Source organism: Onychostoma macrolepis, chromosome 17, assembly GCF_012432095.1.
Source record: "Onychostoma macrolepis isolate SWU-2019 chromosome 17, ASM1243209v1, whole genome shotgun sequence".
Lineage (NCBI taxonomy): Eukaryota > Metazoa > Chordata > Actinopteri > Cypriniformes > Cyprinidae > Onychostoma > Onychostoma macrolepis.
The window spans coordinates 270,363-341,394 of record NC_081171.1 but is presented as its reverse complement, the minus strand read 5'-3'; the positions used below and the strand labels follow the sequence as shown (position 1 = coordinate 341,394).

At 39.6% G+C, this 71,032-nt stretch overlaps 3 protein-coding genes across 7 annotated transcripts in view; 2 read left to right on the top strand and 1 right to left on the bottom strand.

Annotated features, from left to right (window-relative positions):
* Positions 1–8,072, top strand: part of wdr25 (WD repeat domain 25) — a 12,206-nt gene extending 4,134 nt beyond the window's left edge. The window contains exons 3-7 of the mRNA XM_058750114.1: positions 1,353–1,500; positions 3,368–3,498; positions 3,572–3,742; positions 6,430–6,570; positions 7,537–8,072. Coding sequence (XP_058606097.1) covers positions 1,353–1,500; positions 3,368–3,498; positions 3,572–3,742; positions 6,430–6,570; positions 7,537–7,758 — 813 coding nt within the window. The 3' untranslated portion in view covers positions 7,759–8,072. The remainder of the gene's footprint in view (positions 1–1,352; positions 1,501–3,367; positions 3,499–3,571; positions 3,743–6,429; positions 6,571–7,536) is intronic.
* Positions 8,073–10,593: 2,521 nt separating this feature from the next.
* Positions 10,594–34,443, bottom strand: LOC131523707 (brain-enriched guanylate kinase-associated protein). 5 transcript variants are annotated; one of them, XM_058750306.1, is made up of 7 exons: positions 34,348–34,443; positions 27,195–27,281; positions 24,957–25,118; positions 23,646–23,712; positions 20,010–20,117; positions 19,484–19,567; positions 10,594–14,533 (listed from the first exon to the last, which is right to left on the bottom strand). In XM_058750306.1, the coding sequence occupies exons 2-7, from the start codon at positions 27,263–27,265 to the stop codon at positions 13,382–13,384; spliced, it is 1,644 nt and encodes a 547-aa protein (XP_058606289.1). In that variant the 5' UTR covers positions 27,266–27,281; positions 34,348–34,443; the 3' UTR covers positions 10,594–13,381. The 5 variants fall into 5 exon arrangements, with proteins under 5 accessions (XP_058606289.1, XP_058606287.1, XP_058606288.1 ...); XM_058750304.1 differs by lacking the exon at positions 34,348–34,443 and adding an exon at positions 27,731–28,258; XM_058750305.1 differs by lacking the exon at positions 34,348–34,443 and adding an exon at positions 27,757–28,258.
* A 23,669-nt stretch (positions 34,444–58,112) lies between these two features.
* Positions 58,113–62,385, top strand: LOC131523708 (protein delta homolog 1). Its single transcript, XM_058750309.1, has 5 exons — positions 58,113–58,459; positions 58,658–58,715; positions 59,736–59,866; positions 60,086–60,224; positions 61,274–62,385. The coding sequence occupies exons 1-5, from the start codon at positions 58,393–58,395 to the stop codon at positions 61,716–61,718; spliced, it is 840 nt and encodes a 279-aa protein (XP_058606292.1). The 5' UTR covers positions 58,113–58,392; the 3' UTR covers positions 61,719–62,385.
* The last annotated feature ends 8,647 nt before the right edge of the window (positions 62,386–71,032 follow it).

Below are 71,032 nucleotides of genomic sequence, written 5' to 3'. Positions count from 1 at the left end.
ATGAAAATACTTTAACGTAACTACAAATGAGCATGTACAGCAAATATCTTTAAAAGAAACTCTGTGTGGAGCATGTTCCCCTGATACACGCAATCTTCTCACCTTTGTTCCTCTTACCTGTTTGCATCTCTGGCCTTCATCATCAGCCGCTCGGATATTTAAGAGAAACAGCGTCTGTGTGATTCATATGAAGGACTAAACACAGGGCGTCTGCTGCTTTATGATCATGAGTCTTCTGTGTTTGAGCGCTGATGAAGACTCCTGCTCTGGGTTTGATCAGATGTTCTTGTAGGTGAGCTGACGAGGGTCTCGTTCATCTCATTCTGCCCCGAAGTGACTCGTATCTGTGTGTCTGTAGGATATGAGAGCTGGCGCTATCAGATGCTGTTTCGTGTGTGTGTGTGTGTGTGTGTTAATAATGGAGCACGGGAAGCGTCTCTGTGGAGGGTCAGAGGAGCGCAGCTTCATCAGCCGCGGGCCGATCGCTCTATTCCTGACTCCACGACTCCTCATCTAGTGTTCCCTCATCAGGAGACACGCCGCATCACTCAGTGTCATCAGTCCAGCATGACGTCCTTCAGCTGTGCTCCGGACACAGGGCTCAATCTTCAGACTGCGATCAGTTTTAATGTTGATAATGCAGGTTACACACAGGATTCCATGCAGTTCACTAAAATCACATTACAAAAAACACTTAAGAGTCATGTGAAAACCGAAAACCTCTAATGCAGCTTGTCAGAGACTAAAAAATTGATGTAAATAAGCTATGTGACCCTGCAGCACAGAAGCAGTCATAAGCAGCACAGCTATATTTGTAGCAATAGCCAACAATACATTGTATGGCTCAAAATTATACATTTTCCTTTTATGCCAAAAATCATTAGGATATTAAGTAAAGATCATGTTCCATTAAGATATTTTGTAAATTTCCTACCGTAAATATATCAAAACTTCATTTTTGATTAGTAATATGCATTGCTAAGAATTCATTTGAACAACTTTAAAGGTGATTTTCTCAATATTTAGATTTTTTTGCACCCTCAGATTCCTGATTTTCAAATAGTTGTATCTCCGCCAAATATTGTCCAACAAACCATACATCAATAAATCTCAATTTCATAAAATTGACACTTTGGTCCAGGGTCACAAATGAGAAAAATTCACCCAATTTCAACCAAAAATAAACATTTTAACCAGTGCTTTAATGTGCGTCAAATTGACCCACAACACATCAGGAGTGTTTTAATGTGAAATCTGTTGCATTCATGACAGAATGTGGCATCAGTTTCATCAGAGCAGCTTTAGTAGAGTAATACAGCAGTAATAACGTCATCTGAATCTCTGTGTTTCAGGTGTGGGATGGCGCTGGTGGTGGGCGGTGCTTACAGACATACTCCGCCCACCGCGGCTCCGTGCGCGATGCCTGTTGGCTGGCCTGCGGGCGACGCCTCCTCTCAGGGTCGTTTGACGGCCGCGCGGCGGTCACTGATGTGGAGACAGGTGAGTTCACCTTTTTGATCTTCTGATGATTCATTATAGAGTCTCATAGAAACGAGTTGATGTGTGTTCCCTGTGCACTGACTTTATCTGCTCACGAGAGACACGTTTCTTATCGGCCGTCAGTGCTGTGCTAATTACATTTCATAATTAAAAACACTGAGGGAGCGTATTAATTATGCAGGAGGATGATTCTCATCGCTCCTCAAACATCAGCCTGTAATTGACGAGAGACATTCTCACCGTTCAGACAGAAACCAATAATGAGATTGAAATCATGTGTTTCCTGCTTCTGTAAGATCACCTGATCATATGCAAATCCTCTCATTAATATGCATGCTTTGGTTCATCATCATATGAACAGTGTAGCTGTGGACACTTTAATTATTTAGCAGCTAATAAAGAAATTCACCCATCAAGCTGAGTTTTTACTGATTCGTTCTCAAACACATAAACGTACATCTGAATGAATCGTCACAGAAAAATACATTCAAATAAGGTTTCTGTGGGTCTTAAAATTTAAATATTTAATAAAAATTTTTTAATTAATCCTAATTATCCCTTCCACAAATTAAGGCCTTAAAAATTCATAAATCAAGCAGGAAATCTTAAATTTATAAAGTCATTATGGCATTAAATGTTGCATGAAATGCAAATAAAATATTTTTTTCAGTACAAATATCTAAACATCCTTTAATCAAGATGGAGATGCAAAATGAAGATATGAAGTCAGAGAAATTCACCAGAATTAATTGAGTATATGCTATAAAAAAAACAAATATCTGTCTGTGATGTATGAAAACTTGATTTCCCTTAATTGCGTTGATTCATTTCACTTGCCTCAATTTCACAGAAAGCATGACTTAATTTCTCATTTTCTTCTCAAGTAACTGTATCTTGATTTATGAATCTTCAGAGGTTTGCATGAGAAACAACAAAACAATACTGCTTAAAGTAATGGAAGTCTATTAGAAGTATTGTCAAACTGTTGCTAATTAAACTCACCGTCTGCTCTCTAGACGTTTACATTTAGAGAACATATTGATACATTGTGTTCCCTTTTGATTTATTCCTTAAATTTTCTTTACTTGCTCTTAAAAATCTTCAGAGTCCTTTTCCTCTTGTGGGTGGAACAACAGTTATAAAACTGAATAAACATCTAACCATATTAAACCGCTTCATTAACGCCAATGACCTATATTAATGAGCAGATGAATAGATTATTCTGGTTATTAATAATGCATGCAAGTCTTTATTGAACATCTGTGTCTTTCCTGTGATGAAAATGTGATTTTAATAACCGAAACCACATGACATGAATCTTTGAATCACGGGTTTAATGGAGCTTCAGGAGCATATAAATCACTTGATGAGAATCATTTGTGACCCAGGACCACAAAACCAGTCATGAGGGGCAATTTTTTGAAATTGAGATTTATACATCATCTGAATAAATAATCTTTCCATTGATGTATGGTTTGTTGGACAATATTTGTCTGAGATACAACTATTTGAAAATCTGGAATCTGAGGGAGCAAAAAAATCTAAATATTGAGAAAATCACCTTTAAAGTTGTTCAAATGAAGTTCTTAGCAATGCATATTACTAATCAAAAATGAAGTTTTGATGTATTTACGGTAGGAAATTTACTAAATATCTTAATGGAATATGATCTTTACTTAATATCCTAATGATTTTTGGCATAAAAGAGAAATGTATAATTTTGACCCATACAATGTATTGTTGGCTATTGCTACAAATATAGCTGTGCTGCTTATGACTGCTTCTGTGCTGCAGGGACACAATTCTGCATCAGACATCAGTGACGGCAGCAACTCATGACACTAATTGATTGATTGATGATCCTCAGGTAAGACGATCGCACAGATGGAGAATGGATTTAAGGTGTGCTGTGTCGCCCCGCGACCCTCTGATCCCGACGTCTTTCTGTGCGGAGGCTTCAGTCCAGAGGTCAGAGCCTGGGATGCTCGCTGCTGTAAGGTCAGTCTGATTCACAGCCTTCCCATGATCCTCTGCGCTCAGCGTCTCAGCGGTTCTGTGCGTGTGTCTCCAGACACTGCGGGTCTATAAGGCGGCGGTTCAGCAGACGCTGGACGTCTTGTTCCTGAGCGGCGGCAGAGAGTTCGTCAGCAGCACCGATGCGGTCAGTCGAGACTCCGCCGATCGGACGCTCATCGCCTGGGACTTTGAGACGACTGCCAGACTCTCCAACCAGATCTTCCACGTAAGACACGCGCCGCTCGAGCGGGCTTAACACGCACCTATAGAGTCACCCTTCCACAAAATAAGACCTTCAAATTAGGGCTGTCAAAATGGCAGAAAAACTAAATTAGAATTTTGTACTTAAATGTTATATTCGAATTAAAAGGTATTTCAGTTAGGGGGGAAAAAAGCTTTTGGCTTCTCTCCTGAGGCCACAAGAGGGCGCATCAAGCAAAATATTACTAATGCCCCTTTATTAAAGCAATAAAATAAAATGACTATCTGTGAAAAAATGCATAATGTTTATAAACCAAATATAATTAATTAAGTTGCTGTAACAATTATAAACAAAACAGCAACATGTATGCATATACATGTATGTAAACCAATCACAAAGAGTACCTTTTCATTTAAAAACATGAGATGCAGTGGGATGGGGAAAAAACGCCATAAAGTCTCGAGACGTGTTTTTTAAAAGTTGAACTTGCATTCATTTTACATGCTTTCTAAACGTGCGGCTCTCTTGTGTAAGATGCGAGTGCAGCGCTGATAGATGTTAGAAAATGTGATAAATATGTGTTCTGTGTGAACGGCTTGGGTTCAGTTTTGACGGAAACAACAACATCTCTGCATTGATGTTCTCTTTTTCCCCAATATTTTGAATGAGCAGCGCTGCAGTGCCGCATCTAGTGGCTTCAGCTGGATAGACTAACAAAATTCGAAAATGCTTTAGTTAGTTAGTTAGTTAGTTAGTTTAACTTTATTATCCCTGAAGGGCAATTTGTTTCACATTCGAATGTGGATTTTTATTTTGAATTCGATGAATATTCGAAATTCGAATTTTTATTTGACTGCCCTACTTCAAATTAGAGCCCTGCACGTGCCTAAAATCTAGGCCCTAGCCCGGCCCGTGTCCGACAGCTCATCAGAATTCTCGGCCCGAGCCCGTCTTTTTTCCCCCTTCTCCCAAAACTGCTTATACCACTGCTTCAGCTATTAAAATCACAGTTTTGTATGAAATGGCAAAGTGATTGTATTTTGTTTTGTTATTTTATTAAGTTAATTTAGAAAAACGTTTGGAGCATTTTTTATTAGTTAAATGTAAGTTTTTGTTCTTTAAAGTAATGACCAAGCGGCCAGCGGCAGACAGTGAGTTGATCATAGCCTATGTTTGATCAATTTAGCCTTCTCAAATCATCATGACTTTTATCACGTCTACAATCAAATCTGTAGTTATAAAACAGCTCCACAATGTTAGTTTAAGAGACACTGCAGGTGAATAGGGTAAAAAAAAAAAAATACTAATAGTTATCGCCTTGGTTACCCAGCAGATTGATTACATTTGATAATTGCAAACATTTTTTGTACTGCAAGTTTTCTAAAATGTTAGGTTTAGATAAGCAAAAGAGTCATTATTTAATGAAATATGCACAAATTTGCGTAAATTTATATTAAAAATTCTAAAACTGGATGATGTCAGTTTCAGAATTCTTGTTTAATTTTTTTGACATATTAGAGTCAAAAGTTTTTACAGAGGGAATTTTGGGTATCTCATTTCTGTCACTCCATAATTCAGAAAATGCTTAGAACGGACATAAAACATTATATTTTCACACTTTTCCCCCTGTAAAAACCTTCAGGATATAGACAGAAATAAAAATGTAAAGTTTGGTGTGTAGTGCTACTGAAGTGGAGATTTATGGCTTAGTGTTGGAGAAAAACTTTACAAATATGTATTGTAATTGAAATATATTGACACAAATAGATAAAGTGCTATGAAAGAAACACTTAACTTAAACACGTGTCTTTTGGATGTTTTCTTTCCACTAGACTGAAAAAACACTTTATGAAAAACCTGCATATCCAATCGTTTGTGCGGAGAGTGGAAGCTGAAGCGCGCTTTACAGGACATGGAGGCGTCAGCGCGAACACTCGCATCGGAAACATTTCAAAATACGCTGTCATTTTTGCTCATAAATGTAAGAGTAATACATTGTTCGGAACGGTAAAGGGTCTGCTTTTATATGTGTGCACTCAGAATATCAACAAAAAGTGCTTTTATAAAATAAAGAAGAAAAAAAAACAGGATGCACTTTGTGCAGTTTTGAGCAGGAGGGCTTCTGATAAACCGAAACACAGCGAATGCTTGCCTCACTGACTTGATAAATATATCTATAGAAAGCTTTGAATTACTACTTTAAAACGAAATAATTCAAATTGAAAACAAAAACTCTTTCATTATAAAATCCCTAAAGATGCATTTCTCTCTAAAGGTGCATCCAATGAGGAGATGGCGAGTCAGGATCATCATCAAATGCATGGATGATCCAAAATGCAGCTTTTCCTGAAGCATTGGGAACTTTTAGTAACTCCTCCCGCTCCAACTTCTCCCTGATGCTCTGCATGGTCAACTGTCACCTGTGTGCTAATGCGTGCGTATATGCGTTGCGTATTGCATAGGCGATAATATTTATAATACAATCAATAACAATATTTCATACAGTAGCCTATGTGTGCTCTGCACGTATATAGGCACAATAAAAGGAGAGAAGCTAAATGAGCTCAAGTCCGGCCTGAGCCGATCTGTAATAAAAAAAAAAATGGCCCCAGCCGAATCGACTCAGCGTGTCTGGCCCTGTCAGGCTTGCAGACCTCTAGTGTGTTGTATTGAGTGTGTGTTGTGATGAGTGTGTTGTGTGTGTTTGTTAGGAGCGCTACACCTGTCCGTGTCTGGAGTCTCACCCGCTGGAGAGCAGCTTCGTGGCTCAGACCAACGGCGGCTACATCGCCCTGTTCTCCGCCCAGCGGCCCTACAGGATCAACAAGAGACGCCGCTACGAAGGACACAAGGTCACATGACGGAGTGCCTCACTGACATATAAAAGGGGTCATGACATGAGAAATCAGATTTGCATTGATTGTTTGGCATATAAGAGGTCTTTGTACCATTAAAATATTCTGCAAGTTTCATAGCTTAAAACCTACTCCTCATTATAAACAAATCAATAATTTAATCATGCTCCAGAAATGGCTCATTTGTGACCCTGGACCACAAAACCAGTCATAAGGGTCAATTTTTTGAAATTGAGATTTATACATCATCTGAATAAATAGTCTTTCCATTGATGTATGGTTAGTTGTATCTCAGCCAAATATTGTCCGATCCTAACAATTTGAAAATCAGGAATCTGAGGGTGCAAAAAAATCTAAATATTGAGAAAATCTCCTTTAAAGTTGTTCAAATGAAGTTCTTAGCAATGCATATTACTAATCAAAAATGAAGTTTTGATATATTTACGGTAGGAAATTTACAAAATATCTTCATGGAACATGATCTTAATATCCGAATGATTTTTGGCATAAAAGAAAAATGGATAATTTTGACCCATACAATGTATTGTTGTCTGCACTGGATACAGTAAACAGATGCGCGTTCGCTTTCTGACACAGTCCACCCGCTCGAGTCACATCTTTGTACAGATATCAGAAGGATCCCAGCGTAAGGAACAAGTGGATAGTGACGGGGTGTTGATACTGTTTCCTATGCAATGACATTAGCCAATCATAACAGAGGCTGATTGCTGACGAGCCTTAAAGGACCCGCCCCTTAAAAACAGGTTATTTTAGACAGAGGGTCAGAATGAGGCTTGAAACTTGAAAAGAATAATTTTCCCACATATTTATTTGTTTTCTTGTGTGAAAAACTTTAACATTATAAGTAAATCTTAAAAAATCCATGTCATGACGCCTTTAACACCAGCTGCAGTTCCAGAGAAGATGGTGTGACCGATTTAATAATTGTGATGTTGTTTGCAGGTGGAGGGTTTTGCAGTGCATTGTGGGTTCTCTGCAGACGGAAGCGTTCTGGTCTCTGGTAGTTCTACAGGTTCTGTGCACTTCTATGACTTCCAGAGCTCACGCATCCTGAGCACGCTTCACGCTCACGAACACGCCTGCGTCTGCGCCGCGCTGCATCCCATCATTCCCGCCCTCACCGCCACAGCTGATTGGACGGGAGAGATCAAGCTCTGGAGCTGATCAGCTGATCACTCAGTGTTTGATAACGACCAAACTCTTCCTTACAGTGCTTCAGTGTCAAGCTTCTCCTCAGTGAGGATTGTGGGTAATCTAATCAAATCGTTATATGATTTAAAACTGTAAAATCCACTGAATGTTACATGGTTTCTTGATTGTTTTTATACTTGTTTTTTTATTGTGTGTGTGTCCTGAATAAAACAGATAAAATGATATTTAATTTCCATGTGGAAGCATGTCATTATATTTTTCTGTACACTACCAGTCAAACGTTTTTGAACAGTAAGATTTGTAATGTTTTTTCTCTTCTGCTCACCAAGCCTGCATTTATTTGATCCAAAATACAACAAAAGCAGTAATATTGTGAAATATTTTTACTATTTAAAATAACTGCTTTCTATTTGAATATATTTTAAAATGTAATTTACTTCTGTAACGCAGCGCTGAATTTTCAGCATCATTACTGCAGTCACATGATCCTTCAGAAATCACTCTAATATTCTGATTTGCTGCTCAAAAAACATTTGTTATTATTATTATATAGTAGAATTTTTTCAGGTTTCTTTGATGAATAAAAAGTTCAGAAGATCAGCATTTATCTGAAAAAGAAATATTTTGTAACATTATAAATGTCTTTATCATCACTTTTGATCGATTTAAAGCATCCTTGCTAAATAAAAGTATTCATTTCTATCATTTCTTCCCCTCCCCCCAAAAAAATTATACTGACTCCAAGCTTTTGAATGATATAGTGTGTAATGTTACAAGAGCTTTTTATTTCAGATAAATGCTGATCTTTGGATCTTTCTATTCATCAAATAATCCTGAAATAATTTACTCAACTGTTTAAATATTGATAATAATAATAATCAGGAATGTTTCTCGAGCAGCAAATCAGTATATTAGAATGATTTCTGAAGATCATGTGACACTGAAGACTGCAGTAATGATGCTGGAAATACAGCTGTGCATCACAGAAATACATTACAGTTTAACACATATTCACACAGAAAACAGTCATTTTAAATAGTAAAAATGTTTCATAATATTACTACTTTTGCTGTAATCAAAATCAAATAAATGCAGGCTTGCTGAGCAGAAGAGACTTCTTTAAAAACCTTACTGTTCAAAAACTTTTGACTGGTAGTGTATATTTTATATATTTTTCATTATAACATACTGTATTTAAATATACTCATCAATTCACACTAAGAAATGAGAATGACATCAAAACAGTTCCATCATTCAGGTTTATTTAGTAAAAAAAAATACAGCAAAAATATAGAAACATGCATCTAGAATTAGTTTCTCCTTTAATGGCGTGAGGTAGAAACTAGAAAACACACACGATCTCCGTCACTGAATGTCATTCCTGTTTACGTACTTCTACATTAACATGAATGCAGGTTTACACTTTGAGTCCAGTTGTTACGCCACGTGTTCATGTCAAAACACTGGCCGCGTGAGATGAAATCATGTTGGCTTCATCACAGTTAATCACAGTTTATTGCTTCATCACGACGATGTGAACATGAGCCGAAGCTTAAATTGTTTCACTGGTGGATGTTCATTTTCTCTCCTGGTGCTTCTACAATGAAAAACTGACTATTTATTTAGAAATGTTTCAGCTGTTTCTTCATTTTCTCATTTCTCGGATCAAAGTTTTTGAAAGTAAACATGATTTCTAAAATTGTTTTAATTGATTATTTATAGATATTTCACAGTCCTTACTGGGCTTGTCTCAGTACCCACACAAATAAAAATAATTAAATAATCGTTCCATTGATGTATGGTTTGGACAATATTTGTAAATCTGGAATCTGAGGGTGCAAAAAAATCTAAATATTGAGAAAATCACCTTTAAAGTTGTTCAAATGAAGTTCTTAGCAATGCATATATTACTAATCAAAAAGTTAATTAAGGTAGGAAATTTACCAAATATCTTCATGGAACATGATCTTAATATCCTAATGATTTTTGGCATAAAAGAAAAATGTATAATTTTGACCCATTGTTGGCTATTGCTACAAATATAGCTGTGCTGCTTATGACTGCTTCTGTGCTGCAGGGACACAAATTACATATAATTTGGTAGCAACACAAAGTTTGCACATTTTATTGGTTTGTAAAACCTTTGCAACTGCTTTTTATCACTTAAAAACGCTCACTAAACTAAACCCTTAAAAACTAAACTGTCCGCTTAAGAACTACAGAACAGACATCTGGAAGTTTATTTTAAAATGCGGAGTATTGAAAATAAATATAAATCTTTGCAAAACCTGCATTTCTGCAACACTGTGTTGCAGTCTTCATGCACACTTGAACCAAACACAGGTAATGCATCATGTGAGTGGTCAAGCGGTCAAGTGCAAAGACTGCAGGTGTGTGTATTGGGTCAAACTCATTAGGACTCCCCATCCTGTCAGTCTTCAATTAACAAAAGCCACTTCCTTAAATGTCATCATCTCCAGGAAGTGACATCATTTTGATGAGACATCAGCTGCACAAGCATGAGTATGTGCTTACAGTGGATTTGATGTGTTTTTTGATGTTTTAAGTCAATCAGTGAACGGTGACCTCGGCTCTTCAGAAACATGCTGATCTGATCTGGACTAAACCAGTTCCCTGAAACTGCTACAGTATATGCTTTAACAGAAATATGCCTTGTCATTACAACACAATCATATTCATGTTTTAGAGATGACAAGGGTTCAGCTGCTGTGGAAGAGCATCTATTAGGCACCAGCAGTTTTCTAATGTGATTTTATTTCCATCAGCTGGAAGAAAGTCAAAGATATTTCTAATACAGCACTTCTAAACGCAATACTGCATTGTGTGTGTGTGTGTGTGTGTGTGTGTGAGAGAGAGTGCGAGTGTGAGTTCACATCTGCTATTATACAGTTAGGTCCATATATATATTTGGACACTGACACAATTTTCATAATTTCAGCTCTGTATGCCACCAGAACAGAATTAAAATGAAACAATCAAGATGAAATTGAAGTGCAGACTTTAAGCTTTAATTCAAGGGGTTGAACAAAAATATAACACAAAATGCTTAGGAATTATAACCATTTTTATACACAGTCGCCCCATTTTTAGGGGCTCAAATGTATTGGACAAATAAATATGATCATAAAATGTTCATTTTTAATATTATGTTGAGAATCCTTTGCAAGCGATGCCTTAAGTCTGTAGCTCCTGGACATCAGCAGAGCCTGGGTTTCTTCTTTGTGAAGTTCAGCTGTTGTTTGTTTGTGGCTCTTTCTGTCTGTAGTTTAGTCTTCAGCGAGTGAAATGCAGCTCGATCGGGTCGAGATCAGGAGATTGACTCAGTCATTGCAGAATAATCCACTTTTTTATCTTCAAAAACTCCTGGGTTGCTTTTGCTGTGTGTTTTGGGTCATTTTGTACTATGAAGCGCCGCCTGATCAGCTTTGCTGTATTTGACTGAATCTGAGCAGAGAGTATATCTCTACACACTTCAGAACTGATCCGCTGCTTCCGTCTCTTCATCACTGAACAGCAGTAACACAGAGCCACTGAAGCCGTGCAGCTCATGATCACTGCTCCGTGCTTCACAGATGATGCTGTGCTTTGATCATCAGCTGCTCTAAGCCTTCTCCACACTTTTCTCTTCCCATCATTCTGGTGCAGCTTGATCTTAATTTCGTCCAAAGAATGATTTTCCAGAAGTGCTCTGGCTTTTTTAGATGTTTTTGTCAAAGTCTAATTTGGCCTTGATTGCAGCTTGTGGTGAAGCTCTGTATTTGCTCTGGTGAAGTCTTCTCTTGATTATAGACACGTCTGTCTCCTGGAGAGTGTTCTTCTCTTGGCTGGATGTTGTGAAGGGTTTTTCTTCACCATGGAGAGGATTCTCTGATCATCAGCACTGTTGTCCTCCGTGGACGTCCAAGTCTCTTTATGTTTCTGAGCTCACCAGTGTGTTCTTTTTATCTCAGAATGTACCAAACTGTTGAATTGGCCGCTCCTAATGTTCCTGCTCTCTCTCTCTGATGGATCTGTTTAGTTTTTGAAGCCTAACAATAATCTGTTTCTCTTGTATGGAGAGATCCTTTGACCGCATGATGTGATTCACAGCAACAGCTTCCAAATACAAATGACACACTTAGAATCAACTCCAGACCTTTTACCTGCTTAATTGATGTAGAAATAATGAAGGAATAGCCCACGCCATGAAACAACATTTGAATCAATTGTCCAATTATTTATGGTCCCTTGAAAAAGGGGGAGGTACATATTAAAGAATGTGATGAGAATACCCTCAAATTAAAGCTCAGAGTCTGCACTTTAAGCTCATAATACATTATGTAACTTGAATGTGTTTTGCTCAGCAGCTAAAATAATAAAAATTGTGCTTGTGTCCAAATATATTGAACTAACTGTAATAACATCAGTTAAAATCCTGCACATCATGACTGATATCTGCACTGAAAGGCATTGCAGGAAAATGAACAGTGAATTTACATGAGTTCAGCTGGAATCACTGCAGCTCATCACTCACTTTTGGTCTATATATTAATATAAATTAACTTCATTTACATACTGTATGTACATTCCTAGTGTACCTTGTAGATAAAAACAATGTTAGGTTGAAAACATAAGTGTTTGAAAAGCTTCAATATCACTGACAAACTTTGTCTACTAGAAAAACTCTGCAGTAAAAGCACCTGAATAATGATCTGCTGTAGTCCTAAAGATTAAATATTAACACACATTTACAATCAAATAATTTTAAACACAGGAGCTGCTTTAGTAAAAGAACCAACTGTATGATGACTTTTATGGCTGTTAATTTCTGGGGGTTTTTTACAGAGAAAATTATTCAGATTTGACTTGATGAATTAAACTGAGAAGTCTGAAGAATCGTGAACCTAATAAATTACTGTCTTCAATAAAGCTAAAGTGTGTCATTTCTGTGCCATCGAATGGATAATACTTAATCACAAAATTAAAGACTTGGTTAATTGGTAAAAATGCACATTTTGTATAAGAATAAGAATTTGGAAGTTTGGCGATTCATTTTACTTATGTATGGAAAATGCAATATACACAAACAAAAATGGGCAAAAATTAAACCACCAAACAAACCAATATCATACCATTTAAAACTGAACTGATGCAATATATTAAGACTCTAAAAGACGCAAGAAGTATGATAAGGTGACCTGAGACCTTTTCTCTTGTTAATTCATTTTAAGATATTCCCTGGCTAATTTATTTGGTTATTTTCAGTTTATTTTCTTTGATGCTGCTATTATTGTAACAGTAATCCACTGTGCACATTCTCTGTATGTGTATAAACAATATAGATCTCAAAATGTCAACTTCTGACTGAACCAATCAGGTGAGTTTGGGGCGGGACAATCTGTCTGAGCGACCAATGACGATGAGGGGCTGAAAGGATAGTACGAATGTTTGGAAACACACAAATGACACACTTCAGGTGTAAAATCAGCCATTGGTCATGAAAAGACTCGTTCCACTATCCTACAAAACTCAACATGACTAAATCAAGTCCCGCCTGACCAACACAACAGCCAAATGGTTTGCAAACATGTTCACACATCGTTCTTTATTTTACTGCAGTACATTTTACTGACTGCTAGTTAAGCAGCGTTCCATAAAGCTGAGCTTTAGTCAGACTGTCTTTGCGACTGAGTCCAGCGTTTCCAAACTTTTGATGCCGAGCCGTCATTTTCTGAGCTCCAGGGTTTTGAAGATCTTTGTATTTCTGGACGTCCAGACCCTGGTTTAGTGACTCCACTGAACTGCCGGGACTTTCATCAGCGTAATCTCTCTGTAAAGCGTCTTTAGTTGTGTTCTCCTTGTCTTTGGCGTTTCCAGTTATGAAAAAGCTGCTTGTCGGATCCTTGGAGCGAAGCATCAGTCCTCTCTCGGCCTTCAGTTCATTGAGACTCCTCTTTGGGTTCAGCGCAGGACTCGATCCCGCCGACACCGGGAATCCCGGATCCGGCACGCGCCTGCGGAAGACATTGTCTCCATCCTGGAAGCTGCTGTAAAGAGGACCCGGTTTGATCTTGAAGTGGTGCTCTGAGAAACCAAAGGGTGAGAATCTGCTGATGTCCTCCATGCTCATCTGCCGCCAGCCGTCCATCGGGTCCGCAGGGACGAGGATGCGTCTGTCTCCGGATCGGCTGTTCGGTGAGCCCACATGCTGGAAGCTGCTTGACTTGGGAAAACCTGGATGTTCCTTTCCATACGAGGACAAGTTCTTGCGCTCGTAGTCTCCATCACGCCAGTCTGTGCACAAAGACGAACCGTGAAGCTTCTCGTCCGAGACCGTGCTGCAGCTGGAATAGCAGCTGGAGGCGGGAAGAGATCCAAGGACGAACCCACGGAAAGGGTCTTCATGCAGGGAAAAGCTCTCGTCATCCAGGATGCCGTTGGTGGATGTGTGTCCCTGGATCTGTCCGCTCTGGTCCACACTCTGCCGTCTCTCTGGCCAGCGGTCACGCCGCTGCTCATCAGTGGGACAGTACAGCGCCGTGTCGCTGCAGTACAGGTCAGATGACTTATACGGCGTGTGCCGCTGGACTTTGTCTGGGAATTCTGGAGCTTGTGGGCTTGGCGAGCGCGTGACTGGACAGCTTCTCCCAGGCTCCGGTTTCTCCAGGACCCGGCCGATGACGGCGGTGGGAAGGGCGTCTGAATAGGAGTGACACAACGCTGTGCTCCGGCCGCAACTCTGCCGCTCCATGTGGGAAGTCACTCGCTTCTGAAGATCCGCAGGAAGCTAAACAAACACACAAAGAAATACTAAATACAGACAAGACACTAGAAGAGAAGTGTGTCGGAAATAAGAAATCATACTTGCATCTTTCTTCAATGGAGCCCCTAAAGGGATGTGGTGAAGGGCAAAAATGAGATCTCTTTATTCCATTGTTCTCTCTCCAACTATTGTGTTCTACCAAGAAACTGCGTTCGCAAATTTTTGCATTCTCTCACAAAACTATTGCATTCTCCAAAGGAACTTTGCATTCATTCGCAAAATTTCTGCATTCTCTCACATGAGTATTTGTGCTCCCCCAAGAAACTTTGCAATCTCTTGAAAAACATTTTCATACTCTCAAAAAAGTATTTTGTTCCCCCAAGAAACCTTGCTTTCGCTCGCAAAACTATTGCGTTTCCCAAGAAGCTTGCATTCGCTCGCAAAAATGTTGCATTCCCTGAGAAACTTGCATTCGCTCGCAAAACTATTGTGTTCCCCGAGAAGCTTGCCAAGAATGGTGAATCCCATTTCTCTGTTTTACCCCTTCCCCTTAGTTTTGCGCGTTCACGTGAGAGTAAGGGCTATCCCAATTCTCGTTTTGATCGAGGGTAGGGCTAAGGGGAAGTGGTAGATACCCCTTAAAACCAAGCATTTTCGCGAGCTTACTTGAAACCAAGGGGTACCCAGAACGCACTGCGCAACCGGCAACAATGGCGGCCAGATCATCAAGTATTCAAGTATTTTCGGCTTAAATAATTTATTTAAAAATTACGACTTGTTTTGTGCTCTAGACAGTCCTGTACATATATATTTGCAACCATGTTCTTAATTGAAACGTTTTAAAAAATCGCTAGTTTGCTACGCTAACGTTACATTGCTGATTTGCACAACAGTCCCGCAGACTAGCCTTGAATGGACTCCATGCATGTCTACAGTTTTAACTAAACTCCAAAGTTTGTGATCAACACTTGTCGGCTCTGGTGACGTAGCAGCCAGCTAGCGACGGTGTATGATGATGTAACCGTAACCAAATGGTGTCTCATTTCATAGGGGTATGTTTTCACCCCCAGCGCTTACCACTCGGTTTCGAGGGACAAGGGCTAGGGGTAAGACGAAGGGGTAGCGGAAGGTGAAGGGGTAAGACAGAGAAATGGGATTCACCTTAAATGTTATGTCGCGATGACACGATTCACAGGATCAAATTTCCATGTTACTGTAACGCTGCAAATCAGGGCTCTACAGTGCGACCATTTCAGTCGCATTTGCCACTGAAAACTACTACGTACGAGTCGACTATGAAAAAATATTTAGGAGCACCTGTCCCGATCAGCATATTTGTGTTTGCGCTGAGGGAGCTTCAAAGGTTTCTAACTTAGTTGCTTTTGCAATTGAGTAATGTATCACAGACAGACGTATCCTCTCATTATAACAAACAAAGTGTAGACAGGCTGTAAATAAGAGATTCATTGTGCAGTGTAAGGATCGATCGCGATGAACTAAGATGAGTGACAGCTTTTAATGATTATTAAGGGAGTTTGCAAATGTGATACTGATTTAATACAACAGTTAATTAAACAAGAAGTTAATATTAGTGACTTATATTGTCTGACTACAACACTATGGCCTTATTTTGTTCTATTTCGTCAACGAAAATAGCCGTGTTTGTTTCGTTTATGAATGAACTGCGTTTTTAAACTATTCTAGTGAGTCAATGATTCAATTACCCATTCATAAAGACAGTCACGCACTTCGTTCCTGAATGAATCAGCTGTTCAAAAGAATCAATTGAATGAATGATTCAGTGATCAAATCAGTGACTTGCTGTCACCTACTGGCAGTTTTATTTAAATTTTTAAAGTATCTTTTTCTGTTATTTAAATCATTTAATATTTCAATATTATTCAATATATTCAAAAATGTAAAAAAAATTATAATAATAATCTAAATTCAAAACCTCTGAGCCTCATTAATTGTCTGAAAAGGCACTTGTGTGTCCTTCTGTGCCACTTCTGTAGTACAAATTTATTTCTTAAGTACTAATTTCATTTGATTGGTAACTTATTCTTAATCTATTTCTTATTCTTCTTGTTTTTATTCTGTTGTTTTAATTAGAAATGTTAAAAAGCTTATATATATATATACACAGTGGTGTGAAATATTAATTAAAGATAACACAAGTAAACACAACATGCAGTTTTTAAATGAAGTTTTTTATTATGAAGGGGGAAAAAAATCCAAACCCACATGGCCCTGTGTGAAAAAGTGCTTGCCCCCTAAACCTAATAACTGGTCGTGCCACCGTTAGCAGCAACAACTGCAATCAAGCGTTTGCGAATACTTGCAATGAGTCTTTCACATCGCTGTGGAGGAATTCTGGCCCACTCTTCTTTGCAGAATTGTTGTAATTCAGCCACATTGGAGGGTTTTCGAGCATGAACCGCCTTTTTAAGGTCATGCCACATTATCTCAATAGGATTCAGGTCGGGACTTTGACTAGGCCACTCCAAAGTCTTCATTTTGTTTTTCTTCAGCCATTCAGAGGTGGACTTGCTGGTGTGTTTTGGATCATTGTCCTGCTGCATGATGACTGGCCATTCTCCTTCAGGATTTTCTGATAGAGAGCAGAATTCATGGTTCCATCAATTATGGCAAGTCATCCAGGTTCTGAAGCTGCAAAGCAGCCTCAGACCATCACACTACCACCACCAAGTTTGACTGTTGGTATGATGTTCTTTTTATGAAATGCTGTGTTGGTTTTACGCCAGATGTAACGGGACATACACCTTCCAAAAAGTTCAACTTTTGTTGCATCAGTCCACAGAATATTTGCCTAAAAGTCTTGGGGATAATCAAGATATTTTTTGGCAAATATGAGACGAGTCTTTGTGTTCTTTTTGGTCAGCAATGGCTTTTGCCTTGGAACTCTCCCATGGATGCTGTTTTTGCCCAGTCTCTTTCTTATTGTTGAATCATGAACACTGACCTTTAGATGTTGTTCTGGGTTCTTTTATGACCTCCTGGATGAGTCGTCTTTGTGCTCTTGGAGTGATTTTTGTAGGCCGGTCACTCCTGGGAAGGTTCACCACTGTTTCAAGTTTTCTCTTTTTGTGGATAATGGCTCTGACCGTGGTTTGCTGGAGTCCCAAAGCCTTAGAAATGGCTTTATAACCCTTTCCAGACTGATACATGTCAACTATTTTGTTTCTCATCTGTTTATGAATTTCTTAAGATCGCGGAATGATGTGTTGCTCTTTAAACATGCTTCACTTTGTCAGACAGGTTCTATTTAAGTGATTTCTTGATTCAACAGGTCTGGCAGTAATCAGGCCTGGGTTTGGCTCGTGAAATTTAACTCAGCTTTCTAAAATAATGTGGTTAATCACAGTTCTTTCATGATTTAATAGGAGGGGGCAATTAATTTCACGTAGGGCCAGGAATGTTTGGACAGCTTCTTTCCCTTAATAAATAAAATCATAATTTAAAAACTGCATTTTGTATTTACTTGCATTATCTTTGTGTAATATTAAAATTTGTTTGATGATCTGAATCTTTTAAGTGTGACAAATATGCAAAAAATATAAAAATCAGGAAGGGGGCTAACACTTTTTCACACTGCTGTGTGTATATATATATATATATGTATATATATGTGTGTGTATATATGTGTGTGTGTGTATATATATATATATATATATATATACACACACACACATATATATATATACACACATATATATATATTTATGTATGTATATATAATTTTTTTTTTTTTTTTTGATTTGACATAAAAGATGACATACTTTTAATAAAGTTACATAAATGCCATCACAAAGGTAAAAACAAAATTCCCTGTAAATCACTTTAAGGAGTCAAATATTGCCTCTTAATGGGAAGGTTAATTTTTTATCAGAATTTTTGATTATTGATTAGAAGGTGCTCCTAAATTTTTTAAAGTAGAATTATCCGGAGTAGAATTGTCCTTTCCCAAGTCCAAGTGTTAAAAATTAAGATAAACGTTATTGTTCAAGTGTGATTGTGTAATTGAAATATTGTCCATAAAATATCTTTATTTCACAAAAAGTATATTTTTACTTCATCAGAAAATATAGATGTCTACAGTGGGCTCAAATAGGTTCCTGTAAGCTATCATGGCACGTTCCCAAAATTGCAACTATGATGCTCTAAAATGCCAATTGGTATTCTATTTAGAATTTATTATATGAACATGAATGTACTTACTTTATACATTATGTACATAATTTATTTTCCTTTGAGGGTCACATCACCTGACAGCTGTCCCCCCCACTTTTAAAATGGCTGCTACGCCCCTGCATTCGCTCGCAAAACTTTTGCGTTCCCCCAAGAAACATGAATTTGCTCATAAAACTTATTTTACACTGATGGATGTAGTCAAGTCAAGTCATCTTTATTTATATAGTGCTTTTAACAATACAGATTGTATCAAAGCACTTAACAGTATCAAATTGGAGGATAGAGTGTCAGTAATGTAACGGCATATATGATGAATCGTATGAAGAAAACCTTCATCTGGCCTCATCATCCTCTGTAGTCCATCAGAGGGACGTAGCAGAGCTGCATTATGGGAAGAGTGCTCTGTTCTCTCTGTGATTAACAGCACTTGGAGCGTGTCTGTAAACAGACTCTGTCAGCAATAAAACCAGCACATTTCTCTTTGCCATCATCAAACGTAGCAGAGAGAGTTTATATTCAAATGAAACCCGTCTGGCCTCCGGCAGAAAGAGACAGAAAGAAACCGATGGATTTTAAACCTGCGACTGCAGAATGAAAATGGAAAGGATTCGCTGCACCTCTGACTTTCTTTAAGGTTGTGCTATTTTTAGGATGAGTTTCCCTCTGAGAAAGAAACCAGTGACGCATGTGTGTATGTGTGTGTGTGTGTGTGTGTGTGTGCGTGCGTGTGTGTGCATGTGTGTGTGTGTGCATCAGTCATACCTCGGACAGTTTGTGTGCTCTGTAAGGAGATTTTCCACACTGGAGCAGTTGAGCTGCCAAATTACTGTCTTTCCTATACAGATCCTGCGGGAAAAGCAGAAACCGTACATGATTTAATTTGGCAAATGATCATTTAATCTATCGATATTACACATCTGCCGTTTACTGACAAACACAGCAGATGAATGTCTTTTCTTATTTCATTTGAGCTGAATGTGGCTGATGTGAACACTGTGTAGTTAGTCATCAGTGGGTTAAACTGACATCACATGATTCTCTAGCGTGTTAATCTTCCCAGTCCATCAGTCACTTGAACTGCATGCCTTTATATCTCTAAACCAGAAGCGAGAAAGCAAGTGGATGCTGAAGCACCGGTTGCTCCTCAAACATCAAACGCTCGCTCCATCACAGAGATCTCGCGCCAGAGGCTGATAAATATTAGGTGTCAGGAACCTTCAAAGAACACTTGCTTCTGGCATAGTCTGTGGATGATGGAAACGTTTAGCATGGCGTCTGTCGTACGTACGTTATCCTCTCGCAGCTTCTGGATGGTGATCTTGGCCTCCATCAGGTGGTTTTTCAGCGTGCCGATCTCTCGACTCAGTGATCTCTTCTCCTCTTCGTGGCGTTGAGTCTAAAACACAAAGTACATACGCTAAACACAACAAAGTACAATGATTTGTACATACGCTATATGGACAATAGTATTGGAACAACAGTTTTGGAAGTGTCTTAAATGACTGAACCCATATATACAAGTCACTGGTGTTTGGTGATGAGTTTTTGGCTCAAGGTCTGCATTTAAGTTTATATGAAGACATTAAAGCAACAGTTCACCCAAAAATTATGCTTTTGTCATTATTTACTTTCCCCAAACCTGTTTCTTCTGTTGAGTACAAAAGAAGTTATTTTGAAGAATGCTGGTAACTAAACCTTTGACGGTAGCCATTGACTTCTATAGTATGGAAAAAATACAAGACTACAAATCAATGACTACCGTCAAGTGTTTGGATTCATGCAGGTTCAGAACAACTTAAAAGTGAGAAACTCACGAAAGAATTAAACATTTTTGGGTTAACCATCCCTTTAAGATATAATAAACATTAACATGAAGATTTTCTGAAAAGCTGCTTTGGGGATGTTATTATGAAAAGTGCTGTACGTATACATTTTTTAGTCAGCTTCAGTTCAGTCTGTAATTTCTGTTCATCAATCAGAGTTTTGGAAGTCATCAGAGTTTGTGTGTTTGAATGTTTGTTGGAATGAAAATCCCTTTATTGTTTCGGCTCACATTCATTGAATAAACCATGTGGAGCATCAGCAGTATTTGCATATGATTAATGGATTTAATTCGACAGGATTTATATCTGCACAGACCTCGTTCTGGATATAATTAACAGAAATGATCAGACAATTACATGACGGATGTACTGCAGCACTTCTGAAGGAGCTTTAATATAAACCAGAATCCAACACACATCACGATGTCCATAGTTCAAGCTCAAAGAAGAACAGTTGGTTTCTCAGTGGACTGTGTCTCTTCTAGCAGTCGTTCATCAGAGACCAGCGCTGGACTGAACGAGTGATAGACTGTGATTGTTGCTTAATCACAGGTACATCGTTACTCGTCTCTCTACACTTGATGCTGTTTCTATAGCAACATCTGTCAATGATGGTCATGTGACCTGCACTGATGTTTCACCTGAGTATGATTGTTTACTGAGTTTTACATTGGAGTTTAATGTGTGCGTGTGTGCGTGTGTGTGTGTGTGTGTGTGTGTGTGTGTGTGTGTGTGTGTGTGTGTGTGTGTGTGTGTGTGTGTGTGTGTGTGTGTGTGTGTGTGTGTGTGTGTGTGTGTGTGTGTGTGTGTGTGTGTGTGTGTGTGTGTGAGTGTGTGTGTGTGTGTGTGTGTGTGTGTGTGTGTGTGTGAGAGAGTGTGTGTGTGTGTGTGTGTGTGTGAGTGTGTGTGTGTGTGTGTGTGTGTGTGTGTGTGTGTGTGTGTGTGTGTGTGTGTGTGTGTGTGTGTGTGTGTGTGAGAGAGAGAGAGAGTGTGTGTGTGTGTGTGTGTTTCTGGTTGGGTCTCAAATCCCCTATGAGCCAATTACTCAAAAACTGAAAGCGATGTCAGATGCTCAAGTGTCTTTAAAGAGCGTCCAGTGTGTTTCTGTGTGAGTGAATATAGATGTCGTCTCTTTTGTGTTTTCACTGAGAAACTTGGACTAATGAGGACACAGAAAATGCCACATTCAGGAAAAACACTGAAACGCCCGACAGCATCATTAGACAGATTGAGTTCTCAGCAAAATAAACATTCATAAATCCAGATACATTTACTGGAGATGCAAATTGATAGAAACTGATCAAAATAAAGTGAGTTTATGATTAAAACAAGAACAAATATCTGCCAATAGGCTGAAAAAAATCAACCTCATTCAAATGGAAAACTAGTTTTCTGAGCCCATTAGCAGATATTTGTTCTTGTTATAAACATAAACTCATAAAAACAAGTCATTTTGCTTCTCCAGTAAGTGTATCTTAATTTTTAAGAGTCTATACATTTGCACAAAAATATTGAGGAAGAACAAGAGTTTCTGATCATCACATTCTGTACAGGCAAATTTAAGCATCCATCTCCAGCAGTTTATTATTGCTCTAACTGTCTTTCTGTTGTTGTCATTTTCCCTAAACTTCCATCTTCCACATGCAGATGAAGCTCAATGATTTACGTGACTTGATAACGAATGAAAGTTTCCACCGTTCAGACCTTCGTTTCCACTCTTTGACTAACTTAAAATTACATATCAAAACAGGTTATTCTCATTCACAGTCTATTTCTATTCCGAGCTCATCTTCAGTGTGTCCTGCTGATTTTCCACATCAAGCAGCTCAGAGGAATCCCTTCTGAACTCATTCTGTAGCGTGAACATCCATCAGCTCTTTCTAAACCGGACCGCTTCAGACGCTAAAACTGCATGTGAGGTTAAATAATGAATATTTATTCACAAACTTGCTTCTTAATCAGCATTGCATACTTAGGACAAATTGCTTTTGTTCTTCTTTTGCAAGTCACTTTGGATAAAAGCATCTGCTAATTGCATCAATGTAACATCAAACGTTCATATGCAAGAAAATGCAAACTATTTAATTGGCTAACTGTGAATGAATGAATGTAAATATAACTGATAAGCATGAAATGCAGCAGATATCAGAGTGAAATATATGGGTAGCAAAATTCATTTTGAAATGTAACATGCAAAATGTCAATGCAATATGTAAAATGACGTGTTGCACATATGTATGGGAAAATGTAAATTTAAATACAGAAATACATCGCCATTTTGCATATTACATTTCTAAATGAATTTTGCAACCTATATGCTTCCATAGAAATAAAGATCTTATAGAAATTTACAAGTCCATTTCAAACCATCAATAAATGCAAGATGGTTGTTCAACATCACAAGCGAAAGAAATAGAGTTAAGCCATGACAAACAGTCAGTTATAATCAATCATTTCAGGACGGTGAGTGGAATATTGTGTGGAATGAACCTCCGTCTGCAGCGAGTGAATCAGATGAATAATCTTGTTCATCACTGAGGCCTGAAGCCGATCAGTTCCTCTAATAATCAGAGCTGAAACCACACAAAGCCATTTCACAGCTCGTCTCTGTGCGTTAAGCTGGTGTTTAGATTTTTAAATGGCTTCGAACTTTAATTGGATTTAAGATCACTGGACTTAGCTCTCGTTGCAGGACCATCCCTGCGCTGCGGCTCTGATCGTGAGAAGCTCGAGCGGTTATTGATCTGAGGCAGCGCTGCGTCTCTTCTGCTGTTCAATCGTTCAGAGAGCAGCACTTGTTGATCACTAAACTAGAGTCGACGCTTTCAACATTCCTCCTGAAAGTGCTTCAGCACGTCAGTCGATAGACACACGGAGGCTGATATAACATCTCGTATAAGAGTCGTTCTGTGTGATCTGCTGCTGTTCAGCGTTACTGTGATTATTTCTGATAAAGCATCATCGTTTGAGATCTAAACAAAGCGATAATGATGCAATGAAAAACATTTCCAGAGCTGTGAGTCACTCTGGGCTTTTACGATTGAGATTGGTTTTAGATTTTATTTGGTTTTTAAAATGTATTTGAGATCAGGGTTTCTTACCATTCGGTGGAGTTTCTCCTCCGTGTCCTGGTTTATTCTCTGTAGAGCCGCGTAGCTGCTCTGAATCCTGCAGGAGAGATGATGAAGATGATGATGAAGTCAAACACATACATCTGTCATGAGTTTACAGTGGGAATGAACGTTTCTGGACTCTTATTTTTGTTTCTCCAGGCCTTGAGCTTTCATATTTGGTGCATCTGGTTAAATCATGAAGCTTGTGTCTTGTGTTTCTGAGCATCATTAATTTAGACTCACATTTGTGACACTGGACCACAAACCCAGTCATAAGGGGCAATTTTTTGAAATTGAGATTTCTACATCATCTGAAAGCTGAATAAACAGTCTTTCCATTGATGTATGGTTTGTTGGACAATATCTGTCTGAGATACAACTATTTGTAAATCTGGAATCTGAGGGTGCAAAAAAATCTAAATATTGAGAAAATCACCTTTAAAGTTGTTCAAATGAAGTTCTTAGCAATGCATATTACTAATCAAAAATGAAGTTATGATATATTTACGGTAGGAAATTTACCAGATATCTTCATGGAACATGATCTTTACTTAATATCCTAATGATTTTTGGCATAAAAGAGAAATGTATATTTTTGACCCATACAATGTATTGTTGGCTATTGCTACAAATATAGCTGTGCTGCTTATGACTGCTTTTGTGCTGCAGGGACACATTTAGCAAAATCAACAATGGCATTGAACTGAATTGACTCACGCTAAATTACAACATTGCTGCCTTTTGTAGAAATGCAGCTTATAGCTGAATTGAACTTGTTTTAAATTGATGAACATAAAGATTAAACATAAAGGTCCTTCACTACACTGCAAAAAAATGATTTTCTTCTTTAGTGTTTTTGTCTTGTGTTCTAGTATAAATATCTACAAATTCTGAAATTAAGATGCAAGTACAAGTAAAATGACTCAAGATATTTTGTCTTGTTTTATGAAAATATTATCTAAATTTTGTTAGTTTTTGCTTCAAACAATCAAATATATCTGCCAATGGTGTAAAAAAATAATCTTAATTCAAAGTCATTTTACTTGTCAAGTAAACGCATCTTAATTCCAGAATATATACTAGAATACTACATCATTTTTGCAGTGTAGAATGAACAATTCCTTAAAGAAACTTTAAAATGAATAGAACCTTTCCATTGGACTTTATCATGTTAAAAAGTGTTTTGTTTTGTTTAGTTTTTTTCAGAACTGTTTATTGAAAGGTTCTCTGGGGAACCAAAAATGGAATACACAATGTTTAGTTTGATCAGCTGGTTCATTCAGTGTCTGTTTGTCGGACCTGCGCAGTTTCTCTGTGAATTTGTCCAGTTTATCTTGAGCTCGTCGCAGCTCCGTCTCCAGATACTGACGCGTCGACTGGAACTCGCTCTGCAGCTGCTGCAGTCTGTGTGTGCTGCAGCCGAGACGTCTGCGCAGATCCTCCTTCTGCTCCTGCAGCCAGCTACAGAAACACAGGCAGATCTGTTCATTTACTGCTCAACCACGGGCCCAAGGAAGTCTCAGAAAGATTTACATGCAGTTATATGAACATGACTCATTCATTCAAATGCTTCACTCGCTCCAAACACACTCTGTGATCAAAAGCACTAAACGTGATTTATTCATGCGCTTATGGAATATCCATGAGTCTGAGAGTTACACTTTAATGACCCTCAAAAGTATAAAATGAAAGAGAATAATTATGATTGAACTACGTTCACTCAATCTGAGTTCAGTCCATTTATATCACATTCAAATGTGAAAACTAAAAACTCTAAACTCTGATATTTGGTTTTACTAGAAATATTGATCCCACTTTATATCAGGTGGCCTTTACTATGTACTTACATCAAAAAATAAGTACAATGTACTTATTGTATTGCAAAACACTTCTGCTGCTATTGAGGGGGATACGGGTGGTTAGGGACAGGTTTGGTGGTCTGGGTGGGTTTAAGGGATGGGTCAACAGTGTAATTATCAATGTAATTACAGAAATTAATTACAGATGTAACTATGTAAAAACAATGTAAAAACGTATGTACACAATAAGTGCATTGTATCAAATAATTAATTTAAATGTAAGTACATCACTGATAAAAATGATTTTTTGGTGAAGTAAACACTACATAAAAACAAATGTAATTTCTACATTAAATAATTTAGTTCAGGCAAGAATTAAAAAATTAAAGTAAATTCTATATTAGTACTCAATTTAAGCTTGTAAAGTTTGAACTTATAAGTATATTTTACTTGGAATTGTTTGTCATGTTTACAAGGATTCTTTAAGTAAATATCAAAGTTATGATCCCGTTTTTCCCATCATGCACTGGATGAATAATTAAAAAGGTTAAATTTGTCACTGTTTTTTAGTTATATTTACACTGTTTTATGGTTGCTTTTGTTGTTAGGTTTAGTAACTTACTGTTTTGTGACATCTGGAGTTGATTTTCTACTCAAAATGACCCATTCTTACTCAAACACTATCCACTGATTGTCACCGTCATTGTGTATGGTGTACCAAGTATTGAGGTCTCTGTGTTCATTTGGGGACATATTATCTTAAAAGGATAACAAGCTGTCTACTTGCTTGCTTACATGTTTGTAAGTGAATCGCATGCTTTAATAGCATGGTTGTTTCCCAGTACTACATCGTTTGAGTAAATTTTAGAAGCCATGACTGAGTGAAAAATACTTAAGTATTGCAGATTTAACATAAAATAATCAAGTAAAAATTACTCATCAAACTCTAACTGGCCATGTTAATTTTACTTAATTCATTTGCTAATTTTACCTAACTTAGCCAAGTAGATTTTACTTAATTCAGTACTTACATTTTACTTAAAATTTATTTGTGCAAAAACTTGCCAAATAAAAATTAAGTAAATTTACTTATTGTTTTTTTCAGTGTTAGTTAAGGCCACCTAATATAAAGTGGGACCGAAATATTACTGATCTGTTTTAAGTATGAAGTATGTAACTTTAGTAATTAACTCTGACCCAAATAAGAACCTTGTGATTTCTTAATGCACATTTACCAACAGAGACCAAGGAACAGAAACAGTGATGATGAGGGTGAGAAGAGAGCAATTGACTGAAACTGTGTGTCTGTGTCTGTGTGTGTGTGTGTGTGTGTGTGTGTGTGTGTGTGTGTGTGTGTGTGTGTGTGTGTGTGTGTGTGTGTGTGTGTGTGTGTGTGTGTAAGAGAGATAGCGAGTGTGTCCTAAACTTGTGTTGCTCCATACGTGAACAAAACCCCATCGCAGGACCAAAATAAGATTCAGACTTGCAGTTTCTCGTTTAGGGAAAGCTGATTTTCTGTCATCTGTAATGTTCAGAATGGCGATACGCATCAGGAAAGGTCTGCTTGGCTGTAACTGGATTTGAGCAGCGTTCACCTGCCTGATGGGATCGATCAAGCGCGGGTCTGATGGGATCATGAGGGCGTCTAATGGCTTCAGCTGATGACATTTAGATGAAGGGCCTGATGGATGGATTGATGATTCAATAACTCGCTTTCTGTTCGATTTTAGACTCTTACCTCCTCTTCTGATGTTTACTACCATTTCTTGCTGCTTTTAGTGCCGTTTTCCCAATATAAATCTTTTTCATGTTCTCTCAGTGTGTCCTGCAGAGTCAGAGACAGACACACAGACGGCTGAACCGGTCAGGAGTATCCAGCTCATCCATCATTATTCAGTATCACCATAACATACAGAAACACACGCGCCGATTCAACCGGTTTACGTTACGGAATTATTGTAAATATTGTAATTCATGTTTAAAAACCATTTGATTCACAGCAGCGAAACACTGAGATCCGCTCAGATCCATTTCGTGAATACAACATTGAAAACAGCCATAATGCTCATCAGACATTTGTTTGACTGTTTGTGACAATTAACACATTTTTCTCATCTGTTAGTTTTAAAGCTTCTACAATACAAATATCTAAACATTTTTAAAGCTAGATGCATTTATTTGCAAATGCAAGACGCAAATAACATATACGACTAGAAGTTTTGTTTTATGATAAAGGTTTATGCTTAAAACAAGAAAAAAAATCTGAAAAATAACCTTCATTCAAAAGGAAAACAACACACGTGGTATATTGCTGAAGACGTGTTTGATGAAGAAGTGCTGCTGCTGTAGTTCCTCTGATACAGTCACTGGTTCTGTGACGATCACAATACAAGCAGAGTCAGACAATATAAACCCAGAGAATCTCACATGAATCGTGTCGACAGATTCGCTCGCAGCGTTACAGAGACATCATGCTGCACCCACGCCAGAGTCACCGCAGGAGACCAGAGAACCATCTGTCACATGACTAATGAGAAACTACACCCGCTGACACACACACACACACACACACACACACACACACACAAACAGACAGACAGACAAACACCCTCTGACACAAACACACACCTACAGACACACACACGCACGCACTCACTCACTCACTCACAAACACGCATGCACGCGCACACACACACACACACTCACTCACAAACACACACTCACCTACAGACACACACACGCACGCACTCACTCACTCACTCACTCACAAACACGCATGCACGCACACACACACACACACTCACTCACAAACACACACTCACCTACAGACACACACGCACGCACTCACTCACTCACTCACTCACAAACACGCATGCACGCGCACACACACACACACTCACTCACAAACACACACTCACCTACAGACACACACACACGCACGCACTCACTCACTCACTCACAAACACGCATGCACGCGCACACACACACACACACTCACTCACAAACACACACTCACCTACAGACACACACACACACATTCACAAACACCCATTGACACAAACACACACACACACACACACACACACACACATAAACAGACACACATAAACACCCACTGAGACACACACACACACACACACACAAACAAACACTCACACACTCACCTACAGACACACACATAAACACCCACTGAGACACACACACACAAACACTCACACACTCACCTACAGACACACAAAAAAACACACACTCACACTCATCTACACACACACACACACACACACATAAACACACACAAACACTCACACACTCACATACAGACACACACACACACACACATCTACAGACACACACACACACACACACACACACATAAACACACACACACACACATAAACACACACAAACACTCACACACACACACACACACACACACACACGTGTTCGTTTTTGTGAAAAGTGGGGACTCTCCATAGGCGTAATGGTTTTTATACTGTACTTACTGTATGTGCTATTGTCCTACACCAACCCTACACCTAAACCTACCCCTTACAGGAGACTGTGCATTTCAACTTTCCCCAAAAAAACCTCATTCTGAGTGATTTATAAGCGTTTTGAAAAGTGGGGACATGGGTCAATGTCCTGAGATGCCACCTTCACCTTGTAATACCTGCCATACCCTCGTCATTATACACATCTATGTCCTGACTTTTCACAAAAAAACGCGCACACACTTACCTACAGACACACACACACACACACACACACACACACACACACACACACACACACACTTGTTTCACTACCCTTGTGGGGACATTCATAGGCGTAATGGTTGTTATACTGTACTTACTGTATGTGCTATTGTCCTACACCAACCCTACACCTAAACCTAGACTTTCTGCATTTTTAGATTTTCAAAAAACTTCATTCTGTGTGATTTATTAGCTTGTTTGTCCGTGAGGACCTCAATTTAGGTCCCCACCGTGACACGAGTCCCCATGAGTCTGTGTGTATTCAGGTTTAAGTCCCCACCTGAATAGAAAAACAAGTACACCTACAGACACACACACACACTCAGCTACAGACACACTCACAAACACACACTGAGACACACACACAAACACTCATACACTCACCTACAGACACACACAAACACCCACTGTGACGCGCACACACACACACAACACACACTCCTTCCTTTACAAGTAGAAAAATGTAGTCTTTTACTCTTTTTACTCTGTTTGACCAGATCTTACAGAAAGATAAATATTCACTCGTTAAAGTGATGGTTCACTGTAAATGCATAATTTACTCCCTCATGTCATTCAAGCCTCTGTCTTTCCTCTGTAAAAGAAGGATGAAGCACAACACTGGACCCCACTGACCTCTGTATGGACAAAAACACTGATCATTTCTCAAAACCTCTTCATAAGAGGAAGAATGTACAGATGCAGGTTTGAACAGCATCAGCAGAGTACATGAAGTCAGAATGATCATTTTGGTTGAACATTCCATTTAACTAACACTTCCTGTGTCTGCAACGCTCACTTCCTGTCTGTCTGACACACTTGTGGTTTCTAAATATTTTAGTAACGCTGAAGGAAAATAATCCAGCAGCGGATGGAGCTCTGAATCATTTGCGTCAGGTGTTTGTTTCTCTGGATCTGTTTTCCTGTCGGACTGACTCAGGCCTGCAGATAGCGTTTGTTTACTAGCTGCTTTTTCTTCCTTTTCCTCTGTTTTCTACTCATTCTGCACACGTCAGTGATACGGTCATTCTAGATCTCGATCCCGACGGGTTTGTGTGCAGCTGGAATATCAAACAAACATGTAGTGCAGTAAAACCCCAGCGATACGAAACGACCGTCAGGTACAAAGACAGACGGCATGATGGGAAATCTCTCCTGACTGAAGGTCTTTCTCTAAAGTGAAGCTGTCAGTCCGGCAGTGAACCTCAGAGCAACGAGATCTGAGAGAAAATCAACAGGAGCAAGAGCTTCACATGAACACAAGATCTGTTTTGATTCGGGCTGTCGATGGATGCAGACATTGACTTGTGTTTGATTGGGTAAATTTGTCATATTACAGTAAATTTGTCTTATTATCAGCTGCACACAAAATCTTTTCTTGTCACACAGTTTCTGAAAGCTGTCGCTCAAACAGCAGAAGCACACACCAAATCTACAAAACCAGACACTAATTCTCAGCCTTTGACTCAGTTTTCAATCTCATAAAACACTTTTTTGCAAAATACAACACTCAATTCTCTATGCAACACACAAATAACAGGAATTAATATTATGGCAAAGGTGTTTGCAAATGTTTGCTTTTGAGATGTGTTTGTGATTTTTTGAATGCAGTGCTTCATTTTGCAAGAGATGCGAGGCATTTTGCATTTTGTGTGCAATTCTTGGATTTGTGTGTGAAGTTTTGAAAATGTGTGTAAGCAGCTGAAAAAAACTGTGAACACAATCAGGTCCAAGAAAATGAAACAACACGCTGTTGCATAATGATTAGTTTTGACCAGTTTGTGTGTAAATGTATAGCGGCGCTCATCCCTCGTCAGTGTATATTTATATATCCATTTAAATATATTTACAGTATATATATATATATATATACAGGTGCATTTCAATAAATTAGAATGTCGTGGAAAAGTTCATTTATTTCAGTAATTCAAATCAAATTGTGAAACTCGTGTATTAAATAAATTCAATGCACACAGACTGAAGTAGTTTAAGTCTTTGGTTCTTTTAATTGTGATGATTTAGGCTCACATTTAACAAAAACCCACCAATTCACTCTCAACAAATTAGAATACTTCATAAGACCAATAAAAAAAATCATTTTTAGTGAATTGTTGGCTTTCTGGAAAGTATGTTAATTTACTGTATATGTACTCAATACTTAGTTGGGGCTCCTTTTGCTTTAATTACTGCCTCAACGCGGCGTGGCATGGAGTCGATCAGTCTGTGGCACTGCTCAGGTGTTATGAGAGCCCAGGTTGCTCTGATAGTGGCCTTCAGCTCTTCTGCATTGTTGGGTCTGGTGTCTCTCATCTTCCTCTGGAGATTCTCTCTGGGGTTCAGGTCAGGCGAGTTTGCTGGCCAATCAAGCACAGTAACACTATGGTCATTGAACCAGCTTTTGGTACCTTTGGCAGTGTGGGCAGGTGCCAAGTCCTGCTGGAAAATGAAATCAGCATCTCCATAAAGCTTGTCAACAGAAGGAAGCATGAAGTGCTCTAAAATCTCCTGGTAGATGGCTGCGTTGACTGTGGACTTCAGAAAACACAGTGGACCAACACCAGCAGATGACATGGCAGCCCAAATCATCACTGACTGTGGAAACTTCACACTGGACTTCAAGCAACATGGATTCTGTGCCTCTCCACTCTTCCTTCAGACTCTGGGACCTTGATTTCCAAATGAAATGTAAAATTTACTTTCATCTGAAAAGAGGACTTTGGACCACTGAGCAACAGTCCAGTTCTTTTTCTCCACAGCCCAGTTAAGATGCTTCTGGCGTTGTCTCTGGTTCAGAAGTGGCTTGGTAGCCCTTTTCCTGAAGACGTCTGAGCGTGGTGACTCTTGATGCACTGACTCCAGCTTCAGTTCTCTCCTTGTGAAGCTCTCACAAGTGTTTGAATCGGCTTTGCTTGACTGTATTCTCAAGCTTGCGGTCATCCCTGTTGCTTGTGTACCTTTTCCTACCCAAATTCTTCCTTCCAGTCAACTTTGCATTTAATATGCTTTGATACAGCACTCTGTAAACAGCCACACCTTTCAGTAATGACCTTCTGTGACTTACCCTCTTTGTGGAGGGCGTCAATGATCGTCTTCTGGATCATTTCCAAGTCAGCAGTCTTCCCCATTATTGTGGTTTCAAAGAACAAGAGATACCCAGAATTTATACTGTAGGGATGGTCATTTATTCAAACTCAAATGTAAATATTCTAATATTTTGAGATACTGATTTTTGACTTTCATGAGCTGTAAGCTCTAATCATCAAAATTAAAACAAAAAAACTTTTGAAATGTTTTACTTTACATGCAATGAATCTAAAATATATGAAAGTTTCACTTTTTGAAATAACTTAGAAGAAAAAATGAACTTTTTCATGACATTCTAATTTATTGAGATGCACCTGTATATGCAGCAGATTGAACATCATTCACTCAACAAATAATAGTAACAAAAGCCTACAGTAAGCCTATAAAACAAACAATTGTTTTCTAAACTCTTCAGATTCTCTTTTTTTTTTTGAAGGACTTGAGTATTTGGGCTCCTGCTGAACCTCAGCTCTTAAAGAAGAGCTCAAACACTGAAGTCCTGTGGCGCGAGACGCTCGTCCAGCTCATTCATCAGCGCAGAATCTCTTTAAACTCACGATGAAACGGAAGCAGACAGTTCTTTTCTTTCATGCTGTGTGCAAAACAGACTATCAAGAGTAGGATATAGACTTGATTTTATCTGCCAGTTGTTGATTGGATGTTCAGATGTGGGCATGGCATTTAAAAATGGAGGCGGAGTTTGCAGTGGATTATAAGAAAGGGGCGGCGTTAAAGAACCGTAACACTGTAACCGCTTCCAGAATTAAATACTGAGGGTGCTTCAGAAATTAGTGAATGTGCTCTAGCCTCAGTGCACATACATTTCCACGTATATTTTTGTCCCGTTCATTGCTCTGTCAAGTGTGAATCTCAAAACTTTGCAGCGTGTATGTGGCTGAAAAACAAAAGTGTTATACAAATTCTGAATGGATTATATATTGCTTAGAAAGCACACAAAGAGCACCCCCTTTATAATCACTAAAAAGCTGTCTCTCGTTTTAGTTCATCGCAATCTCATGAAGTTTTGTTATAATGAGAGGATTCGCGAGTTTGCAAAACTCAGCACTGGACAAAAACTCTGATGGATTGTAAATTAAACACCTCTGATTGTCAATTGTGTTCAGTAAATTAACAGATATGTCTGTGATTGGCTACACTGCTCAACGCTGCAAAAAACACAATGTAAACATTTTGACGCTCTCCAGAGCGCAAACACAAATATGCACTGGATAGTTTGCCAGATCTGTTTCGCTAGTATGATAGTGAATAGAATATCTTGAGTTTTTCCTGTGGGTGCTTGAGCTGAGGCGTCTGTGATTGGAGGAGACGTATACATCACCAGAGAGAAAACTGACATTCACTGCAGATCCAGGTATGTAGTAGTCATTTTGATTGTAAATAACAAGGTTAAAAATTATTTTTTTTAAAGTGCACAGATGAATTACTCACAATAATATCTATAACATGCATTTAGAAAACAGATATATAGGGTGAATATTTATTTCATGCCAACTTTAACATTAGAGATCTGCAGCTTTGATTTACAGAATGCGCTTTAACATTTCAGTCTGAAAATCAAAATGCACTCAGTGAGCTGCGTGAAGCACCATGTGTTTCTCAATAAAAACATTACAAAACAACCTGAAATCATCCATTCCTCAAAGTCTAATGAAGCATTTCTGTCCTTCTGCATGATCAAAAACATGCTTAACCATAGTGTGTGTGTGTGTGTGTGTGGGGGAAAAACTTCAGAAAATGTCCTCACAAAAAAAACCCCAGTAAAACATGGAAAAGTGACTTGAGAAAAGTGAAGTGAGAAGTCTGACGCTTCATCCCTTTTCTCTCTGAGAGCTCATTAATCAGTGTTTACTAGCAGAGATCTCGTCATAATGAAGCACAGAAACACTACTATCAATAACAGCTGCGTTAACCACAGAATTACCCATCATCTGTCGTTCTCCAACAGTTAAGCAGTGAAATATCAGTGAACAGAGCTGAGAGCAGAGAAACACACACACATGCAATCGTGCAGCACTTCACACGCGTGTCACTCACCGTCTGTGAAGCTTGTGTCATGATCAGATGAGCGTGTGCTACCTCTAAACACACGGCAACATTTACAAAGCCAGAGCTGAGACTGAGACGCTACAGAGACAGACGGAGGAGGAGGAGGAGGAGGAGGAGGGAGAGAAGAGGACAAACCCATTCAACTCAGAAGAGGAGAGGAGAGAACAAGAGAAGAGAAGATGAGAGGAGAGAAGCATCTTTACCTGCTGCTGCTTGCGTCTCCATCAGAAACCTGAAGAAACAGATGAAGAACACTTACGGCTATTCACGTGATTGACAGCTGTCATCAACACGTCACAGAAACCTTGTGCATTCATGAGCCATTAATCACGGTTTGTTAATTAAACATGCTCGTTTGGGCGGTGACATGACGAATGTGAAGACCAGCTCTTGACATATTTGCATTAGTGCTGTCAAACGATTAATCGCGATTAATCGCATCCAAAATAAAGGTTTTTGTTTACATAATATATGTATGAGTACGGTGTTTATTTATTGATTTCTCTGTGTACTGGAAGCTGTGACACTAAAACAAATTCCTTGTATGTGCAAACATACTTGCCAATAAATCTCTTTCTGATTCTGATATAGTGCTTTTAACAACACAGATTGTGTCAAAGCAGCTTTACGGTATTAAACAGGAAAATAGTGTGTCAATAATGCAAAAGGACAATAGTAAACACTCAAGGCATTTTCAGATTCTCAAAACACTTCATTCTGTATGATTTATAAGCTTGCTTCCTCATGGGGAACAAAAAAATGTCCCGACAAGGTCAACATTTACTGGTATTACTATCCTTGTGGGGACATTTGGTTCCTATAATGCAGAGAAAACCAGGTACACACACACACCGTCGTTCTGCAGTTTCACTGCACACACTCCTCGAGCAGCATTAATCTGAGACTAGCGTTTCCTGCAGAATATCTTCATAACACACAAACCAAAACTGTCATATGGCAACAGTCAACTATATTCACAAACACTGCGTAACTCCGCTCACAGATGAAAGCCCATCATTCCCCGTCACACACTGTTTCCTTAATGCATTTATTTCTGAGCGATAAAATCCTGTCACGCACACACTATTATCTGGAAGGTCTGAGAAATCCGCCCACCGGAGCTGAATCAGCCCAGACTCACTATGCTTTGCTTCAGTTTGGTCTCACTGTCTGTAATGCAACAGGGAGATTATTCTTCTTCCATTCAGAAACACACAGTTGCTATGGCAGTTACTCGATCTGCAATTCGTGTTGTTTCTATAGTTTTAGCACCGCGCAGCCTTTATGATTGGCATTTGAGAAGGAGCACTTCCATAAAAAAAAGATCAAATGAATTATTAATACGGCTGCTGTTCCCCGGCAGATGAGAGAAGTGTGTCCAGACAGCGGCAGCTTCAGTGTGAATAATAGGAAACGCTGTTGTATTTTTAATAAGTGCTGTCACAGAACAGCGATGGGCTCGATTACTCCTCTGACCTCAAAATAATCTTTGATAAGATGCATCGTACATTGTTTTAAAGGACAATATATTTTATTAAGTCAAGTGACTTGCATTTGGTGGCTTGTCATATCAATACAGCAGAAGAATCCAAAACAGCTCCCTTAGAAAGTAAACAAAGAGCAACAGGAATAAATGACCGATCAATGAATCACTCCTTAAAATCATCTAGTGCCGGATTATTAATGACTCCTGAATTTAGTTTAGTCACTATAGGGTGCCAGGGCTTTTGGTGTTGTGACTCCCAGGTTGTGCTCTGTCTCAAGACATCCGTGTTTTCCAAAGTTATGGAAAAACAGTGTTTGGGTTGCCTTCCTTCTGATCCCAACGTTACGAAAGAGTGAATTAACTTTATTTTTAATGAAGATCCAGACCGCATCAGTAAGAACTCGGTCTTTTGTTCACTTAATTTTACTCAAAATTATCCATTTGTATTTTATGCCAAAAATTGTTAGAATATTAAGTAAAGATCATGTTCCATGAAGATATTTTGTAAATTTCCTACCATGAATATATGAAAACTTCATTTCTGATTAGTAATATGCATTGCTAAGAACTTCATTTGGACAACTTTAAAGGCGAATTTCTCAATATTTTGATTTTTTTTGCACCCTCAGATTCCAGATTTTCAAATAGTTGTATCTCGGCCAAATATTGTCCGATCCTATGACGTATAAATCTCAATTTTAAAAAATGGACACTTTTGACTGTGGTCTAGGGTCACATTTATGCATTTTTGACCTAAATCACAGCAGCTTCCTTCTATGAGGAATGTAGACTCTCAAACATACTCAACTATTAGCCAATCACAGCAGTGGACATTTACGTCCGAGTCTACAATCCTCCACACTTATTCAAACAGAGTGTTCTGATGAGGGGGGTTAAAAACAGGACAGAAAATAGCCTATTACTTCTAAATTAGATGTTTTTTGATGTAAAAGTCTTGATAACATTATAAGTGGAATTACCACTCACCATATCACCGCTCGCAGCAGGTCTCGGGAGCGAGGTGGTTCGGTACGGTGGCCGTGGTGCTCCGTCTGACCACTTTGAAACAGGACTCGGGCATCTGCGAGAAGATTCGCCACACAGCTGTAAGGTTCTCTTTTCCACGTCTCGTGAAAGCGTGGAGATCACTTCATCTTCCCTCCTCACTCGGTCTATGTCAGTCTCTAGGTAGGTCCTTCCTAACATTTCCATTTCCTCTTGAGTTCTTCTCAGGGTTTCGCTGGCGTCCAGAATCTTGCAGCTCGGCATGCACTTGGCCCACTTGTACAGGTTACTGTCCCTGGAATCACAGCCACTGGAACCAAACCAAGGACTGGAAACTGGGGTTGGGTTTAAGCATGGGAGAGATGATGTTTGTGGCTCCTTCTGACGGATAGGCGCTCCGAAGGCTTGCAGACACTCAGGCTTCAGGACCCTACATGATACCTCGTCAAGAAACTGAGAAAACTTGAGCTTCTCTTCAATCTTCTGCTCTAAGTCTGATGACGCCGTTGAAGCAGCGGAGGTTCCCTGACTCGACGATGAATCCCTGTGCTCTGCATCGACCTGCTCCGCTCCCTCCTGGCTCTCCGATCCCATCACACTGCCCTGGCAGCTGTCGGAGTTCTGGTAGCCCGTCTCGGAATCGCTCGTACCTTCGGGTCGACTTGCAGAGCCGGCACGCACCCGGAAAACCTCCTCGCTGTGCTGCTTAATAGAGCTGCGCAGCAGACAAGTGGCTCCAGAGCTCCAGCTGTTGGTGTCCCAGCTGTCGTCCTCGCTGGAGCTCCGGAGGCTTGGGCTGGAGCTCCGGAGGCTTGGGCTGGAACTCCGCAGAGTCGAGGAGGTCGGAAAGCTCTTGAGGCTGGTCACCGAACCCTTTAGGCTCGACAGGGAGCCTTGCAGGCTGGAGATGGAGCACTTCAGATTGGAGGTGGAACCAGGCTTGTGCAGGGTAGGTGAGGAAAGGCTGAATGGACAGCGTGTCTGTGGCTCTTCATCCAGGTCGCTCTGGCATCCCGAGAACACTGGACAAGAAGCCGTGGATGAACAGGAGCCATGCTCCTGCCTTCCAGACGCCGTCTTGAGCCTCGGCTGCCTCTTTAGAGTGGACACCGTCCCGTTGACCGTAACCCCTCTTCCAGTTTTCGATGAGCCGTTCTGCATTTTCGCCTCCGTTATTGCTGTGTGTAGAAAACTGGACCATGATGAGCTGGGCTGGCCAGATTTCGACAGCTTTAAAGCCCCGATCCTCGATCGCACAGTCGCCCTAGATGCATTTACCTCCCGTGACGAGCGGCTGAACTCTGTGAGCGTGACACACTTTCTCAAACGCTCTCTCTTGGCTCTGCAGGGACAAACGCATACAGCTGTTAAAACATGCAGCAGATGCACCGGTCACTTTTCTAAATATGGACACAAAGGTGAAAACACAATCTTTCCTGGTGGCGAACAAACCTTCCATATGTGTTCGGATAGAGTTCTGGTTAACTTTCCAGGTCAGTTGCTCTTTAGAACAGGCCATTGATCATGATGCCACGTGATGGACGGGATGTGGGGCAGAACTTGAGTTCCATAAATCGATTCCTCATTGGAGTTGTTGTTTACCATGTTAGAGCCAGCTCTGTGTGAGCAGTATGGCAGGTTGATGATGTCTTTATGTTTTAGATTAAATTACAGGCTACAAGCTGCTGGTTTGCGTGTAGTTTAATGGAGCATCAGAGCCGTGTGCAGCTGAACTAAAGTGAAGAAATTAAGAACATTCAAAGTGATGATGTAAACAACTAACTGCAGTATATATTCAGAGTAGACTTGGGATAGCAGGTGTGGAAAAGGGAATGTGAAGTGAAAATATACATTGAAACTGTAGGCACAATCATTTCAATCTCAAAGCTGCAGCAAACACACATAAAGGAAAACTGATCTATTTGTGTTAAAGAGATGGTATGGATTTGACACCACATCCTCTTTTTCCTGGACATTTACATTTAGTCATTTAGCAGACGCTTTTATCCAAATGAGGACAATGGAATCAATCAAAATAAACAAAAGAGCAATGATATGCAAGTGCTATGACAAGTCTCGGTTAGCTTAACGCATTACACGTAGCAATTAATTCTATAATAAATAAAAAGAAAAAAGATAGAATAGAAAAAGAATAGAGCAAGCTAGTGTTAGAGGCCTTTCTTTTTTGCTTTTTGTTAATTGTATAATAAATAAAAAGAAAATAAATAGATAGAACACAAAAAGAATAGAGAAGCTAGTGTTAGTTAGTTAGTTTTTTTTTTTTTTGGACATGCCAGGATTTGCATATTGTCTAAACTGTCCAGGTTTTGGCTTTGTGTTCCTATTGTTTTCATGCTTGGTGGAGGTAATGACTGAAAAGTAGTTTGACCAGTAGCATTCAGGTATTGTACATAATCAACCAATCGTGGCATGGGAGACTATATGGAATCTACAGAGAACAGCCAAAGCAAATTAAATACACGTACATATAATGGATAAAGACTACAGAGAGACTGTCAACAAGAGATCAAAGCCAAAACCCACATTTTAGGCAATTTAGAAATCCCAGCCAGGACATATGTGGGGGAAAAAGAGAACATGATCATTCAGTCATCATTTACTGTTCCTCATGTTGTTTCAAACTTGAATGGCTCTCTTTCTTCTGTGGAACATGAAGATATTTTGAAGAACACTGGGAACCAAACAACACTGGAGTCCATAGACTGCCATTATATGGACAAAAAGCATTTTGTGTTGCACAGAAGACAGAAAGTCATACAGGTTTGGAGCAACATGAAAGCTAGTGAATGATGACAGCATGATCTTTTTGGGTGAACAACCCACTTAAGATGGCCAATTCGGTATCTGATTAAAGAAAATGTAGTGCTGTATTGACTAGTGGCAGTCTGAAGGCTGAAACTAAGAAACATCTGGCCTACTGGGCACCTATAAAACATATATTTCATAGTCTCTTGGGTCAGTGAATGCCTATGGAGTCACATAAATTTAACAGACAATTAAATGGAGCATTGTTTAGAATGAGTGATGGCTGAGTGAGAGAGGCCGGCGGATTCATCGATAGACACGTCAATAGACCCTTAAGCAATATGCTGAGCAGACATGGAGAGTTCAGCACAAAAGAGTCTGTCTCACACACATAAACACTGAACATCTTGCCGAGGATGATCTCAGATGACGTCCGATCCGAGCTGCTGTTTGCATGCAGATGTAAGTCATTAGTATGCAGAGATGAGGCTAAACAAACACCAACAGAGTGCATAAAACCTCTGCAGACTGAGAACATTAATATCACACGCATTTTACCTTTTTTGAATAGTCGGGGTTATCTGAGCATGCATGTGATAGATAATATGGATTGGCCAGTTTCTTTCATTTTCATCTGCCACACAACTGTAGAAATCAATAGACATAAGAAAGATTAGATTAGTGTGTGAGGCGCGTGGTATCTTTTTGGCACAGTTTTCCTTGTTTCCTTCATTTTTCTATACTCTATGTAAAAATCAACCTTAAAAGATCTCAAGGGAAATTTCAGCTGCTGCGAGAGCCGCTCATTAAAGTCAATGGAGCAAAACCTCCTGTAGTGCGAGAAGCGTACACGGATGATCGCTGTTTGTTTTATGCTTTAGTGATGATCAATAACTGTCTTAAAGAAACCAATGAAGAGATTCAGAAGCAGAAATCAGATACTCAGAAACTTCTGTGCATGTGTCTTTACTGTGTTTATAATCTGTACGATCAGCTGATGAACTCAGACTTCAGATGATTTGTCTCGTCTCGATACCTCATTCACATTACATGCATGCATTTGTCCGATGCTTTTACCAAACCAACTTGGTTTGCAATGCATGACTGAACATTTTTTCAATTTAATGCATTAACTGAAAAAATATATGCAATGTATGCTTGTATGCAATGCAGTTCTCTGAATCCAATCCATGGGTGGCCCTCGTTAACCTGAGTCTTGAGTCAGCATGATCAAAATTCAGTGATCATCTCTGGTATTAATGAGTTTTTAGATGATTTGTGCTGTCTCAGTTCCTCAGTGTCAATGCTGACGTCAGTGTGGAGATTGCTGTAGGAAAATGTCAGTGCAGATATCAGGGATGTCCTCTCTGATTCATGTATAACCTCAGCACGGATTTAATTATACTGCAGTGACTCCAAACTTCAGAACAAACTTGAGAACTCATTAGTCACCTTGCCAAAAGTGAAGTTGATTAATGTGTGTCTACCTGATCACAATCACATTTCTTCATCCACAGCGACAACAACACAATCATACTAATATACTTTTAAAATATTTACTCGATTGAGCACAGCCGTATTTAACACTGAGCAGTCTATGAAACGTTTCGGATGTCAGCTTTTAATTGATCGATCACACCTGAAATACTGTAAATTAAGTGTAGTTTGTGCACTTTCCTAGTATTTATTGCATCAGAGCAGCTGTGAGCAAGCCAAAGTTTTCACAATTGTTTTATTTTCTGCACTTTACATCATTCGTGTTGCACTGCTGCATTTCATTTCCTTGTACTCGTAAAACTGTGAAAACAGCACCGTATGGCAACGATATCAAGATCTCATGCATTAATGTATGCAGTCCTCTTCTCTTTTGGGATAATGCTATGAAATGAATGCAGTTGTTTAATGAAGGATCTGTGGGGGGTCATGACCTTTCACACTCCTCTCATTTGCATATCTCAATATTTAGCATATCTCTTTTGTCAAGTGTGCTTCAGCGGCCTCTAGTGGACACAATGAAGCTGCTGCTAATATTCTGTGTGTCAGACACTCATAAAATGATCGTGTTATAATATGAGATGAGAACTAGGGCGAAGCATTGATTTTGACATTGGTGGGAACATAACAGCAGACAACTACTCCAACATTTTCACATTTATGATAGACTTTTGACCACAGTTTCGTGTCATCTAAAGTCTTCATTTATAGCTATGCTAGCTAACATACTCATAATTCATAAAGAGAGCTTTTTATTTTAGCATATTCTTTAGACAATAATACACAATTTATGTAAAGCAAACCACACAACAGCAGCAGTTTTAAAGATGATTTATTTGAATTGTTTTACTACTTAAAAGAGAATATAGCGAAATGTAACTTATTTTGTGTTTCCTGCTATGTTTCACATACATAAACAAAAATCTGGATCTAAATCTCTCTTTTATTTATTTAAAGTTGATCTAGACAAGCATATGAAACTATCCAAAGTTCTGTTCGTCTGAAAGCAGTGAAAACTGCATCTCTGTATGTGTGTCCTCTTAAGGTGTAAATTTATTACTTTTTGTTTGTTTGTTTGTTTGTTTTTTGTTAACCATGGTTTTACTACACAAGTACAAAATCATGGTTACTGCACTTTTACTATAATAAAATGATTTGTATGTGTGTATACTTTCTTTTATAACTGGTTTGATGTTTTGAACTGTTTGATAAAAAAGAAAGAAAGAAACCAGAAAAATGTTTGGAGATACGCACTCTGAAATCTCGCTCTGAATCAAAAGATTTGTGAATCCGGTCTGAAGTTCTGATTCTGGGTTTTATACGTGCTTTTGTTTGAGATATTTTTAAGAGTTCCAACAAAACAGAATAGCTCAGGCAAGAATAAATTACAAGGTTCTCTAGAGCATAACAGAGCATAAAGAGAAGAGAAAAATTATAAATAGATCATAAAAAATAAATAAGTCACAGTTGAGAATATTCAGAGATTTACAGTCATTCAGTTTTCTGCTTTTCGTCATCACAGCAAATTCTTTAGGAAACTGTAGGCATTATTCAAAGTTAAATTAGCATAGTTCAAACACATATAAGAATGCAGCATTTATGCCAAAAATTATTTCACAAGTTTATGCCATTTTTTGAGTGAAGGAAATGTCTAAACAGCACATCAAAATATTTTTCACTGGATAAAAAGTTAAAGTAGGCCTACTGAAAAATCTCTTATGATATCTGTTCACAACTCTTGTAGTAGTAGTAATAATCATATTAATTCCAGTAGTATAAAATTTTATTCCAGTACATCTTAATTTTGTGACATGAGCAGATACAGTGAATATAATGACAAACTAATGTCTGCATGTGCATTTAATAATCATCACTGCTGTCATTAATCATTTAATATCAGATGTGTGAGGCGGTCACTATTTTGCTTTATTATCAGCATCTGACAGTGCAGATCTTTACACAGAAGCACACAGACACGCATCCATGCAGTCAGTGATCTCGGAGAGCAGCGTGATGTTATTACAGTAAAACACTGTGAGCAGAATCAGTGTAATGAGTGTAATGAGAGTGAAGCTCACCGCAGGCTGTTTATGGACACACCTGCTGTTAGATCATGTTCTCCGTGAGATAGCGGGGTCTAATTCTCTCTGATATATCAGTGTGTGTCTGAAAATAGAGCAGGAGAATGTGGTGCTCCTTCTGTTGCCATGACAACCGCTGCCTGCATATGTATAAAACTGGCTCGTATCCACCAGGACCCAATTATTTTTCAGAGGTACGACACACAAAAGAGACGCACTGATGAACAGAATACAGCAACATCAGTCCCTGTGAACATCATATGCATCACACACATATCTCTGTGAGAATGAGAAATCTGAATGAGTTCTGAGGTGTATACACTGTAAACCAGGTAAATATTAAAAACATGAAGAGTTTCCAGCTGCTGCAGGTGCTTATAATGAGCCGTTTCTGATAGTTTAGCTGTGATGGTCCCATCTGAAGACTTTAGTGTGGATGACAACCACTGTCTGAGATCACACACACACACACACACACACACACAAGCGCTTTATGAAATGAGTAACTAAATGCTTTGATGCTTTGAATCAATAATCTTCACAGACTGGAAATCTGTGTTTCTTCATAAACCGTGTATACGATCAGACGCTCTTATGACTGAAGCTCAGAGATCTGGAGGTTATTGTACAGTAGATACAGTTAAACCTTTCATCTCTATGTGTGATTATAAGATAATCCTTCTCTAATCGAACTCTTGCTTTCATCTTTAAACAGACTTTCTGATGATGTTTCCTTTGACAAACACATGCTGTTTTGGACCCCATTGACTTTCATTGTGTGAACAAAAACAGTTCTGTAAAATATCTGCTTTTGTGTCAAACAGAAAATCTAATGATTTTGTGTGAACTATGCCTATATGTGATCTTATGAAATAACATTGTAGATATGATATAGAAACATGCTGCAATTACATATATTTCAGAAGCTTATAAAAACTATCCATCACACTTTAGTTTTATATCATTAGACTTAATGATCAATATTTCAAAATAGATAAAAATAACAATCTTCAATCTGTATTGTCCTCGTCCTCGTGGATGAAGTTTAATTGTCTTGTGAATCTTCTGTGTCAGATTAGAAATCTCATTTTCTAATCACTGATGTCAAACAAAGACAGATGAAGATTGAGATCGTATTAATTTGTGCAATTACAGTGCAACTTCCAGTTAATATTCAAGTATAGTCTGCCAATTTAGACTCAATTAAGACTCATAATTATCATCAAACAGGCGTCAGACGTCAATCTCAGTCTGATCAAATACTGTGTGTGTCATTCACAGCGCAGTGACTGTAAAAACATGAGCACGTGGTAATTATCTCACCGCACGAGGCTTTCATTCATCGCTGCTTTAACACTAATGATGTGAGTGTTAATGAAGCAAACACAGAAACTGCTGCTCAAAACTACTGACCCCACAGAATCACTGCTCCTTATCAAAGGAAATGCTTTAAAATCGCTCAGAAACCACTGATGCACAAATGAACTGCTTAGCCAGGTCTCATGAAAATGCGTATAAATAGTACGCCAAATAAAAACAGAAACTCGTGGTATTTATACGCAAAAATGTACTTTGGCGTGTATATAATACGCTGTTATCGCGTGCATATGATACAAGATTTGTTGTATAAACAGTACGCCAAATCGAAACATAAACTTGTGAAACTGAAAAAAAAAAAAAGTTAATGAAGTCAGCTTTGATTAAAACAAGAACAAATATCTGCTGATGCAGTCAGAAAACAAACTTAATTCAAAGTGAAAACAAGTTTATTTTTCAGAACCCATCAGCACATATTTATTCTTGTTTTAAGCTTAAACTCACTTCTTTTTTATCAATTGTATTATTTGTCAATATCTATTTCTTAATATTGATACGTTTCTCAGAATACAAGACTTAATATCTATTGTTATGTTGCATCTCCAGTATTTACATATGTGACCCTGAACCACAAAACCAGTTATAAGAGTCAATTTTATGAAATTGAGATTTACACATCATCTGAAAGCTGAATAAATAATCTCTCCATTGATGTATGGTTTGTTGGACAATATTTGTCTGAGATACAACTATTTGAAAATCTGGAATCTGAGGGAGCAAAAAAATCTAAATATTGAGAAAATCACCTTTAAAGTTGTTCAAATGAAGTTCTTAGCAATGCATATTACTAATCAAAAATGAAGTTTTGATATATTTACGGTAGGAAATTTACTAAATATCTTCATGGAACATGATCTTTTCTTAATATCCTAATGATTTTTGGCATAAAAGAAAAATGGATCATTTTGAGCCATACAATGTATTGACTAAATATACCTGTGCTGCTTATGACTGCTTTTGTGCTGCAGGGTCACATGTTTGTGTTGGAAAACAAGAAAATGATTTTTGCAGTACAGTGTTCACTTCTTAGTGTTGTTCATGTTGATCTGTTCATTCTCCTTTTGTTTGGCTCACAGTTCATGTCTGGATGTCCATTTAACTCTCCAGTAAGACTAATGTTATTCCAGTTTCTATTCATATGGAAAAATGCATGTTGGTGCTTTTTAATGCAGACGTAATGAATCAGAGATTGTGATGATCTCCTCACATAATTTATAATTACTGTCTGTTTCCAGATCAGATGCTGTGTTTCACACTGAGCTGTTAAGAGCGAGACAGACGGAAGGAGAGACGATTCAGTGAACTCTGTCTGCAGATCAATTCATCTTTCCATCCTGACGAATCCTCAGGTTTGTGGTTCTGCAGGTCGAGCTCAATTTCACACAGACAGATTTTAAACGATTGGGTTTTTATCATCATTTGGTGCTTACGGTAAAAATGAACTCACATCTAAGAGTTTCACAGGGAATTTGAGAAATGTAAATCAAACCTGTGCTCAGAGCTGAAATGAGATGTTGAGCAAATCTCAATCGCTTGATTGTTTATCAGAATGTAGCTCTATTATCGGCCAGCTCTAATCTGATAAATGCGACTATAAGGCATGAAGATATTAAGATATTATAAACATTAACCTCATGAATTTCTGTAAAGCAATGCACTATATAAATACGCTGAACTTGACTTGATGTTCAATCAAACACTGAGCGACATAATGCTTCATCCTCAATCCATCTATCATATTACACAGATAGAGACACCTGCAGGACTCTGATATCATCATCATCATCATCCTCCTTTGTGCATCGTTCCTATGGCAACACGACACGGATGGAAGAAGTGAATGGAGCCGCAGCAGCGTTTTGCCCTCATTCTGTTGTTTTTACTGCTGAATCCTGATGCTTCATTATTGGAAACACACACGTCTCGCATGATGAATGAGAGCCGGCTTATGAAATTAAGTATGCCGTCATGGCAGCTGCGTTTTACACACACACACACACACATACGCACGCATGAAACAATCTGAAGTCCCTCCACAGGAAGCTCCTCTAGGGAATGAAATCAATAGCTTTATATTCCTGCAATCAATGAATCGCCCTGCGGCTCTGAATAACAGATGCAAACAAACACTCAACGAGAATTAGTTAAAGGGCAGCAGACATGATTCACAGAAATATGAGATTGACACATGTCAGAGGTGAAATACACACACACACACACACACACACATGTTGGTATTTGTGGTTTATGGGGACTCTCCATAGGCGTAATGGTTTTTATACTGCACAAATTGTATTTTCTATCACCCTACACCAACCCTACACCTAACCCTACCCCTTACAGAAAACTTTATGCATTTTTAGATTTTCCAAAAACTTAATTCTCATAAAGCTTGTTTCCTCATGGAGACCAAAAAAATGTCCCCAAAAGGACAAAGATTTTGGATATTGCCATCTTTGTGGGGACATTTGGACACCATAACAGTGAATACCAGTACTCACACACACACACACACACACACACACACTCACACATACACACTCACACTCACACACACCATGGTACTGATGGCATTCTGCAGAACAGCTTGAACAGGTTTTACTTCTGTAAAGGTCACGCTGAACCTGAGAGGAAGAACACGTTACACTGCTGTTCATTAAACGTGAAGGTACTGACTATTTTATTCTCATCTTTCTGCATTTCTCCACAGATTCAGCAGAAACAGCTGGAGAACAGTTTCTCTGAATGATGTAAGACTACTGTAACTCCATCATATTTAGGGGACGATGTGAACGAGAGCCTCCTAAAAGACCTACGGACCAATGTTTTCCAGTTACGACAGGAACAGATCTCTCCTCCGGTTAGATTTTCATTCAGAGTGAGTTTGTGTCGATGTGACATACTATAGTTTCACAAGTTATTATTTCTGAGGGTTATGAAATGTTCTGCATTCGACACAAACTCTGCTCTGTCAGCAGCTCCGTTTGCATCATTTACATTTGGCAGACATTTTCATGCAAAGTGACTTACACTGAATTCAAGATATACAGGTGCTGGTCATATAATTAGAATATCATCAAAAAGTTGATTTATTTCACTAATTCCATTCAAAAAGTGAAACTTGTATATTATATTCATTCATTACACACAGACTGATATATTTCAAATGTTTATTTCTTTTAATTTTGATGATTAGAGCTTACAGCTCATGAAAGTCAAAAATCAGTATCTCAAAATATTAGAATATTACTTAAGACCAATACAAAGAAAGGATTTTTAGAAATCTTGGCCAACTGAAAAGTATGAAAATGAAAAGTATGAGCATGTACAGCACTCAATACTTAGTTGGGGCTCCTTTGCCTGAATTACTGCAGCAATGCGGTGTGGCATGGAGTCGATCAGTCTGTGGCACTGCTCAGGTGTTATGAGAGCCCAGGTTGCTCTGATAGTGGCCTTCAGCTCTTCTGCATTGTTGGGTCTGGTGTCTCTCATCTTCCTCTTGACAAGAGATTCTCTATGGGGTTCAGGTCAGGCGAGTTTGCTGGCCAATCAAGCACAGTAACACTATGGTCATTGAACCAGCGTTTGGTACCTTTGGCAGTGTGGGCAGGTGCCAAGTCCTGCTGGAAAATGAAATCAGCATCTCCATAAAGCTTGTCAACAGAAGGAAGCATGAAGTGCTCTAAAATCTCCTGGTAGATGGCTGCGTTGACTGTGGACTTCAGAAAACACAGTGGACCAACACCAGCAGATGACATGGCAGCCCAAATCATCACTGACTGTGGAAACTTCACACTGGACTTCAAGCAACATGGATTCTGTGCCTCTCCACTCTTCCTCCAGACTCTGGGACCTTGATTTCCAAATGAAATGTAAAATTTACTTTCATCTGAAAAGAGGACTTTGGACCACTGAGCAACAGTCCAGTTCTTTTTCTCCACAGCCCAGGTAAGATGCTTCTGACGTTGTCTCTGGTTCAGAAGTGGCTTGGTTGCCCTTTTCCTGAAGATGTCTGAGCGTGGTGACTCTTGATGCACTGACTCCAGCTTCAGTTCTGTCCTTGTGAAGCTCTCCCAAGTGTTTGAATCAGCTTTGCTTGACAGTATTCTCAAGCTTGCGGTCATCCCTGTTGCTTGTGCACCTTTTCCTACCCAAATTCTTCCTTCCAGTCAACTTTGCATTTAATATGCTTTGATACAGCACTCTGTAAACAGCCACACCTTTCAGTAATGACCTTCTGTGACTTACCCTCTTTGTGGAGGGTGTCAATGTTCGTTTTCTGGATCATTGCCAAGTCAGCAGTCTTCCCCATTATTGTGGTTTCAAAGAACAAGAGATACCCAGAATTTATACTGTATGGATGGTCATTTATTCAAACTCAAATGTAAATATTCTAATATTTTGAGATACTGATTTTTGACTTTCATGAGCTGTAAGCTCTAATCATCAAATTAAAAGAAATAAACATTTGAAATATATCAGTCTGTGTGTAATGAATGAATATAATATACAAGTTTCACTTTTTGAATGGAATTAGTGAAATAAATCAACTTTTTGATGATATTCTAATTATATGACCAGCACCTGTATGTTTGATCATTTCATGCAATCCCTGCGAATCAAACCCATGACCATAATGCTCTCTGTTTGAGCTACAGGAACATGAAACTCAACTCATCCTCTTCTTCTGCTCATGCATTCTGCTCTGGCTTGTTTCCTAGTCTCGCTTTCTAATAAACCTGGCATTGTACACTGTGAATATTACTGGATATGTGACAAATTGTTTATCCTTCTCTATTGTGTATCATTTTGGATAGAAGCCTCTCCTAAATGCATAAATGTAAATGTTATTTAAAAGCCAAAATGTGGTTGCTGTTTCTAAAACGATCACCACAAATCTTTAACATTACACATGCTAACTTTATTAGTTCTTACAGGCATCCTTCTGCGATTATATCCACAGATAACTCAAGTGCTCATCTGCTCTCAGTTTCATGTCCTGGCATGAAAATTGCACTTTGCCTTGGCGCTCACATGCCAATTGGATTAGATGAAGTTCACAGCCCTGCACCTATGAATAGAAACCAATCTGACTTTTGTCATGGTCATGTGTCAGGAATCACTGGAGGATTTTCCCACAAACTCATCATCTACATCAGTGTAGTCAGCGAGTACTGAAATTCTCAACAGTTTTGTCAGAAAGGTTTGATTTTAAGCTGGGCTTGGGAAAAAAACTCTTGGTTCTGCCAGAGCAAGATTAAACTCAAGAAAAATGAACATCCTTTGTGTTGCTTGAGGAAAGCACATTGATCTGCCCTGGACTCATTGAGCTGATTTAGTAAGTTGTTCCTGCAGCGTTTCAATGGAGGTCTTCAATGTTCTTCAGTCTTTGTGTTTAACATAAGCTCGACCTCAATTAAAAGAGCTGCGATTGATACCCAAGAGCTCATTTTTCCCTTTAAGTGTTTCTGGAAGAGTATGAGAGGCGTCTCTTGGCTGGAAAACAGCACGTTTATTGGAGGTCGTGTGTGATGTTTGGCTTGATGGCTGTGTGAATCGGCTGGCATTGATTTGTCATCACTCAAACTGACCTGCTGGTTCTCTTTTTTCAGCACACCTGTTGAAGTAAACCTGTAGATCCTTCCTCTGTATAATAAGGGTGGTTTCTTCTGATGAATAAATATTAATTATAGTAGTTTAATTAATTGTGAACCAATGAGTCTCATCAAAGTAGGATTGAGTAGCATTTGGGGACAAACCTAATTATCCCCAGTCATGCAATTGATCTTTCAATACAGGTGTTTTTCAGAATCCCTCCAGATACGAATCACAGATGTACAGCCTCTTCAGTAAAGGTGTGGAATATCTAATGATCCGTCCCTCAGCGGCTGGTTATTACGCTCACAGCTGTAAATCTACAGCACATTTACAGCAGACTCCATCAAAGTGTCAAGACTGAATCGACCTCTTTTTATTTTATGCCACAGTTACATGTCATTTATTGTCAGCCGTCTCTCTGCAGGTTGTATCAGTAAATGACACAGATCTCAGAGGTTTATAAATAAAATGAGCATGCACAATTCTCTAGCATCATTAAGGTGCCTGTCCTGCTGAGTTATAATTACTCCAAATGAAGGCCAGAGAGGCCGAGCGTCATCTTCAGCACCGCTGTTCATTTGTTCATTTTCCCTGTTCCTGCTGTAATCAATCATCACTAAGTGACAATCGCTTGTCCACGGCATCTCATCGAGCCGGAGAGACCCTCAGGATGGAGGAAAATAACGGATCTCAAATGAGATCAAAGTGCCGCAGATCAATGGCTGATCCCTGTCCTTTAATAGGCCGAATGAAAAGCTGATATTTCATAGTAGCCACTGTGCTGGTTATAAAACACGCTCAAATGAAGTTGGATATATTGCCTCTACGACGAGACTGAATTGTTTTTACAGTCCCCCCGAGGTTTCATGCTTATGTATTGGAGCTTTTTCACAGACAGCCTGTTTTTCCAGCGAGAGCGAGGTTATCAGTGTTTACATCCAGACGTGTGCCAGAGCTGTGCCAGCGATAAGAGACGCAGCACATGTAGGTCATTGCTGAGAATAGAGACGCGCTGCCCTGCGCTTGAATTCCTGTGCCAAGAAATCATTTTCCTGCTAGGACAGCGATTCCTTCAGTGAGAGCCAACGATTTAGATGCCCAACTAACGTTTAATTGGGCCTTTGAGCATAAAGGTACAGCTGAAATACCCTCGTGTCAAGCTAGGGATCAAATCATTCATCAAAGCATACCATGAGAAATCGTTTATAAACAAAAACTCTCTGCACTATCCAAAAACAGCATGAAAACTAAGGCTGTGCTCAGAATAGCTCACTAGTCTTTCCACATCTACAGTAGGAATACTGTCATGCTGTAGATGTTTAAAGGCACAGCAGTGGAAAACCAGCCTCTTTAATGGTCAGGATCAGAGAGCAGGTAAAACAATATATATATCATGACTGACAGGAAAAATTACAATAGAAAAGAGACAAGAATTATGATATGAGCCCATGTTTAGTGTTCAGACAGTTCAGAAGGTGTAACTCCAGTTTCTGGATGCTTGTTCAAAAGAGCTGCAATTTAGTGATGAGTGATGATTGTTAGTTGATGGTTTTGATAGGTAAAGTTTAGTTCAGTGGTGTTTATGTGTGTAGGTGTTGGTGTTGATGGGTGGAGTTTAGTTCAGTGGTTTTTGTGTGTGTAGTTAGGTGATGGGTAAAGTTTAGTTAAGTGCCCTGCAAACAAGCCTGCACTGGCCCTTTACGGGCCCACTTAGGGCTGCCAGCGTAGGGCCCCTGAGAATTTGCTCATTGGCAAAACATTGGCCCCTTAGCACTGGCCCTGCACCGGCAGCCCTCACTTAGCCTCCAGGAAGCCTTAGTGCTGTTTTATTGAAAATAATAAAGTTTGAAGTCACCATTATGGAGGTAAGCACTTGCTTTAGTTGGGCTCTTGACCCTTGATGTCTTAACTGTAATGTTTCTCTGGCTGCTATAACAGTGTGTTTTTTGAAGCACATTTGTTATAGCCAAAGTTGTGAGAAGACAAACTGATCAGAGGGTGAATGTTACTAAATGATGATTCACTGACCTCATCCAGAGGCTGGTCTCTGAGAGCATTATTTAGGTTTAATAATTTCACTTTATAGTATCCCTTGAATACCACTGAATAAAATTTTGTCCTGCTTTAACATTTTGAATGTTTTTAAGTCATTATGCAGAAATTATTTGGACGTGATCATGTAGACTCACACAGATATCAAGATTCAGCGTGTGAACCTCAACAATTGTGACAATCAATGAAAAGCTTGTTTTGTGATGTTCAGTGTTGATCTGAATATTTAGTTGACTGTCACCATTGTTGTAATGTTCAAAATATTAAAGCAGGACAAAATTTCATGCAGTTGTATTCTAGGGCTAATATAATGTGAAATAATTAAATCTAAATAACGACCTCAGAGATCAAACTCTGGGTGAGATCAGGGAATCAGGCCACTACGTGATGACTGAATCATCAAATCAGTTTTTCTTCTTGCAACTTTTGCTATAGCAAATGTGCTTCAGAAACACAGTTACAGCAGCCAGAAAAAAAAATAGTTAAAAAGTCAAGGGCCCAACTAAAGCAAGAACTTACCTCCATAACAGTGACTTCAAACTTCATTATTTTCAATAAAACAGTGCCAAGGCTTCCTGGAGGCTAAGTGAGGGCTGCTGGTGCAGGGCCAGTGCTAAGGGGCCAACGTTTTGCCAATGAGCAAATTCTCAGGGGCCCTGCGTTGGCAGCCCGTAAAGGGCCAGTGTAGGCTTGTTTGCAGGGTGGTGTTTATGTGTGTAGGTGATGGTGTTGATGGGTGGGTAAGTAAAGACTAACTGGAGCCCAGGTCAGGAAGCAGACAGACTGGCTAAACCGATCGTCTGCTAGCCGCCTCACGTCACAGAAGTCAGTTAACTCTCAGCACATAGAAACTTTTTCACCTAGATATCACTCTATAGAGACTGTGTCTGTTCCCCGAACTATAAAATACAGAAAACATCCAAACCAAAATAATAGTAACAATTTAATTGATGTTCAACAAATAAAAAAACGATATAATACAGATAAACACATGATAAAGCTTGGCTTATTGAATATTAGATCCCTTTCTTCAAAAGCACTTTTTGTAAGTGATATGTTCACTGACCATAAACTAGATGTGCTTTGTTTGACAGAAACCTGGCTAAAACAAGATGATTACATTACTTTAAACGAGTCTACACCCCAAGATTACTGTTACAAACATGAACCGTGTCTAAAAGGTAAAGGGGGAGGTGTTGCTCGTTCGAAGTAATGGTGCTTCATATAACGTTATCCAAAGAAACAAGCGTTAATGATAAATCCCCTGTGATGTTTGTACTGGCTACTGTATACAGGCCACCAGGGCACCATACAGACTTTATTAAAGAATTTTCTGATTTTCTATCGGAGTTAGTGCTGACTGCAGATAAAGTCCTAATTGTTGGTGATTTTAATATCCATGTTGATAACGAAAAAGATTCGTTGGGATCAGCATTTATAGACATTCTAAACTCTATTGGTGTTAAACAACATGTGTCAGGACCTACTCATTGTCGAAATCATACTCTAGATTTAATACTGTCACATGGAATTGTTGTCAGTGGCATTGAAATTTGGCAGCAGAGCGATGATATCTCAGATCATTATCTAGTCTCCTGTATATTCCATATAGCTAAAGCTGTAAAGTCAACTCCTTGTTACAAATATGGTAGAACCATTACCTCTACCACAAAAGACTGCTTTATAAATAATCTTCCTGACTTATCTCAGTTCCTCAGCATATCCAATAGCTCAGAACAACTTGATGATGTAACAGGAACTGTGGACTCTCTCTTTTCTAGCACTTTAGATACGGTTGCTCCTTTACGCTTAAGGAAGATTAAGGATAAGAGTCCAACACCGTGGTATAATGAGCACACTCACGCCCTAAAGAGAGCAGCCCGGAAAATGGAGCGCAGCTGGAGGAAAACTAAACTAGAGGTATTTCGTTTAGCTTGGCGGGAAAGTACCCTATCCTACAGAAAAGCATTAAAAACTGCTAGATCTGATTACTTTTCGTCTCTTCTAGAAGAAAACAAACATAACCCTCAGTATTTATTCAATACAGTGACTGTGTTGGTGTTGGCAGGTGTTGGCATTTCCCAAGAGCATAGCAGTAATGACTTTATGAACTACTTTACTTCCAAGATCGATACTATCAGAGATAAAATTGAATCCTTGCAGCCGTCAGCTACAGTATCGCATCAGATAGCGCACTAAGGAACAAGGAACAATTCCACTCATTCTCTACTGTGGGAGAGGAAGAATTCTATAAACTTGTTAAATCATCTAAACCAACAACATGTATGTTAGACCCTATCCCATCTAAACTACTAAAAGAGTTGCTTCCAGAAGTCATAGATCCTCTTTTGGCTATTATTAATTCTTCATTGTCATTAGGATATGTCCCCAAAACCTTCAAATTGGCTGTTATTAAGCCTCACATTAAAAAACCTGACCCCAAAGATCTAGTTAATTACAGACCGATCTCAAATCTCCCTTTTCTGTCAAAGATACTAGAAAAGGTAGTATCCTCACAATTATATTCCTTCTTAGAGAAAAATGATATCTGTGAGGAATTCCAGTCAGGATTTAGACCGTATCATAGTACTGAGACTGCTCTCATTAGAGTTACAAATGACCTGCTTCTATCATCTGATCGTGGTTGTATCTCTTTATTAGTTCTACTGGGTCTTAGCGCTGCGTTCGACACTATCGACCACAACATTCTTTTGAATAGACTACAAAACTTTGCTGGCATTAGTGGAAGCGCCTTAGCATGGTTCAAATCGTACTTATCTGACCGCCATCAGTTTGTAGCAGTGAATGAAGAGGTATCATATCGATCACAAGTGCAGTATGGAGTACCTCAAGGTTCAGTACCAGGGCCGTTACTTTTCACGCTCTACATGTTACCCTTGGGAGATATTATCAGGAGACATGGTGTTAGCTTTCACTGTTATGCTGATGATACTCAGCTCTATATTTCTTCGCGGCCCGGTGAAACACACCAAATTGAGAAACTAACGGAATGCATAGTCGATATAAAAAACTGGATGACGAGTAATTTTTTACTGCTAAATTCTGAAAAAACAGAGGTGTTAATTATCGGACCTAAAAACCCCACATGTAATAACCTAGAACATTATCTAACACTTGATGGCTGGTCTGTCAATTCTTCTTTATCAGTCAGGAACCTAGGTGTGCTGTTTGATAGCAATCTGTCATTTGAAAGCCATGTTTCTAGCATCTGTAAAACTGCGTTTTTTCATCTCAAAAACATATCTAAATTGCGACCAATGCTCTCAACGTCAAATGCAGAAATGTTAATTCATGCGTTTATGACCTCAAGGTTAGACTATTGTAATGCTTTATTGGGTGGTTGTTCTGCACGCTTGATCAACAAACTACAGTTAGTCCAAAATGCAGCAACTAGAGTTCTTACTAGAACCAGGAAATATGACCATATTAGCCCGGTTCTGTCAACACTGCACTGGCTCCCTATCAAACATCGGATATATTTTAAAATCTTGTTAACTACTTATAAAGCCCTGAATGGCTTAGCTCCTCAGTACTTGAGCGAGCTCTTATCGCATTATAGTCCTCCACGTCCGCTGCGTTCTCAAAACTCTGGCCGTTTGATAATCGTTTCAAAATCGACTGCGGGCGGCAGATCCTATTCCTATTTAGCACCCAAACTCTGGAACAATCTACCTAACACTGTTCGGGAGGCAGACACACTCTGTCAGTTTAAATCTAGATTAAAGACCCATCTCTTTATGACGTACACATAACACACTAATACGCTTCTATTATTCAAATCCGTTAAAGGATTGTTAGGCTGCATTAATTATACCGGGAACACTCCCCATAACACATGATGTACTCGTTACATCGTAAGTAGAATGGCATCTACGCTAATATTTGTCTGTTTCTGTCCGATTCTGTTTCTCAGTCCGTATCCGATCAGAAGGTGGATCAGCACCAAGAGATGATGTCTACAGCCCTGATCGTCAGCGGAGACCAGGACACCCAGATGACCCCCAGAGACATATCCCCAGTGAAGACCTCGATTAAAATACAATAAAACTAAAAATATAACTAAATAACTACAAATATAATAAAATACCTAACTACATAATACTATTATTTTTAGAAATTGCAACAAAATAAATAATAGAAATATAAACTTTTGAACTGCGGGTTTCGTCTGGTCAGAGGAGAACTGACCCCCGACTGAGCCTGGTTTCTCCCAAGGTTTTTTTTTTCTCCATTCTGTCTCGGAGGGAGTTTTGGTTCCTTGCCGCTGTCGCCTCTGGCTTGCTCAGTTGGGGACACTTAATTTCTAGCGATTATCGCCAATTTGATTGCACAGATACTATTTAAACTAAACTGAGCTAGACAATGACATCTCTGAATTCAATAATGAAATGCCTTTCACTGAAAATTGAGTGTTTAATCTTATCATTATACATTACTGACACTCTATCCTCCAATTTGATACTGTTAAGTGCTTTGACACAATCTGTATTGTTAGAAGCGCTATATAAATAAAGGTGACTTGACTTGACTTGGAGTTTAGTTAAGTTGTGTTTATGTGTGTAGGTGGTGGTGTTGATGGGTGGAGTTTAGTTCAGTGGTGTTTGTGTCTGTAGTTAGGTGATGGGTAAAGTTTAGTTCAGTGGTGTTTATGTGTGTAGTTGATGGTGTTTGATGTTCAGTGGTGTTTGTGCGTGTAGTTAGGTAATGGGTGGAGTTTAGCTCAGTGGTGTTTATGTGTGTAGTTAGGTGATGGGTGGAGTTTAGTTCAGTGGTGTTTATGTGTGTAGTTGGTGTAGTTTAGTTCAGTTATGTTTATGTGTGTAGGTGATGGTGTTTGATGTTCAGTGGTGTTTGTGTGTGTAGTTAGATGATGGGTAGAGTTTAGTTCAGTGGTGTTTATGTGTGTAGTTAGGTGATGGATGGAGTTTAGTTCAGTGGTGTTTATATGTGTAGTTAGATGATGGGTAGAGTTTAGTTCAGTGGTGTTTATGTGTGTAGTTAGGTGATGGGTGGAGTTTAGTTCAGTGGTGTTTATGTGTGTAGTTAGGTGATGGGTGGAGTTTAGCTCAATGGTGTTTATATGTGTAGTTAGGTGATGGGTGGAGTTTAGTTCAGTGGTGTTTATGTGTGTAGTTGGTGGAGTTTAGTTCAGTTATGTTTATGTGTGTAGGTGATGGTGATGATGGGTGGAGTGTAGTTCAGTGGTGTTTGTGTGTGTAGTTAGGTGATGGGTGGAGTTTAGCTCAGTGGTGTTTATGTGTGTAGTTAGGTGATGGGTAAAGTTTAGTTCAGTGGTGTTTATGTGTGTAGTTAAGTGATGGGTGGAGTTTAGCTCAGTGGTGTTTATGTGTGTAGTTAGGTGATGGGTAAAGTTTAGTTCAGTGGTGTTTATGTGTGTAGGTGATGGTGATGATGGGTGGAGTTTAGCTCAGTGGTGTTTATGTGTGTAGGTGATGGTGATGATGGGTGGAGTGTAGTTCAGTGGTGTTTGTGTGTGTAGTAAGGTGATGGGTGGAGTTTAGCTCAGTGGTGTTTATGTGTGTAGTTAAGTGATGGGTGGAGTTTAGCTCAGTGGTGTTTATGTGTGTAGTTAAGTGATGGGTGTAGTTTAGCTCAGTGGTGTTTATGTGTGTAGTTAAGTGATGGGTGGAGTTTAGCTCAGTGGTGTTTATGTGTGTAGTAAGGTGATGGGTGGAGTTTAGTTCAGTGGTGTTTATGTGTGTAGTTAGATGATGGGTGGAGTTTAGTTCAGTGGTGTTTATGTGTGTAGGTGATGGTGATGATGGGTGGAGTTTAGTTCAGTGGTGTTTATGTGTGTAGTTAAGTGATGGGTGGAGTTTAGCTCAGTGGTGTTTATGTGTGTAGTTAAGTGATGGGTGGAGTTTAGCTCAGTGAGTCAGGCTGAGGCAGCAGCTCGCGGAGCTTCAGTCGGATTCACAGCTCTAACTCGCTCTGACCGTCTCGCACTTTCTCAGATGAGTTTCTGTGTTTCCAGCGCGCTGAGTTAGGCAGCTGGAGGACTAGTTTAGCTGAGTTAGGCAGCTGGAGGACTAGTTTAGTTTAGCGATGTCCTGCTCGCGCGCTCAGCGGTAAGTTTGTGTGATGATGTGAAGGCAATTATCAGCGGAGGATCGAGGATCGAGCTGCGGGAGGATGAATGTATTTCTCCGGCTCGGATTCTCATTTCTGCTGCTACTCTGCGCTCTTGTTTCTGCTCAAGGTGAAATATCGATATTAATATCAACACTATATCGCTCTTATTCCACTGCTTTACTGACGCGCATCATCATATCTGTTGCGTTTCTACTGCTGTCAGTCAACTTCATGTGTTGAAGGAGTTGTGAGACATGATAAATGACAGGCGAGTGTTTATTCATCAGTAATGTGTGTGTGTGTGTGTGTGTGTGTGTGTGTTTAGGTCCAGAATGTGGAGCTGGATGTCATCACGGCTTCTGTGAGCAGTCTGGAGAATGCAGGTGTCTGTCTGTCTGTCTGTCTGTCTGTCTGTGTGTGTGTGTGTGTGTGTGTGTGTGTGTGTGTGTGTGTGTCAGACGTCATTAACCTTTTTAGAAACTATTGAACAATTGAATGATGTCAGTGTCACTGTGAAGAGATTTTAATCTTTCACTAGAAGAGCCTCACATATGTGACCCTGGACCACAAAACCAGTCATAAAGGTCAATTTGTTTAAATTATATACATCAGATTTATACATTATCTGAAAGCTGAATAGATAAGGATAGGGCAATAAACAAAAGTTTGTTAGGATAGCACAATATTTGTCTGAGATGCAACTATTTGAAAATCTGGAATCTGAGGAGCAAAAAAATCAAAATATTGAGAAAATCTCCTTTAAAGTTGTTCAGATGAAGTTCTTAGCAATGCATATTACTAATCAAAAATGAAGTTTTGATATATTTATGGTAGGACATTTACTAAATATCTTAATGGAACATGATCTTTACTTAATATCCTAATGATTTTTGGCATAAAAGAAAAATGTATAATTTTGACCCATACAATGTATTGTTGGCTATTGCTACAAATATAGCTGTGCTGCTTATGACTGCTTCTGTGCTGCAGGGTCACAAATGTTCTTAAGGAGCAATTAAATGTCAGTGACACATTGTGATGGATGTGTGTGTCTGTGTGTGTGTGTGTGTGTGTGTGTGTCTGTGTGTCTGTGCGTGTGTGTGTGTCTGTGTCTGTGTGTGTGCGTCTGTGTGTGTCTGTGTGTGTGCGTCTGTGTGTGTGTCTGTGTGTGTCTGTGTGTGCGTGTGTGTGTGTGTGTCTGTGTCTGTGTCTGTGTCTGTGTCTGTGTCTGTGTCTGTGTGTGTGTGTGTGTGTGTGTGTGTCTGTGTCTGTGTCTGTGTCTGTGTGTCTGTGTCTGTGTCTGTGTCTGTGTCTGTGTCTGTGTCTGTGTCTGTGTCTGTGTCTGTGTCTGTGTCTGTGTCTGTGTGTGTGTCTGTGTCTGTGTCTGTGTGTGTGTGTTACAGGTGCAGAGCAGGTTGGCGCGGCGCGGCGTGTGATCAGTGCGTTCCTTCACCTGACTGTGTTCACGGAGCGTGTGAAGAACCCGGGCAGTGTGTCTGTGAGCGCGGATGGACAGGAGCGTGCTGTGATCGAGGTCCTACAGTACTTTATTAAGGAGCATCAGCAGAGATGAACATGCATGGCCAGAATTCTTTGAAATAGATTGATTTAACTCTGCGCACTGTGATCTTTCCTCAGGATTCTGCTTTGATTACTCAGTATTGTCAGAGAGAAGTGCTTCAGCATGCAGAAGCTGTTGTGTCGTGTGTCGTGTGCCGTGACGGTAACAGTGTGACTCTGTTGTTTCTCTCAGAGGTTCGTCTGTGTTCATCAAAGCCCTGCTCGGGAAACTCTACCTGTGTGGAGACCGGAGGAGGACACGTCTGCCTCTGTTCTCCTGGATACACGGGCGAAGACTGCCAGCTGAAGAAAGCACCGTGTTCAGCAAACAGGTGACTCTGATTCTCATTAAAGCAGAGATGGAACGACAGACTGTTTGCTCTGTTAGACATCTGTGGAGTGAAAAACTAGTCAGAAATATCGCTCACATAAAGATGCTATTGAGCTGAGATCATCCAGCGCTGCCATTAATTATTGACTGCACTGATCATCCTTATTTGACATTTACAAAGACATCAAATGCTCATCAATGAAGCTACATCAATGATCAAGCATGCAAACCTCTGATTAGATGATAACATAACATCTTTACACTTAAACATGTCTGATTAGATGCACAATATCAAACCAAGTCACACTAGAACACAAATGATGCTTGAGCTGTTTTCATAACTAACTTTACTTTTGATTTGGCTGATCTGGAGGTGATTTTTCAAGTCAAGTCACATTTATAATGTTTTATACAATACAGATTGTTTCAAAGCAGCTTCACAGGAATAAACAGGAAAATACCATAATCAGTGATGCAAACTTCATCAAATTTAAAAAAAACTCAAATTTCTGCTTCGTTTTTCAGCTACGTTCAGTTCAATGTTGATTTAATTCAGTTCAATAACAGTGTCAGTATTGCAAAATTCATCAATCATGAAGGAAATTTGATTCAGATAAAACAACAGAGTCTTTATTCAGATCAATTCAGGCCAAAAAATGAGGTGTTGAAGTGTCTAAGATTTTCATATTTTCAAAGTTAACAAACTACATTTTGCATAACATTTTAATTAAAAAGTGTCACTTGTTTTGATATTTTGCTATATGTGACCCAGGACCACAAAACCAGTCATAAGGGTCCATTTTTCAATTTTTTTTTTAAGCTTTACTTAATATCCTAATGATTTTTGGCATAAAAGAAAAATGTATAATTTTGACCCATACAATGTATTGTTGGCTATTGCTACAAATATAGCTGTGCTGCTTATGACTGCTTCTGTGCTGCAGGGACACATATATAATGCAAAGACATGACTTTTTAACTGTGGTGTCAAAATGAAGCTAAAATAAGGGAATGGATCTGTCTGATGTGTTTGCATGTGTTTGCTCTCAGCCGCAGCTCTCGCTGTCAGAACGGAGGAACCTGTGTGAACACGAGTGGCTCTGACAGCCGTTCCTCGTGTCTCTGTCCAGCTGGATTCACCGGCCCATCCTGTGAGCTCCACATCAGCAAGCGCAAGCACAAACCCCGAGTGAAAGCGTCAGCTCCGGCCCACGCTTTCCACAAGCTGCTGCTGCGTCCGGCCGAGTCTGATCCGCTGGTCACCCGCAGCCAGATCATCTGCTTCGCCGTTCTGGGGCTCCTCACCTGTCTGGTGATCCTGGGCACGACGGGCATCGTCTTCTTTAACCGCTGCGAGACGTGGATGGCGAACGCCAAGTACAGTCAGCTGGTGCGACAGCAGAGAGCGTCCGACCGCGAGCAGCATTCGCTCAACATCATCCTGCCCGAGAAAATCAAGCTGAGCAACTACGGCAAGCATTACACATCCATATGAAGCTGATGCGTGACGGAGAGGTTTGGTGCTTTAGTCAAAGAGAAGATGAAAACCAGCTGCCGTATTTCATGGTTTTTATTGTTGGAATACATGCATATATTAAGGTGTACAGCGAACAGCACACACGGAGAAATACATGGTTTTCAATTATCTCTAGCTGCCATCAGTGCTGAGTTCAGTGATTGTGATATTGACTAGTACATGGTTTAAAGCTGGATAAACGGATGAACCGCGGCGTTCAGAAGAGCTGGTCCTTATCTTCATGTTTTCATCACCTGAGCATTTTCATTTTCATGCACATATTTAAACGTGAACAAATGATTAATGTAGCACTAAATAAACCATTGTTTTCAGCTCCATGAACAATGCAGACTATTAATACTCATTCTGACGTGATGGATTGTTCATGCTGTCTTGGCAATATGGTTTTCCATTTTGGTTCATCTCGTTTTAACTACAGGGTTTCTGTGGGTCTTAAAAACTCTTCAATCGTTCTTCCACAAATGAACGCCTTAAAAACTCTTAAACCAGAGCAGATGTGGCATTAAATGTTGCATACACTGCAAAAAATCATATTCGCCTGTGCATTTTTGTTTTCCGACGTAAATATCTAAACATTCCTAAAACAAGATGCATTTACTGCAAATGTAAAATGTTTTATAAATTGACCAAAAAGAAACGAGTTTATGCTTAAAACAAGAACAAATATCTGTAGTGAGGAATGAAAACTTGCTTTCCTTTTGAATGAAGTTGATTTTTCTGAGCTCATTGGCAGATATTTACTCGTTTTAAGCATAAACTCGCTTCTTTTTTATCAGTTTCACAGAAAACAAGACTATTCTTTATCTTCTGTACAATCAGAGACTATATTAACATACTGTGTTCAAGTCCGTTTATTCCTTTTTTCAGTTGGTCTTAAAAGGTCATTATCCTGTATTTAGTCTTATAAATTAACAAAACAATGGCCTTTAGGATAGCTGATATTTAACCTGGATTCCTGTAAATCTCGATGTTTATTGATCGTGGGTCGTGTTTGTTTATTCCTGGACTGTAGATGGTCAGGGGACGGTCTTTGCTGCCATCTACCGGTTACACTCGGAATAACGTAGGAACGTATTTCACATTCACTTTCCGTGGGTGTTTCCGTCACACCTCTGAACGCTAAACTGTTCGGAATCAAATAAAGATGTGTGTCGTGGCTCCATCATGAGATTTCTTTGAACAGTGTTTCTATGGTAGTGGCGGCGGCTCTCCAGCAGGCGGCAGCAGCGCAAAGCGGAGCAGGTGAGAGATGCTGAGCTAATGAATGCGAGTATATATGTTTATAAATATAAATATGGTGTAATCCACCGAGAATGTGTTTTGTGTCATTAGAGAGCTGAAATGTCAGTAATGAGCTCATATGACTGCTTTCAGTCGCGTGTATCGGGTTGCACGTGATGAATTAACTTAGATTTACAGCAGTGTTAACATTGGCCAGAGATGCATAGTTGTTTTTTCCTTGTTTTATATGACTTGGATTGGAAGATCTATTGACTAAATTTCACATTTAGCCAGTAATTTTAATTCTGAACGCGTGTCTCGTTTATTTCGCGTTTTTTGTTTTGTTTAGTTTTTTCAGCTTGATGCCTGGTTTTGTATCTCGTCGGTGTTTCCGTGTTTAGAATCACTTTTCGGTTCCCATTCGGTTTGAATAGGGCTTGGTGAATATATAGTATGATATTTTTTGGGAGAAAAAAGGTTTTCAAATATATTTTTCAATGCATTTCAAATTGCTGAAATTTGCTTCAAAATATATTTATGCAAATATGTTTTCTGGGTCATTCTGGAAATATTTTTTTTTTGTCCCTAGCCTTTACAGAAATATTACACTTAAAAACACTTATGACACAATATGTAATTTGAACAATTACACCTTCTTGAGCCATCAATGTGGAATTCTTTTGTTTGTTTGTTTGTTTTTGTTTTTTTATTAATTATATAGAATTCCAGGCCCCACAAAACTGCTCGTCCCCACAGCCATGTACAGTGCTTTATTTTCAGGTCAAAAACAGGTTTTTCCTACCATTTAAAATACGATAATGTATTCATAACTATCAAATATATGATGTAAGTGGCATTAAAAACAAAAAACAAAATGCTGAATAAAATTATAAAATGTATAATGAAAGTATTGGTCCCCTGGGGTTGTGTCACTGTTGTTGCCGTTTCACAAAAATCCTTTATTTTGAAATAAAAATCACACTGATTACATCACTTGGCTTCCTTCTTCCTATTTCCTGAAGATCTATGAAGAAAGCCCCATGATAAGTCCACTGTCTCTTTTCAGTTATCAGAAATGTTCTCATTTATCTCATGATTTCATATGAAGCTTTTAGTTCAACTCACTGGTGACCTGCTTTATTGTTAGGGAATTGTAAAAAAAATAATAATAAAATACATATTTATTATGGGTATGTAAATGCACAAAAAAGATTTCTTTTTTAAATCATTAAGCTGTCATTTATGTGTATTCATAAAGTGCAAAGGTAATCTAATAATGTTGTCTTAAATGTTAGAAAAAGAAATGCATTTTTAAGACATCTTGCCATACCAAAAATGGACATTTCTTTAGAATGACCCTTCTACCAATATATTTTGTCAATTTTTTGAAAATACATTTTATAAATATAAATATATTTTTAGTAAATATATTTTACTCTCCATATATTTCAATCTCAGAAAATAGATTCACATGTCAATTTGAAGGAACACTTTATTATCTGTAACACATGTGATCCTATAACAAAATGAATGAAGCCTAAATGTAGGCTACTGTATTTCTTGCCCCTGTAATCTATTTTCTTGCCCCTGAAATACATGTTTAGATATACAGTGGGGCAAAAAAGTATTTAGTCAGCCACCAATTGTGCAAGTTCTCCCACTTAAAAAGATGAGAGAGGCCTGTAATTTTCATCATAGGTATACCTCAACTATGAGAGACAAAATGAGAAAAAAAATCCAGAAAATCACATTGTAGGATTTTTAAAGAATTTATTTGCAAATTATGGTGGAAAATAAGTATTTGGTCACCTACAAACAAGCAAGATTTCTGGCTCTCACAGACCTGTAACTTCTTCTTTAAGAGGCTCCTCTGTCCTCCACTCGTTACCTGTATTACTGGCATCTGTTTGAACTCGTTATCAGTATAAAAGACACCGGTCCACAACTTCAAACTCCAGCATGGCCAAGACCAAAGAACTGTCAAAGGACACCAGAAACAAAATTGTAGACCTGCACCAGGCTGGGAAGACTGAATCTGCAATAGGTAAGCAGCTTGGTGTGAAGAAATCAACTGTGGGAGCAATTATTAGAAAATGGAAGACATACAAGACCACTGATAATCTCCCTCGATCTGGGGCTCCACGAAGATCTCACCCGTGGGGTCAAAATGATCACAAGAACTGTGAGCAAAATCCCAGAACCACACGGGGACCTAGTGAATGACCTGCAGAGAGCTGGGACCAAAGTAACAAAGGCTACCATCAGTAACACACTGCGCCGCCAGGGACTCAAATCCTGCAGCGCCAGACGTGTCCCCTGCTTAAGCAGTACATGTCCGCCCGTCTGAAGTTTGCTAGAGAGCATTTGGATGATCCAGAAGAGGATTGGGAGAATGTCATATGGTCAGATGAAACCAAAATAGAACTTTTTGGTAAAAACTCAACTTGTCGTGTTTGGAGGAGAAAGAATGCTGAGTTGCATCCAAAGAACAGCATACCTACTGTGAAGCATGGGGTGGAAACATCATGCTTTGGGGCTGTGTTTCTGCAAAGGGACCAGGACGACTGATCCGTAAACGAAAGAATGAATGGGGCCATGTATCGTGAGATTTTGAGTGAAAACCTCCTTCCATCAGCAAGGGCATTGAAGATGAAACATGGCTGGGTCTTTCAGCATGACAATGATCCCAAACACACCGCCCGGGCAACGAAGCAGTGGCTTCGTAAGAAGCATTTCAAGGTCCTGGAGTGGCCTAGCCAGTCTCCAGATCTCAACCCCATTGAAAATCTTTGGAGGGAGTTGAAAGTCCGTGTTGCCCAGTGACAGCCCCAAAACATTACTGCTCTCGAGGAGATCTGCATGGAGGAATGGGCCAAAATACCAGCAACAGTGTGTGAAAACCTTGTGAAGACTTACAGAAAACGTTTGACCTCTGTCATTGCCAACAAAGGGTATATAACAAAGTATTGAGATGAAATTTTGTTATTGACCAAATACTTATTTTCCACCATAATTTGCAAATAAATTCTTTAAAAATCCTACAATGTGATTTTCTGGATTTTTTTTCTCATTTTGTCTCTCATAGTTGAGGTATACCTATGATGAAAATTACAGGCCTCTCTCATCTTTTTAAGTGGGAGAACTTGCACAATTGGTGGCTGACTAAATACTTTTTTGCCCCACTGTATTTTGGTATACGAAGGCTGAAACTAAATATATTTTCAATTTCAAAAATATATTTCATTGAGCTTCACTGTACCCTGACGATACTTCACTCGTACTGCGTCTTGTAAAGACGACGCTATGGGAAAAAGCTCACGTCAGCCCAGGTCCCATGTGCCTCGCCCTCGCCACACAGAGAGTTTTCCCCTGTCCTCTTCACCCAGCCTGACCAGCATCCCTCTGCCAGTGCAAACGATCTGGTCTCATTTGGGGGGAGTAACGACGAGCTGGGCGATGACAGCATGTCATTGGAAGCTCCGGACACAGAGGATCCCGCCCCCTTGCCTTCGTCCGCAGGATGGATGCCGAACTTCTCCATATCCTCTCGAAAGCAGTTGAAGAGCTGGGATTAGAGTGGTCTCCGGCCAGAGGAGCCCTCTCGTAGCCGTCTGGACGGGTAATTCCTGCTGGGGCGCTGTCAGGCCCCTCGCCAGCATTCCTCGCCATTCTTCCCCGAAGTCCACGACGAGCTCACGAGTAGAGATGTTCCGATACCCTTTTTCCCTTCCCGATACCGATTCCGATACCTAGGCTCAGGGTATCGGCCGATACTGAGTACTGATCCGATACCTGGGTGTGTATCTGGTTATACAGCTGTATGTACTACTAGATCTGTATAGATACAATTATTTTATGGTGTGCTTCACCATAGATAGATAGATAGATAGATAGATAGATAGTCTGGCGAGTAAACAAAAAAATATAATATATAATGTTTGGAAAATGGCATTCCATTTTTAAATCTATTTAAATATCTAAAAGTACACTCTTAACATCAGTCAGTGAAGCATTATAAATGTATTATGATAATCGAGTATTATTTAATGATATAACTTTAGCAATTAGAATTAAAACTTGGTAACCATGAATACAGTCATTTTAACTGAACTGGTGGTGGTGCTTTTTTGGTCATTCAGTGTTTCTCTGAAAAATGGGGGGGAAACTATCAATAATACTGATAAGATAATAATCATACTATGAATTCTACTAAGAACAATATAAAACGCACTAAGGATTAACGAGCTGCTGGATTCATGAATATTAATCACGTTGTCTGCGTTCGCTTGAACTGATTTGCTGAAATCAAAACAGGGACGATTATAGGTGAGCGCCAGCCAATGAGATTGTCGTTTGCGCATTAGCTCCGCCTACTACCGAAGAACCCGGCAGTTCTTAAAAGATGAAGAATTCAAAAGGAACTCCGTTATTCTGACAGGAAAATACAACAAAGAATATCGTTTACATACCAAGCAGAATTGACGCGCTACATAAGATTCTCTCTCTATCTCTCTCTTTGCATGTGAGGAAAAAAAGCAAAGCTCACACTAGAGCTTACGGTACGTCAAATACAGGTGCGCTGCGCATTCATTCAGATGAACTGAAAAATAGCCCAGATCGCTTGACGGAGAGTGAAACTCTGAAGCGCTTGGTCAGAGTGTTCAGCGAGTGACAATATATCTGTGCTAAATTTATACATAGCCTCCAACTCACACACTGGCGAGTATAATCTGAGCATTTATTAGCCAGTGGCTAATATTATACACTATTTAGTCGCCCAGGGTGAAGATTTAGTTGCATATGCGAGTGATTTACTGGCAATATGCTACCACGTTTGTATTTATTCTTTGCTGCTCTAAATAGTGGTTGCTTGTGCACAACTTCCTGTGTTTGCATTCTGAGCAGCGAAGAAGAATTGATTTCCAATTTGCAGCGTTAAGCAAAGCTAGCGGGCATAACTATAGATCTTGTTTAAGAATGGTATCGGATCGGTACATGGATTCAAGTACTCGCCGATACCGATGCCAGATTTTTTTGTGGTATCGGTGGAATTTCCGATACTAGTATCGGAATCGGAACAACCCTACTCACGAGCTCATGGCGCGTCCCCTACTCCGCTCGCCTCCGTACTTCCGCTTCATCCGCCCTCACTACGGTTGACAGCGCTGAAGAAAAGGAGTACAAAAAGATGCCTCCCCTGGATCGTCCCACCCGTCCAAGCCATATAGGACCACTTCAGCGCTCGCTAGATGCTCCTACGCTTCAGCTGGACGGGCGGCTTCGGCACTTCATTCTACAGCAGTACTCCAGGTCTTTCAGGCCAAACTCCTCTCATTTATGGATGAGTCTGACCCTGCGACTCTCAGGGAGCTGAGAAGTGCAACAGACCTGGCTCTGCGCACCACCAAGACCACCGCTCAGGCAATCGGGAGGTGCATGGCCAGCCTGGTGGTGTTCGAGCGCCACCTGTGGCTAACGCTGACGGAAATCAAGGATACAGACAAGGTCCCCTTCCTTGATTCTCCGATTTCCCCTACCGGCCTCTTTGGACCGGCGTTTGAAGGGTTTGCTGAGTGCTTCACAGAGGCACAGAAGCCTCTGCCAAAGCTCTCCAGCTCTGCAGCTGCTCCTAGTCGCCCTAAGTCTACGCCGACTCAGCAGCCCACGAAGCCTGCACCTGCCGCCCCCGCCCCTCAGCCTGCCAAGACTCCCGCGCAGCCAGACGCCACCCCTCTCCTAGATGCCAGGGCCCTGACCTAAGATAGCGTTGGACCCGAGGAGGGGGCCAAGTCCCGCCACGGCTGGACCACCCCCCAAACAACCTCTCTTAAACCTCCTATCACCCCTGTTCAACCCCAGGTGCAGAGGGAAATGTGTTTGTTGCAAATACGGGGCCCGTACAAGCGCCCAAGCAACCACTCTCTGTTATAGTGGGAAAAATAAAACACAAATATTCTCAAAAAGAGAGCAAATTTCCTCTTCCGTCTCTCACGAGTGCCCAGCCCCCGTGCAGCCAGTCACTCGAGTTTAGATTAGATTAGATTAGATTCAACTTTATTGTCATTACACAAGTACAGGTACAGGGCAACGAAATGCAGTTTAGGTCTAACCAGAAGTGCAATAGTAGCAAGTGCAGTATATACAATGGTTGAATAAGTGCAGGACAAGGATATGTACTGAATATATGTATAAATATATATAGAAAGATGGTTATTAATATAAACAGAATTTACAGGTGAATATGTATAGTGAATAAATATACAGAAATTACAGGTGAATATGTATAGTGAATAAATATACAGAATTTACAGGTGAATATGTATAGTGAATAAATATACAGATTGCTATTACTATAAGCAGAATTTACAGGTGATATGTACTATCAATATAATATATATACAGATGACTATTACTATAAACAAGGTGTAAAAGTGCAGTGGAAGTGATTGCGTATTACAATTAGACATACGGTGCAAAATGTTAATGTAAGCATTGATAATGTAACAACAGTCGGCAGTGCAAATGAGCATAATCCAATTTAGGTATGGTAGTGCAAGATACAAAAGTAAACAGTTGTTACTGTAATAAAAATTTACATTCAGTAGTGCAAATAAGGCAGATGTGAGGTAGGAGAGAAGAGTTAATAATATATGAGGAAGTGGATCAACGGGGGTTAGAGTTCAGTAAAGAGACAGCTCTGGGGAAGAAACTGTTCTTTAGTCTGCTGGTCCTGGTCCGGAGGCACCTGAAACGCCTGCCGGAGGGCAGGAGAGAAAACAGTCTGTGGGCTGGGTGAGAGGAGTCCTTAAGGATGCTGCGAGCTCGATGCAGACAGCGTTTCCTCTGGATGTGTTCGATGGCAGGTAGTGGAGTCCCTGTGATGCGCTGGGCAGTTTTCACCACCGCTGCAGTGCCTTGCGCTCCGCAACAGAGCAGCTCCCATACCATACTGTGACACAGTTGGTCAGGATGCTTTCTATTGCGCAGCGATAGAAGTTCACCAGGATAGCTGAGGAGAGCTGATTCTTCCTCAGTGTCCTCAGAAAGAAGAGGCGCTGGTGAGCCTTCTTGACCAGGCTGGAGGTGTTGGTTTTCCACAACATGTCCGCCGAGATGTGGATCCCCAGGAACTTGAAACTGGAGACACGCTCAACAGCCATTCCATTGATGTGGATGGTGTCGTGTGCCTCTTGACTCCTTCCTGAAGTCCACGATGAGCTCCTTCGTTTTGGTGGTGTTGAGGAGCAGGTTATTTTCAGTGCACCATGTGGCCAGGTGCTGGATCTCCTCCCTATAGGCAGTCTCATCGTTGTTACTGATGAGGCCAATCACCGTGGTGTCGTCTGCAAACTTGACGATGGAATTAGATCCATACACAGGCTTGCAGTCGGAGGTGAAGAGGGAGTAGAGAAACGGGCTTAGCACACAGCCCTGTGGTACACCAGTGTTAAGTGTGATGGATGTGGAGCAGGTGAATCCTGATCGAACATTCTGGGGTCTGTTGGTCAGGAAGTCCAAAATCCAGTTACACATTGAGGTATTGATGCCCAGGTCTCCAAGTTTGGCTATTAACTTGGTTGGGATGACAGTGTTGAATGCTGAGCTGAAGTCAACAAACAGCATACGTGCATAAGTGTTCTTATTGTCCAGGTGAGTGAGCACAGAGTGCAGTGCCATGGAAACTGCGTCCTCTGTGCTCCTATTGCTACGGTAGGCAAACTGGTGTGAGTCCAATGTGGATGGTAGAGAGTCTTTTAGGTGTTCCAGGACCAGCCGCTCAAAGCACTTCATGACGATGGGTGTGAGTGTTACAGGGCGGTAGTCATTAGGGCACCTCGGACTAGAGTGTTTTGGCACTGGCACAATGGAAGTGCATTTAAAGCATGTTGGTACGGCTGCTTGGGCAAGAGACAGGTTGAAAATGTCTGTAAAAACCCCAGCGAGCTGCTCCGCACATGCCCTGAGAACACGACCAGGGATGTCATCTGAGGGATTGAGCTTGGTGGCAGTTTCTCTGTTGTCTCTTTCAAAGCGAGCATAAAAGTAATTTA

Excerpts from the sequence above, each read along its gene's own strand:
- LOC131523707 (XM_058750306.1), bottom strand. The coding sequence starts at position 27,265 with ATGAAAAAGATTTATATTGGGAAAACGGCACTAAAAGCAGCAAGAAAT. Across the intron at positions 25,119-27,194 it reads AGTAAACATCAGAAGAGGAG|CTGGCTGCAGGAGCAGAAGG; the intron begins GTAAGAGTCTAA and ends GTGTTTCTGTAG. Across the intron at positions 20,118-23,645 it reads AGGAGAAACTCCACCGAATG|ACTCAACGCCACGAAGAGGA; the intron begins GTAAGAAACCCT and ends TTTGTGTTTTAG.
- LOC131523708 (XM_058750309.1), top strand. The coding sequence starts at position 58,393 with ATGAATGTATTTCTCCGGCTCGGATTCTCATTTCTGCTGCTACTCTGC. Across the intron at positions 58,460-58,657 it reads CGCTCTTGTTTCTGCTCAAG|GTCCAGAATGTGGAGCTGGA; the intron begins GTGAAATATCGA and ends GTGTGTGTTTAG. Across the intron at positions 60,225-61,273 it reads GCACCGTGTTCAGCAAACAG|CCGCAGCTCTCGCTGTCAGA; the intron begins GTGACTCTGATT and ends GTTTGCTCTCAG.